This window comes from Callorhinus ursinus, unplaced genomic scaffold (assembly GCF_003265705.2).
Source record: "Callorhinus ursinus isolate GAN/ISIS: 27379988/994484 unplaced genomic scaffold, GSC_fseal_2.0 scaffold1, whole genome shotgun sequence".
Lineage (NCBI taxonomy): Eukaryota > Metazoa > Chordata > Mammalia > Carnivora > Otariidae > Callorhinus > Callorhinus ursinus.
The window spans coordinates 28,231,445-28,303,533 of record NW_027397063.1 but is presented as its reverse complement, the minus strand read 5'-3'; positions in this window follow the sequence as shown (position 1 = coordinate 28,303,533).

Genomic DNA, 72,089 nt, shown 5'->3' with positions numbered 1-72,089 from the left:
ACTTTCCTGCTTCCATTGCTCCATAAGCTGAACAATATGATTCTCCCCAATTGAGGCAAAACAGATTTCCTGGATCCCAATTGTGGTTTTCCTTGTAGATTGGAAATCATATGCAGTACAGCCTGCAGATGGTAAAATCTTAGTGACAGAAGGTCAGAGCTGAGAGTTGTTTATTTTGCGGTAGAAGAGAAATTAGGCTTGGGTGCTTAGAGCACCGTTTGAATATTTACAGACTGTTGGGCAGTAGCTAGTGGCCTTGTAATGTGGATAGGCAAACAGAATCTTAGATGTCTAGACAATAAAAACACCATTCTGTGGAGTTCTCCGTAATGGAAGTTTCTGTGGGAATTTACAGAAAGAATTAAGTGGTTCATGTAGACGGCTGTGTGTGTATGTGTGTGTAATATGCACACACCACACACAACCACACAACAGACAAACACAATCAAATCCAAAAATCATTTGCCAGCTCGGAAAGGGATTGGGATGCTAAAGCAGATGCCTCTGTCAGACCTCCAGGTCTTCCTCCCTAGGTATATATGAAACATACTGACATGCAGGCACTCACCAGATGGAGAAAACATGTATTGCCCTGGCATCCTATGAAACTGATATAAGGGACAGAAACTGTACCCATTTTCAATAGGAGAGAATTCACTTGAAAATGATTTGGGGAAAATTTTTGGCACAGTCAAGAGTCCCACCATATCTAGCAAGTAGATCTAAACCAGTAACTCCAGGTTGCTACAAATTGCTGCTAAGTAAGATTGATACTTTATGCTTTACTTATCTTGTAACAGAAGCAGCTTTGGTTAATACAATTAAAAGCTTTAGAGAGCAAATTCTCTATCATCATACATACATTTCACTGCTACCAATGTAAAAAGAGAAAGAACAAACCAAAGAAAGAAGGAAACAAAGAAAAAGAAAAGCCAAGGAAACATAGTACAAGGACGTACATATTCTTACCATACCCTCAGAACGTTGATCTCATTTAAAATTAAAATGAGTAATTGAAACACCTGTTACTCAAAAAATGTGATGGGAATGTTTAATTCAAAGTATGGATTATTTTTTTTAAATGATTGTACCCTCCTGTTGCATATGAAATGAAGTAAGCTAGGGACTTGATTGGAAATTTTTCAAAGATCAAACCTGAGAATGAGAAATGGAGGAGGAAGCAAGTGCAGAACTTTCTGTCTTTCTCACCTCAAAAATTCTTTGATTTCTTCTGATCCTGTCGTCCCAGGTCTAGGTGTGAATCTGTGTATATCCAGAGAAGTTGGTAAATACACAAGATACAGTACCTATGCCATTTTATTTGACAGCACCTATTCAGATGTGCTGTGGAATGCATCATCAGTTCATCCCATATAGCTTGCCAGATTGCAGTTAACTCTGACCTTAATTAACTCCATCACCATCAACAGAGACAATTCTGTGGGTTTTTTGTTTTTGTGTTTTACCAGTCAAATCCATTGGCATCCATCTCAAGTGATTCTGATAAAAAATATTAGTCAGTCAGTTTTGTCTCCCCTATTGATAAGAAGTATAGCTGAGCCCGGAGGAGAAATTCTGAGCAAAGAGATATGGGTATGGGTCAAAGATGGTAGGTGTAAACAGAGGAGATCCTGCAAACAGAAGGAATGCTCATAAGTCAGAAAGAGTACCAGGAAGGAAGTTGGTCATGCCATTTCCATGGGAGTTCCTCAGATTAGAGAATAATTGTCCATATTTTTTTCTTTTCTTTTTTTTTTTTTCTGTTTGGGTACTATCTAGTGGCTAATGCTAAGAGAAAACCTCTGTGGAGACCTGTGATTTCCACAGAAGGAAAATTTGATTTCTACTAATGTATATGAGGTCTGCCTAAATACTACACTTGGGTAATCCGGAGCAATAAAATGATACTGTGTGTCCTAATGACTCAACTTCTTGGTAGCTGAAAACAGTTAACCATTAGGTTGTGCTTTATAGGCTATATTACCATTGTGATTAATTTTTAAATAAGTCGAATGACATACTACCAATGAAGAATATAGGGCAGAGAGTTCTGACCAGCAGAACTTCTGCACTCTTTGGCGCCACAATCCACAATGATACCTTGGTATAATGGGAAAAAAGTTTGCTGCCATGTGACTAATGTCAAAGCTTGGTTTAACTCCTCATCTCCTTTGATTATACCAAATATAAATGTAGATAGAAAGTATTTAAGGAAAGTGGAAATTAAATTAGGATAGCTTTAAGAGATAAGAATTTGGATCTTATTTGGTTGCCATATTTTACCAAAATCACCCTTATGTCAATGCAAGTTTATAGAAACTTTGTGGGAGGGAGTTGAAATCGATGGCAAAATATATAACAGGCTCATAGGACACAAAAAAATATTTTTGGGTACACAAATCCAGTAATATTCGATAACAAAAACATGTATGATGACTTGATCAGCCCTGGCTCTGCTATGCCAGTGCTATGCTATATGTCTTGAGAGGATTTTAGGAGCTAGTGTAGGGATCTGAGTCAATATAAAATAATATTCCTGGAGGTTCTTTGTAATCATGAAGAAGAATTGGTGATCCAAATAAAGCTTCTAGCAAGAATTCTCTTCCAAGAAATTTTGGAGGAATTCAAGTTTAGAGGAAAATAAAGCCGTTATTGGACTAACAAAATAATTGCTCTAACGTAACAATGCTGAGAGATAACCTCTCATCCAAGAAGGACTACTGGGTACTTTAATCATTTTGGAATCTGGACTACTTTTAAGATCAGTGGTGAGGATTTCTAGAAGGCCAAATTAGAGAGGTACATTTATGGGAAATTTATTTATTGTAAGCTTACGGCTTAAGTTGTGATAGGGTCCCACTTGACTGGTGATTTAATCATTTCTAATGGTCTGGAGACCATACATTCTATGGTTTTTTGTTCTTTTTGTTCTTTCGTGTTATGACTCATCTGGGACAGATAAGGGGACAACAGTTCCTTAACAAGTAGATAGGCTATGTTACATAATGATATCTAGAAGCTAATATATCAGTGATCTATTGCTATATAATGACCATGGTGGCCTCAATGTGCCTTTCAACTCTACCAAACTTTAGACAGGTTTCTTCCTGACTAGAGGCCTTTGACTTCCTTTTTCTTAGAGCAATTGCTTTAGAAAAGTTGCAATTGTAAATTCTTTGTCCTTTCAATGTAAATCTTCTACAACCCAGGAGTGTCTTTCTCAAAGACCTCTGGAGAACCCTTTGGAATGTAATCATTAAGATAGTGTCTCTATTTCCTAATCTGTTGAGGGAAGGAGCTTAATTTGCTTAAGAGTCAATCAGCAAATTTAGGTGGCAGATGACCTTATCACCTTGCCAATCATCCCCCTAATTTTATACCATACATTTCCATCAGCTGGCACCAGAGTTTAAATATCTTCTTGTCTTTTATTTCAGGAAGAGTTAAATTCAGTCTTTTTTTCTAATTGCATTAAATCTCTCCCATTGCACCAGTCATTAATAAGGTCTTCTTTGTCATTTTTAACACTTTCAGTATTTGTTACAACTTCTTTTGAATGGCGACAATTTAACAGAAAACAGTGACTTGAAACAACACATTTATTATTTCATAGGAATAGACACCAGGGTACTATGTATCTGGAGATTTGAGAAAGCACTATTTCCTTTCCTTTGACCAACTGACCAATTGATAAGATACCTAGTTTCTTTAACCTATTGTAACCAACTAACTTCTTGCCACTCTCTATAGCCTTATATTGCTTTATGTTACTTTATATACTGATCATCATCTATAATGTTGCATCAATCATTTGGGTATTGTTTTTGTCATTTTCCAGTAAAATGTAGCTCCTCAAATTATAGGATCTTGTGTTTTTTATATTCATGTATTCCCAGCAACTAGAATAATACCAAGTATATCATATGTCCTCAACATATTTTGATTGAGTGATTATTATCAGTCTGGCATATTTTATTGCTGATGTTCTTAAAGATATATGTACATAAAATCCTTTACAGGAAGTATTTATTTATTATTTCATAACTTATTATTAGGTTTTTCACTATTGAGAAATCTGGACAAAATCAAGCTTTATGTTCTACATAAAAAATTTCTGGAAATAATTCCTTTTCAGTGTCTGCTAAAAGAGAAACAGCTAAAATGTATTTGCATAGAATTGTAAGTTTAATGTTTCCTTGGGGCATTCAGTTCTAGAGCTTTCATCATTTCTTTGTCCTTGCTCTGAAATGCTTGAGTCTCTTTAAGCATTTAGTAATTTCTGAAGCATTTTTCTCAGTCTGAAAATTCTTACTTGGATAGAGTATTTTTCTTCATGCTCTTTAAAAATCAGTTTTACTTTTTCACTTTAGCTTCATAGTTTTATCTATTTCAGTGAATGATGGTTGATTCTTCCCATTAAAGCCTTCTCAAAGCTAAAAACCTTGCAGTTTAAAGCCCTCGATAATAATTTAACAACATTTTTGAAGTCTGTCAAAAATCTTGAAATACTAGGATGCTCATGTATTGAGTTACCCTTTTATTTTGCTGACTCATACTACTTGTGCATATACTGAGTTTCTTGAATTTTAATGGAACGTATTTCTTGTAATGAAAAGATCTTCTCAGATGTGTGAGTGTGTGGTGTCCGTGTGTGTATGTGTACGTAGGTGTGTGTATGTATGAGTGTAAGGTTGCAGTAAGTCAGATAAACTTAAAGATGCAAGGGAAAAAAATCTCTTTGAAGTGATAAAAGAAGAGTAGACATCAGGCTCCTGACCAAGATGGTGACTTAGGGGGCTCCTGAATTTCTCTCTTCCCACGGAGACACTGAATGTACTATACACAACTATTCCCTCTAAGAGAAATCTGGAAACTAGCTGAGTGACTTCTACACATTGGGCAAGTAAGAAAATAACTACATCAAAATGGGCAGGAAAGGGTGAGACACAGCCTTGCTATAAAAGCCAGTGCTGGTACTGTGCCACGCAATGGGGAGGGAACCCAGCTCCCAGCTTCCTTGTGAGGAGCAAATGGTTTGGACTGTCATCTAGTGCCCTAACCTCTGAGGGTCCCATTGAGGGATAGGCCTCCAAATCACATAACTCTGAAAGCTAATGATATTTGCATTCATAAATCCCACAGGACTATCAGAAACAAAGGGACAGTTGTTAATGGGTGTGTGAGCACTGTCCTTAGCTATCTGCCCAGGGCCCAACGCAAAGGGAACAGACAGAAATATTCATAACCCAGTCTTCCTCTGTAAGGGCTTTGGCTCTGTACTTTACCAGCTGCTGCCTGAGGTTCTGGCTTCCAGTTAACATGCATCTAGGTGCTGGCTGTTATCTTCTCCAGAGACCAGGGGACCTGGTGGGCCCTTCCCCACCTTCTCCCACCAGTTTGCTTCTTAATAAAATCAAGTCACCAGCATCTCTCTGAAAGGAACTTTTTCACATGTCTAGCACTCCAACTTTTATAGATGTCATTTGAGAGATGGACCCCCAGATCACTGGGCTTTGATACCCATTGGAGCTTGCATTCATGAATCCTACAGGACTGCAGCAAAGAAGTAATTTTTATAGGTGCACATGTGAGCATTTGTTAAGGCTGTGCCCCCAGGGCTCTGTGCAGAGAGAGCAATCACGTTCTTCACCTAGTCCTTCCCTGGAAGGGGTCTGACTAAATATTTTACAAACAAGTCTTAATAAATTTAAGAAGATTAAAGTCATATCAAACATCTTTTCCAAACACACGGTATGAAACTAGATACTAGTTACAAAAAGGAAACTGGAAAATTCACAAATACATAGAGATTAAACAACATGCTCTTGAACAACCAATGGTTCAAAGAAATCAAAAGGGTGATCAAAATGGGTCAAAAAAGAAATAAAAAGTTATAACAAGTGAAAAGGGAAACACAATATACCAAACAAAACTTACAAGTAATTCTAATGTTATAGTGATAAATATAGCAATGAATTGCCTATAGTAAGAAAAAGTCCACCTAGACTGAGTCATTAAAAAAAAAAAAATCTAAGGGCACCTGGGTGGCTCAGTTGGTTGAGCCTCTGACTCTTGATTTTGGCTCAGGTCATGATTTCAGGGTCCTGCAATCCATCCCTGCATTAGGCTCTGCACTCAGTGGGGATTCTGCTTCTCTCCCTCTCCCCTCTCAAATAAATTAATTAATTAAAAAAATCTGAACACACCAGTTACTTACTAGTAAGGACCTTGATCATTAACAAAGTTCAGGGCCATATGGCTTCACTGGTGAATTCTACCAAACATTCAAAAAAGAAATACCAATCCTTCTTAAACAGTTCTAAAAAGTCGGAGAGAGAGAGAACACTCATTTTATGAAACCAGCGTTACACACGTACCAAAGCTAGACAAGGATACTACAAGAAAAGATAATTTCAGATCAGTATCCCTGACAAGCATAGATTCAAAAATTCTCAATAAAATATTAACAAACTGAATTTAAGAGCACACTGAAGGAATCATATACTGTGATTCATGTGGGATTTATTCAGGTGATGTAAGGATAGTTCAACATCGGCAAATCACTGATTGTAATACACCATATTAACAAAATGAAGGGTAAAAATATATGATCATCTCAATAGATGAAAAAAAATGTTTGACAAAATTCAGCATTTTTTCATGGTAAATACTCTAAACAATGTGAGTAAAGAGGAAATGTATCTCAACATAAAAAAGCCATGTATGAGAAGCCCACAAGTAACATCTGTTCAAGTTAAGCTTTTCCTCTAAGATCAGGAAAAAGACCAGGATACCTACTTTTGGCATTTTATTCAACATAGTACTGGAAATCCTAGCCAGAACAATTAGGCAAGAAAAAGAAATAAAAGTAATTAAATCAGAAAAGAAGTAAGATTGTCTCTGTTTGCTCATCACATGGTATTAAATATAGGAAACCCTAGAGTCCACTAATAAAAAACTGTTAGAGCTAATAAATTGAGTAAAGTTTCAAGATACAAAATCCATATACAAAAATCGGTTGCATATCTACATGCTAACAACAAACTACCTGAAAAATTAATAAAACAGTTGTATTTATAATAGGATCAAAAAATAACATACTCAGGAATAAATTTAACCAAGGAGATAAAAGATCTTTACACTGAAAACTGTAAAATATTGATGAAATTGAAGAAGACACAAATGGCAAGACATTCCATATTCATGGATTGGAAGAATTAATATTCTTAAATGGTTTATATTTTCTAAAGCAGTCTATAAATTCAGTGTAATCCCTAACAGAATTCCAATGCATTTTTCATAAAATCAAAACAATTCCCAAATTTGAATGGAACCACAAAAGAATCTGAGTAGCCAAAGAAATCTTGTGTGGAGGCATCATTCTCCCTGAGGTCAAACTTATTACAAAGGTCTAATAATCAAAACAGTATGCTGTTGGCATAGAAACAGAATAGATCCATAGAACAGAATAGAGACCCCAGAGATAAACCCATGCCTATATTGTAAATTAATTTATGACAGAAACTCCAAGAGCACACTAAGGGGAAATGACTGTCTCATAAATAAGTGGTGTTGGGACAACTAGATAGCCACATGCAAAAGAATAAAACTGGACTACTCCCTCATACCATACACAAAAATTAACTCAAGATGGATTGAAGACTTAAATGTAAGACCTTAAACCATAAAACTCCTAGGAGAAAACTTAGGCAATAAGCTCCTTGATACAGGTCTTGATGATTTTTTAGATCTGATTCCAAAAGCAAAGGAAACAAAAGCAAAATTAAACAAGTGGGAGTGTATTTATAGTTTCATAAACTAAAAGCCTTTTGCATAACAGAGAAGAACATTTAACAAAAAAGAAAACTCATTTCAGGTAACCTCCTGAATGGGAGAAAGTATTTATAAATCATGTATTTGTTAAAGAGTTTATATCCAAAATATATAAAGAACTCATACAACTCAGTAGTAACATAATATGATTAAAAATGGGCAGAAGGGGCACCTGGGAGGCTCAGTCAGTTAAGTGTCTGACTCTTGATTTCAGCTCAGGTCATGATCTCAGGGTCATGAGATCGAGCCCTTCACTGGGCTCCACGCTGGGTGTGGAGCCTGCTTAAGATAGTCTTTTTTACTCCCTCTGCTCCTCACCCCCCACCGCACTCCCCTCTCTTAAAAAAAAAAAAAAAAAAAAAAAAAAGAATGGGCAGAAGATCTGAATAGACCTTTTTCCAAAGAAGACACACAGATGACCAATAGGTACAGGAAAAGATGTTCAACCCCAGTAATCATCAGGAAAGTGCAAATCAAAACTGTAATGAGATCACCTAACACCCCTTATGATGACTGTAATAAAAAAGGAATAATAAGTGTTGGCAAGGAATTAGAAAAAGAGAACTCTTGGGCGCCTGGGTGGCTCAGTTGGTTAAGCGACTGCCTTCGGCTCAGGTCATGATCCTGGAGTCCCGGGATCGAGTCCCACATCGGGCTCCCTGCTCAGCGGGGAGTCTGCTTCTCCCTCTGACCCTCTTCCCTCTCGTGCTTTCTATCTCTCATTCTCTCTCTCTCTCAAATAAATAAATAAAATCTTTAAAAAACAAAACAAAACAAAAAACTTGAAACCTAAAAAAATAAAATAAGAAAGTAATTGAATGTAAAGTATAGCATGGTGACTCTAATTAATAACACTGTAGGGGGCGCCTGGGTGGCTCAGTTGGTTAAACCGCTGCCTTCAGCTCAGGCCATGATCCCAGGGTCCTGGGATCGAGCCCTGCATCGGGCTCCCTGCTCATGCAGGAAGCCTGCTTCTCCCTCTGCCTGCCACTCCCCTTGCTTGTGCTCTCTCCCTCTCTCTCTCTCTCTCTCTCTCTCTCGCTCTCTCTGTGTGTCAAATAAATAAATAAAATCTTTAAAATAAAAAAAAACTAACACTGTATTGCACATTTGAAAGTTGCTAAACGTTTATTTTAAAAGTCCTTATCACAAGAGAAAAAATAATTTTGTAAGTATGTATGATGATGGATTGTAACTAGACTTATTGTAGCAATTATTTCAAAATATATATGAATATTGAATCATTATGTTGTATATCTGGAATGAATATGTTAGATGTCAATTATACTTCAATAAAATTATTTTTAAAAAAGGGTAACAAGGGTTGATGAGGATGTGGAAAAAAAGGAACCCTTGTATACTGTTGCTGGGGATATAAGCTGTTACGGCCACTAGGAAAAAAATACAGAGTTCTCCCCCCAAAAAAATTAAATATAGAACTATCATATGATCCAGCAATCCCACTTCTGGGTATATTTCCAAAAGAAATAAACCACTATCTTGAAGAAATATCTGTGCTTTTATGGTCATTGCAGCATTATTCACAATAGCCAAAATATGGAAACAACCTAAATGTCCATTAATGGATGAGTGTGCATGTATCTATATCTATATATGTATGAATATATAGTATCTATATCTATTTTTATCTATTATCTATCTATCTATCTATCATCTATCTAATCTGTCTATCCAATTGTTGGCAGAGGTCATTGAGAGGATGTGACCACCAGTCTCTTCACCTCCTCCATTGTCTTTGGAATGCGCATTCTGCTTGCCTTTCCTACTCCCAGAATCTGCCTTAGGATAGTGATGTAGTGGGCACCTGGATGGCTCAGTCGGTTGTGTCTGCTTTTGGCTCAGGTCATGATCCGAGGGTCCTGGGATTGAGTCCCACATCAGGCTCCCTGCTCAGTGGAGAGTCTGCTTCTCCCTCTGCCTCTGCCTCTCTCTCTCTCTGTCTCTCATGAATAAATAAGTAAAATCTTAAAAAAAATTAAAATAAATAAATAAAATCTTAAAAAAAAAAGATAGCGATGTAGTATTGAGACCTTCTGTTTGGTATGTATGAATGAACCCAGTTAAATCATCTACCTAAACCTTTACTATTTAGCGAGTGGATGTGGAAATCTACTCATCTTTATGGCTGCTTAATATAAGCCTCATATGTAAGTTCCCTTGCTTATTAGACTTGCCACCTATCAATCTGGAGTGGCCTGCCTCTTTCTTTGGTCTCTCCCTGCCCTCCACATACGGGGACGGGCTTCAGATTTCTCTTAGGAAGCTCCTGAGAAGGTTGTTAGTCAATAACAATGAAATATTAATCAGCCTTCAAAAATAAGGAAATCCTGCCTTTTGAGACAACATGGATGAACTGGGAGGGCATTATGCTAAGTGAAAAAAGCCAGACAGAGAAAGACAAATACTGCATGGTATCATTTACATGTGGAATCTAAAAAACAGTTGTACTCATAGAAACAGAGTAGTTAGTGGTTGCCAGGGGCTGGGTGGTAGGAGAGGTTGGTAAAAGTATACAAACTTTCAATTATAAGGTGAATAAGGTCTGAGGATCTAAAACATAATCTTGGTGACTATAATAGATAATATTATTTGTATACTTGAAATTTGCTGACAACAGAATTTAAGTATTCTCACACACACACAAAAAGCGTAAATATGTGGGGTGATGGATTTTTTTTAATTTAATTTAATTTTATTATGTTATGTTAGTACCCACACAGTACATCATTAGTTTTTGATGTAGTGTTCTGTGATTCATTGTTTGTGCATAACACCCAGTGCTCCACACAGAACGTGCCCTTTTAATACCCATCACCAGGCTGACCATCCCCCCACCCCCCTCCCCTCTAGAACCCTCAGTTTGTTTCTCAGAGTCCATAGTCTCTCATGGTTCATCTCTCCCTCCGATTCCCTCCCTTCATTTTTCCCTTCCTTCTCCTAATGTCCTCCATGCTATTCCTTATGTTCCACAAATAAGTGAAACCATATGATAATTGCCTCTGTTTTAATTAATTTGAAAGTGGCAATCCCTTCTATACATATATCAAATCATCACATTGTACACTATTACAATTCTATTTATCAATTATACCTCAGATAAATCTGAAAAAGAATAGAAAAAATGTACTCGTGCAAACCACAAATATATCATGATAAGACCTTATTATCTTTGTTTCTTTGCCCTTCCTATTAAGTGAGATAGTCAGGTACCTTTTTTTTTGCTAATTCTATCAATTATGCATTAACAGAAATTATATTCATTTCTGTAAAATGGCATTCATTGATGACTACACGTTTTGGAATTCTAAAATAGAGAAAGATGTCAACCACTAGGTTCCAACATGAATTCAGGAAGAAGGCAAGAGTGCTTTGCATACTTCCACATAAAGTTTCTCATTAATCTGCTTAAAGTTGGTTAGGCATGGGAGTATATTAACTAGAGGATAACCCTTACCAGATTTGATAAAATTCTATGGAAACAAATCATCTGGTAATGGATCTGAAGGGGCTAACTATGAAGGAACATTACAATGAATCAAAACATGACTTAACAGTATTTTTCATAGAAATGGATTTGAAGACACATGCATTAAGAAGATAAATTGAACTTTAAGATTTAATAGATGTGTAGTTAGAAAAGTAGAAGGAATGTAGGGTAATCCAGAGATTTTTTTAGATATGTAAATTAGTGTGGGGTGGTTGATATTGGATAGAGAATGAATAGTTCAGTGGTGGAAGATACTTTATATCTCATTGATTTTAAAATAGGTCACTCAAATAATGATGATTTCAGTTATTTATTGATGTGTAACAAACTACCTAGATAATTAAGAACTGAAACTATAATTTATTATCTGTCAGAGTAGCGTATGTTGATTGGGCCCAACAGGGCAATTCTTCTTATCAGTCTCTCAATTACCAGTTCAGATGGTGGCTGAAAGCTTGAATGGGCTGAACACTGAAGATGGCTTTTTTCTCTCAGGTTTGGAACCTAGTATGGGATGGTTGTATGGCACCTCTTTCTTTATGTTGCTAGCTGGGTTTTTTCTCATAGCAAGGTGGTTCATCTCATGGTAGTTGGACATTTTACTTAGTAGCTTGTTTTCTACAGAATGAGCATGCCAGAAGATTCAGGCAGAAGTTGCAAGGGAACAAGACCTAGAATGTCACTTCCTCTACACCTTATTTGTCAGGCAAATCACTAGAAGAGCCTAGGTACCAGGTGAGGGGAAAAAGAGACTCTACCTCTTATGGGGAAATGAGGTATGAGTACCTGAAAAAAATAATTGATTATAAATATCTTGGGGATGAGCTATCACATAAATATCCCCAAACCATTTACTTGCTTTTGTGTGAATATAAGGAGAGTGAATGGGGTAAACATGTAGTTTTGGGCATCTTGAGCATATAAGGAGTAGTTGTAACCACAATAGTTGATGTGTTTGTTCAGAGACAGCATGGCATATAAGGATAATATATTTAGATAGAGGTGCTTGCATACCAGTTTTTAAGAACTGAGAACCAAGAACTGTGCAGGGTCTGAGATTCTTGAGAGCTTTCCACACTTCCACTGATGCTGGTATAACACACAAGATTTCTGGGTCAGAGATAAAGAATGACATTACATGAACTCCCTGTTTGCCTCAGTTCCCTCTGCCCCACAAGTTCCACAGGGGTTAATGTATTTGAGCATAGATGGGTGTTATTCATGTAGAGGAGTTTGTGTCCCAAATGAAGACCTTGGGTATAGAAAAACCCAATTTTTTATAATGGTTGCAAGCAAACCTGCCTGATTTTTGCCCTGAATGAAAATATCGTCTATATTATACTGGACAGCAAACAAACCTGTCCTCTGCTCTGGAGGGAGACATCATCTTTATCTTTCAAGGCTGCTTGATATACGAAAGTCCTTGAAAACTATATTTATGTTCTGTTATTGCCATAACAAATCACAAACTTAGAGGCTTAAAATAACACAAAGCTACTACTTCACCGTTATGTAAGTCAAACATCTGAGTTGGCTTAACTGTTGGTTTCTCTGCTCTAGGTTTCACATGTCTGAGATAAAGGTGTTGGTCAGCTGGTCTGTTATCTGGAGGCTCTCAGAAGAATTCACTTCTAAGCTCATTCAGGTTGTTGAAGAATCAAGTTCCTTGTGATTGTGGGGTTTGGGTTCCCATTTTCCTGCTGTGTCAGCTGGAAATAGTTCCCTAGCAAATAGAAGCTGCTCATTGGTCTACCCATGGGTCCTTGTATCTCAGAGCCAGAGACATCACATACAATATTTATCACACTTGGAATATCTCTGACTTCTTCTTTTGCTTCCAGCCCTAAAAGTTCTCTGCTTTTAAGGACTCATGATTACATTGTGCTGACCAGAATGAGCTCCTTATTTTAAGATTTTTAATCATAATTACCTCTGGAAAGTCTAGTTTACCATGTAACAATATATTCATAGGTTCTAGGGATTAAAGTGTGGAACTCTTTAGGGGGACCATTTTTTGCCTACTATACAAAGATGACCATGAACAAAATCTGTCAGTGCTTTTGCCCAAAAGACATGAAGAAACATGAGAAACTCATGGAAAATTGTCTTCTACCTCTCCACAGAGGTGAAAAAAGTCCCCAAAGCAAACATTCCAAAATGACAAAGTTTAAAAAGGAGAATAAGGGAAGGGTAGTACTACTGGAAAAAAAAATACATATAACAGTGTCAAATATATTCGGATAAGTTTAGATACTAGATATTTGTTCATTTGATTCAGTATTTAAAAAAAAATCATTAGTGACTGTTTAGAACCAATTTTAGCATTGTGGGGAGGTATGCTAAATTGCACTAGGAGTTGGAGTAGATATTTAGTGAAGAGACACCAGTTAAGTGCATACTACCTTTGGCAAAGCTTATTAGTGAAGTAAAAGAGACATCAAAAGTTTCAAGCTAGGAGTGGAATCAGTGGTGGTATTTTTGTTTTGTTTTGTTTTGTTTTTTGGTATTGGTGTGTGTAGTGGGGCATATTCAAAGGGTCAAATGTCCATAAAAAAGGGAAAGTCAAGGTGAGAGCTTAGCAGAGACAGAATTGATAGAATAAGGTTCCACAGCACAAGAGTAGATTGACTCAGAATCACAACTATATTAAATGGAAGTAGGAAGTGACTGACAATGTGGGCATAAATTTATGGGGAGGTAGCATACCAAGGTAGATAGAGTTCATGCTCACATTTTATGCTGTTCTGAAGGAAATAGAAACAACTAGTGGATTGAATCAAGACAGAGAGATAAAATTGACCTTGACCTTGAGTTTAAGATTGGAAGAAATAAGAATATAAGATAGAAATAAATTTATAGGAATTAATAGAGTTTGGGTTGAGGGTATTCATGTGTTAATTTCTTAATGGTGTGAAGGAGATAAGGAATGATAATGTTTGCTGAAATTAAAGGTGGTGGCAGTTGCCAAGGGAAGAGTTTTAATGTTTATGGCTAATTCTTGAGAGAGATGAGTAAAAAGGTTAGATAAGGATAAGGAAAAGCACTGTGAATCAGCGCAGATCCTCACTGAGGGAGAAGGCCATGGATTTGAAGTGTCAGCACTTTACATGATTTTCTTCAGTAATGCTCAATGCCTCCCCCAATCTTTGTTCACACAGAATTTTGGATTATATTTTCTATTTCTGAGGGAGTGAAAAACCAGATGTTGGACTTACAGAAATTTTAGAGATAAATTCCAGAACACAAATAATACTGGGGCACAGAGAATAACTGTAAGATGGGCTTTAAAAAGTCTAGCAGGTTGCAAAGAGAATGACTGGCTCTTTCAGTTTCAGAGAAAAAAATAATATTAATTATATTCTATGAGAATCTATATCCATGCAACAGTACTCTACTGTAGTAATTATGTGCTTCATATTAACAACAACAAAAAGGCTAAGCCAAGCCATTAAAAGAATGAAATATCAGATTTGGTATGCCCTTTTTACTAGAAGCAAATATATAAATATTACATGAAAAAGTTATATCTAAATGCAAGTCTCTTATTATGTAAAAAAAAAAAAAATCAGCCAGATGTTAACTCAGTAAAAATGACCAAACACAGAAGAAACCAAGCTACTATTAATAAGAGAGTAGGAACAACAAATATATTTGACTTTCATATGTAAATATTTCTTATATATCACTGAAAGGCAAAGATCTGTTTAGAAATATAACCACAGGGGAGGGGAGGAGCAAGATGGCAAAAGGAGTAGGAGACCTACATTTTGTCTGGTCCCAGGAATTCAGCTAGATAGGGATTAAACCATTCTGAACACCTATGAACTCAACAGGAGATTGAAGAAAACTTCAGCGACTCTCTGAACAGAAAAACTACCACTTACTGGAAGGTAGGACGTGGGGAAAAGTGAATCAGAGGCAATATTCGGGAGGATAGACGGCGGGGGAGGGGGCCTCTGTCAGCTGCTACTGGCAAGTGACAGAGCAGCAGAGCACAAAATTGGAACTTTTAGAAGTCGGCTCTGTTGAGGGACGTCGTTCCAGTGGCTGAGCAGAGGGTGGAATGCTCGCTGGGACAGTGTGATCTCAGGACCCTGGGGACACAGAAAGACTGGGGGTGCCTGAGTGTGGCAGACCTCCCAGGTATCGGAGTGGGGAAGCCAGCTGCAGAGACAGAGCCTAGGAGTAGGCTCTCAGCTCGGGGTTGCCGTAAACTGTGATCTGCGGCACACTCAGGCCACTGCTCATCCAGTAGGGACCCAACAAGCGGCAGATCTGGGGAGACTCCTCTTCCTCCCCTGGGAGGAGTGGCGTGGGAGCACACCACAGGGATCTGCTGCGTTTGGAGAGTCCACAAAAGGTTTGGTGCCAGAGATGGTAACACTCGCTCACAGGCTGGGTGAACACGGAGTGTGGCTGGAGACCGGGGAGACGGGAGTGATTGACTGCTTTTCTCTGGGGGCTCACTGAGGAGGGGGCCCCGAGTTCTTGGCTCCTTCGGTGCAGAGATTGGAAGGCCGTCATTTTCACTCTCATCCTCCAAAGCTGTAGGGAATCCTTGCAGGGAACAAAAGCTCCCAAGAGCAAACCCAAGCAGATTATTTAGCCTAGACCCGGCAAGGGCGGGGCAATTCCGCCTCCCGCAAAGACATTTGGGAACCATGGCAACAGGCCCCTCCCCCAGAAGATCAGCACGAACAGCCAGCCAAGACCAAGTTTACCAATCAATGAGAACGGCAGAACTCCAGCGCTAGGGGAATACTGCATATAGAATTCATGGCTTTTTTTCCCCATGATTCTTTAGTCTTTCAAAGTTAATATTTTAATTTTCTTTTTTTCTTTTTCTTTTTTTTGAATTTTTCTTTTTCCTTTTTTCAACCAACATCTTATCAACCACTTTTAAAAAGAAAATCTTTTTTCATACTCTATCCCTTCATAGTAGTTAATCTTATTTTTGGTATATACATATAAGTTGTACTTTCTTTAAAATTTTGGGATACAGTTTCTTCTAACAGACCAAAATATACACTAAATCTGTAGTGTATAGATCTGTTCTAGTCTCCTGCCTGATCACATTCTCTCCTTTTTTTTTTAATCCTCTTCTTTATTCAACCAACTTTTTATTCTATCAATTCCTTTTATAAAATCCTTTATAATTTTCCTTTTTACAGCCATAATCCATTCCTTCATCGTATTTACCCTTATTTTTGTACATATATAAGCTTTTCTTTCTTTAAAATTTGGGAGGCACTTTCTTCTAACAGACCAAAATACACCCAAAATTTAGAGTGGCAATGATCTATGCACCAACCAGCGTGATCATATTTGATCATATTCTTTTTTTTTTAATCTTTTTCTTTTCTTTTTTTTTTTTTTTTTTTTTTTTTTCTTCACCTTTCTGTTCCCCCAGTTTCAGGTCTCTTCTGATTTGTTTAGTGTATATTTTTCTGAGGTCGTTGTTACCCTGTTAGAATTTTGTTCTCTCATTCATCTGTTCTCCTCTGGACAAAATAACAAGATGGAAAAAATCACCTCAAAAAAAAGAACAAGACACAGTACCGAATGCCAGGGACCTAATCAATACGGACATCAGTAAGATGTCAGAACTAAGTTCAGAATGATGATTATAAAGATACTAGCTGGGCTTGAAAAAAGCATGGAAGATATTAGAGAAACCCTTTCTGGAGAACGAAAAGAACTAAAATCTAACCAAGTCAAAAACAAAAAGGCTATTAATGAAGTGCAATAAAAAATGGAGGCTTTAACCGCTAGGATAAATGAGACAGAAGAGAGAATTAGTGACATAGAAGACTAAATGATGTCAAATAAGCTGAGAAAAAGAGAAATAAACAACTACTGGATCACGAGGGCAGAATTCGAGAGATAAGTGATACCATAAGATGAAACAATATTAGAATGATTGGGATCCAGGAAGAAAAAGAATGAGAGAGGGTGGCAGAAGGCATATTGGAGCAAATTATAGCAGAGAACTTCCCTAATTTGGAGAAGAAAACAGGCATCAAAATCCAGCAGGCACAGAGAACCCTGCTCAAAATCAGTAAAAATAGGTCAACACCCCAACATCTAATAGTAAAACGTACCAGTCTCAGAGACAAAGAGAAAATCCTGAAAGCAGCTTGGGATAAGAGATCTGTAAACTACAATGGTGTAAACATTAGCTTGGCAACAGACCTATCCACAGAGACCTGGCAGGCCAGAAAGGACTGGCGTGATATATTCAGAGCACTAAATGAGGAAAAAAATATGCAGCCAAGAATACCATATCCAGCTAGGCTGTCATTGAAAATAGTAGGAGAGGTAAAAAGTTTCCAGGACAAACAAAAACTAAAGGAATTCGCAAACATGTAACTAGCCCTACAAGAAATATTGAAAGGGGTCCTCTAAGCAAAGAGAGAACCTAAAAGTAACATAGAGCAGAAAGGAACACAGACAATACACAGTAACAGTAACCTTACAAGCAATACAATGACACTAAATTCATATCTTTCAACAGTAACCCTGAATGTAAATGGGCTAAATGCCCCAATCAAAAGAGACAGGGTATCAGATTGGATAAAAAAACAAGACCCATCGATATGCTGTCTGCAAGAGACTCATTTTAGACCCAAAGACATCCCCAGATTGAAAGTGAGGGGGTGGGTACCATTTATCATGCTAATGGACATGAAAAGAAAGCTGGGGTGGCAATCCTCATATCAGACAAATTAGATTTTAAACAAAAGACTATAAGAAGAGATGAGGAAGGACACTGTAGTATACATAAAGGGTCTATCCAACAAGAAGATCTAACAATTGTAAATATCTATGCCCCGAACATGGGAGCAGCCAATTATATAAGCCAATTAATAACAAAAGCAAAGAAATACATTGATAAAAATACAATAATAGTGGGGGACTTTAACACCCCCCTGACTGAAATGGACAGATCATCTAAGCAAAAGATCAACAGGAAATAAAGTCTTTAAATAACACACTGGACCAAATGGACTTCACAGACATATTCAGAACATTCCATCCCAAAGCAACGGAATACACATTCTTCTCTAGTGCCCATGGAACATTCTCCAGAATTGACCACATCCTAGGTCACAAATCAGGTCTCAACCAGTACCAAAAGATTGTGTTCATTCCCTGCATATTTTCAGACCACAATGCTTTGAAACTAGAACTCAGTCACAAGAGGAAAGTTGGAAGGAACTCAAATACAAGGAGGCTAAAGAACATCCTACTAAAGAAGGAATGAGTCAACCAGGAAATTAAAAGAATTAAAAAAAAAAAACATGGAAACAAGTGAAAATGAAAACACACTGTTCAAAATCTTTGGGATGCAGCAAAGGCAGTCCTAAAAGGAAAGTATATAACAATACAAGCCTTTCTCAAGAAACAAGAAAGGTCTCAAATACACAACCTAAACCTACACCTAAAGGAGCTGGAGAAAGAACAGCAAATAAAGCCTAAACCCAGCAGGAGAAGAGAAATAATAAAGATCAGAGCAGAAATCAATGAAATAGAAATGACAAGAACAGTAGAACAGATTAATGAAAGTAGGAGCTGGTTCTTTGAAAGTATTAATATGATTGATAAACCCCTGGCCAGACTTATCAAAAAGAAAAGAGAAATAACCCAAATAAATAAAATCACGGATGAAAGAGGAGAGATCACAACCAACACCAAAGAAATACAAACAGTTATAAGAACATATTATGAGCAATTATATGCCAGCGAATTTGATAATCTTGAAGAAATGGATGCATTCCTAGAGATGTATCAACACCAAAACTGAACCAGGAAGAAATAGAAAACCTGAACAGACCTGAAACCACTAAGGAAATTGAACCAGTAGTCTAAAATCTCCCAATAAACAAAAGCCCAGGGCCAGATGCCTTCCCAGGGGAATTCTACCAAACATTTAAAGAATTAATACCTATTCTTCTGAAAGTGTTCCAAAAACTAGAAATGGAAGGAAAACTTCCAAACTCTTTCTATGAGGCTTGCATTACCTTGATCCAAAAACCAAAGACCCCATCAAAAAGGAGAAATACAAACAAATATCCCTGATGAACATGGATGCAAAAATTCTCACCAAGATACTAGCCAATAGGATCCAATAGTACATTAAAAGGATTAGTCAACATGACCCAGTGGGCAAAGGGCTGGTATCTAAGATCTATAAAGAACTTCTTAAACTCAGCACCCAAAAAACAAATAATCAAGTCAGAAAATGAGCAGAACACATGAACAGACACTTCTCCAAAGAAGACATACAAATGGCTAACAGACATATGAAAAAATGTTCATCATCATTAGCCATCAGGGAAATTCAAATCAAAACCACATTGAGATACCACCTTACACCAGTTAGAATGGCAAAAATTGACAAGGCAAGAAACAACAAATGTTGGAGAGGTTGTGGAGAAAGGAGAACCCTCTTACACTGTTTGTGGGAATGTAGTTGGTACAGCCACTTTGGAAAACAAGGTGGAGGTGCCTCAAAAAATTAAAAATAGAACTACCCTATGACCCAGCAATTGCACTACTGGGTATTTAGCCCAATGACACAGATGTAGTGAAAAGAAGGGCCATATGCACCCCAATGTTCATAGCAGCAATGTCTGCAATAGCCAAACTGTGGAAAGAGCCGAGATGCCCATCAACAGACGAATGGATAAAGAAGATGTGGTCCATATATACAATGGAATATTACTCAGCCATCAGAAAGGATGAATACCCAACTTTTACATCAACATGGATGGGACTGGAGGAGATTATGCTAAGTGAAATAAGTCAAGCAGAGAAAGATAATTATCATATGGTTTCACTTATTTGTGGAACATAAAGAATAGCATGGAGGACATTAGGAGAAGGAAGGGAAAAGTGAAGGGGAGGAATCAGAGGGAGAGATGAATCATGAGAGACTATGGACTCTGAGAAACAAACAGGGTTTTAGAGGGAAGGGGGTTGGGGGGATGGGCTAGCCCGGTGATGGGTATTAAGGAGGGTACGTACTGCATGGAGCTACGAAAACAATGAATAGTGGATCACTACATCAAAAACTAGTGATGTATTGTATGGTGACTACCATAACATAATAAAATTAAATTTTAAGAAAAATTGACAATACGTGGATGGGAGAAGACTATAGCATTTGTTGTGTTTGTCAGTTTTCATGGTGTAAATACTACTACCATGCCTGATCTCAAACTATCAATGTGATGCCACTGAAGGTAGAGTTGGCAAGTAATGCTAACCATCATCCCATATGACTCAACTCCAGCATACAGCTTACACCATCATATTTGTTTTATTTTCTATGTGATACTGGTATCCCTCTATTGAGTTGGTGGAGATTAAATTATTCTCTTTGAACCCAGACAGAGTTTTCTAATAACATCAACCAACAGATTACAGCAGAAGTGATGCTATATGACTTCTGAATCTAGATCACGATAAGCAATATGGCTTTCTCCTGACTTTCTTTCTCTCAGGGTATGCACCTTGGGAGCCCCAGTATATGAGCTCTAGCTACTCAGAAGCTGCCATACTGGAGATAGTATATGGAATGACCAAATAGAGATGGAGAGACATTTCCTCAGCCTTTTTGTGTTTTCAGAGAAGGAAATAACCTAGCTTCCAGATAACTCCAGCCCCAGCCAACATCCTCAAGCAAGAACTACTTAGTTAGGCACAGTCTACTTTTAGACCTGTGAAAGGTAATAATAAATTTTTGTTATTATTGTTGATTAACTTCTTTATTTAGAAGCAATTTTAGACTTACAAAAATTTGAAAATATAGTACAAAGTATACCATTCAGCCAACTTCCTCAAGTTTTTACTACTGTCCTTTATTGGGTCCAAGATCCAACCTAGGAACCCATATTATATGGTTTAGCTTGCAGGTGGTTTGTTATAGTGCCTGGAGCATCATTACTAAATTTTGGCCAATGAGAGTCCCTTTATGTTACCTCTGTGATGGATACCTTCTGTTTTAACCCCTAGATGGACTGTGTGTGACTTTCTCTAAACTTTCCCCTTTGTCCCAAGAGGCTGATATGGATCCTTTTGATCAAGAGCCATATTATTTATTGAAGATGCAACTTTTCTATCTGACATAAATGAAACCAATACATAATGATGGAAGAGGGATAAGATAATTATAAAAACATTCATGTTCAGGAAAGGGAACATATTTGGGTAGTCACTCCTTTAAGCTCTAAGCTGTCTGGCCTCATCCAAAATGATCATTGGAGAAATTAATTCCATTTCCATTTCTACTTTGCTTCTGGTGGTAGGAGTTTGGAGAAGCCCTAAGGTCATTTTAACTCCTGAATAATAACTCTATTTTGAGTCCAGGCCCATGGTCTTTAATAATGCAGATCTCTTACCAACTTGGTAGTTTCCTTTTTCTTTTTAATGTTTTAATTTTCTAACAGTTATTTTCTGCATATAATTCTGTGATTTGCAATAGGACATATTTGTGTGTGTGTTCTTGTCTACATGCCTCTTTTTATCCTCAACTAAATTGGACCTCACAGGCTTTGGTGAGAGAGTCTCATGTTTAGTGAGCTGTTAATGTTAAAATAATCAGATATATTGGTGTCATGTTCACCACTTCAATTCACCAGTTGTTAAATTTATAATACTTTCTATTTGATCCTTTCTGCAGAGCTGAGTTTTGGTTAGATTTAATTTATGTAACTGTTTCCAAACTTCAATTTTCACCATTTGCTTAACAAGCACCATGGTGCTTGTTAAAGCACCAGTTGCTTCTTCCAAATTTATTAATTCCTTAATTTCTGGATTATTTCTGAGAATTTGTATCTTTTTTTGCATACTGGGCGATTCTGAATTTATTTTTTATAATCCTTCTAAAAGGCAAATAACAGGGCGCCTGGGTGGCTCAGTTGGTTAAGCGACTGCCTTCGGCTCAGGTCATGATCCTGGAGTCCCGGGATCGAGTCCCACATCGGGCTCCCTGCTCAGCGGGGAGTCTGCTTCTCCCTCTGACCCTCTTCCCTCTCGTGCTCTCTCTCTCTCATTCTCTCTCTCTCTCTCAAATAAATAAATAAAATCTTAAAAAAAATAAAAATAAAAGGCAAATAACAAAGTGTACTATTATAATTCTATCTTAAGACTCTTCCCTAAGAGCTATAAATACATTAGGGAAGTTATTTGTCACAATATTATTATTATAGGAAAATTTACCAAATATGCCCACACAACATAACATATATTGTCATCCTTCCAGCCTCTGATATAAGTGTGTTTACTGCCTCACTCCACTAATAATACCTGTGTTGGGGTACCCCCAAACCATCCCCGGAACCAGTGCTTTGCTGGAATTATTCACATCCCCAGACTCACTGTTATCCTCATGGTTATAGTTATTACAGCTAAAAGATACAGACAAAAACAGAGAAAAGATGCATGGAGCAAAATTCAAAGGAAGACGGGCAAAAGCTTCTAGGGATTCCTCCCAGTGAAATCACATAGTACATTCTTAGCTCCCCTGCAGTGATATGTAACATCAACTTCCAAAGTGTTGCCAACCAAGGAAACGCATTTGAGTTTGTCTGTTCAGATTTTTTCTGGGAGTCAGTGGTTTAGGAATACAGGGCCTGAGTGACTGACTTCAGTTATTCTAGCTCCAGACCCCTGGAGAGAAAGTAGATAATCATGATAAGTTACATTGTTAGTATATACCATATGGAAAAACTGACACACTGTAGGTCCAGGCTTCAGGTAGCTAACATTCAAGGAGCTTTGTTTTCAGGAGCTGACCAATGGCCGGTCCTCAAAATAGGCCTTTCTTTAGAAAATGTGCATGTTTGAGCAACCCAGGTCTGCTGAGTTAATCCTTTCCTGAAAACATCACCCTTTTCTGTATCTGTCAGAATAGGCCAAAAGTAAAATTTGAAAGCACAGAAGTGAAATTTCAGTAGCTTAGTGCATTAAAATTATAATTCTTACTACTGCAACAAATCCCTGTAGTGTTAGTTGGGAACTCTATTCTATTTCATTCTCATTTAGGAGCTTGGGGGGAGAAAGATACAGTGTAGCAAATTATGATCTACCTTTTAAAATTTTAGCATGGAACTGACACACATTTCAGTAACAAAGGTAAGTCTTATAGTAATGCCTAATTTTTTCAGATGGCTCAGAAGTAAAATTTTACCCTTTCTGCAGAGAGCAAAAAGCTATAAGGGTCTGGTGATTGCTGCTAATGACTTGTATGTTATTATATTTACAATTAAAATTGTGATTATTTTACCTATATGGTATATAGGTATATGTAAAATATGTAATTATGTATATTATATATTTGTACTAGTGTATTATTATTATATTATACTTGTTCATTAATTTTACAGCGGTCTCAAAGATACATCTCACAGTTTACTATCACTTCTGAAGTTAGCCTTTGAATGTACCTTTCATTTGATTGCATATGTGAAAAATACTCTTTTTACTTACAAATCTGTAGGTTTTCCATTCAGGACCAAACATTTAATTTCTTACAGAAGCTGAAGTTTGCTTTTAACAAGTTGAACAGTGCTTTCAACCTCTTTAGGGAGCTAACGGGTCAAATATTAAAGATCACAATCTGCCAGAAACAGATTCCTGTATCCACTTAGGCTTTGTGTTGGGATGCCAAAGGCCTACATTTTAGGAGGGAGGGTAAATATGAAGTAGATAAACTCCCATGGAATTGTGGCCCAAACATGAATTCTTTGAATCCCTGAATGGAATAAGTAGATTTGGTATTTCTAGGACCTTTAGCCTAGCCAATTACAGAAGTAAATTTTATCTGAGGAATATAACATTATCTGTAAGCATATGGCATAAGCTCTACAGTTTTTCATATTATAAGGTATAGAATTTAATAAATAAAAAAAGCTAAGTGAAACATCACATTAATAAAATTAAAAAGATAATGAGAATAACAACACCAGAGGTTAAATAACAGAGGCTAATTTTACATTTACCACCAAAATAATATTACAAAATATATAGCTAAATTTGATACAGATGAAATTGTTATAGAAGTTCAAACTTGTAATTATTTAAGAAGTCAAATCTATATATAAAAACTCACAAAGAAAACTTAAGGCCTAGATGGTCCACCCCTGAACTATAACAAACAATTATGAAATAATGCCAATGATAATAAAAATTCTTTGAGAGAATGGACAGTGAAGGAATATTTTTCATTGTATCTTATGAGGCTGGTATAATATTAATATTGAAACTTAACAAGAATTACAAGAAAGGAAATTTACAGGAACATTTAATGACTATGTAAAAATAAATAGGTATTTGTACACTGAATCTAATGTAGCTGCTATAAAAATAAGTAGGTATTATCAAATATGTTTTATTCAGTTCATGATTGAAAGAAAAATACTTTTCTTTTTTTTAAGATTTTATTTATTTATTTGACAGAGAGAGACATAGCAAGAGCAGGAACACAAGCAGGGGGAGTGGGAGAGGGAGAAGCAGGCTTCCCACAGAGCAGGGAGCCGGATGTGGGGCTCCATCCCAGGACCCCGGGATCATGACCTGAGCTGAAGGCAGACGCTTAACGACTGAGCCACCCAGGCACCTGAAAAATGCTTTTCTTACATATATTATGGAAGTTCATCCTGGAATATATCTAACAGTCTAGTTCTCTTTGGAAAGAATATCGGAAAGATTAAGATATCTAGACATAGACATCGCAGTCACCTTTTTGTAGGCTGTGTTAATTAATTTCATTTTTCTCAGTCTTGACAAAATGTCTTTGCTTAATAAAATACATGTATGTATCTGACAGATGACATCCTTATAATGCCGAGACAAATGAACAAAACTCCATGTATAAAGAATGGAGAAATGTGTCATATGGTTAGTTTTCTCAACTTATCTGTTTGTTCTATTTGTTCTTTTACTTAAGTATATCTTTCTTTTCTATGGCATTTTTACCTTTTCCCAAATAAAAGCATACTGAACTGAAAATGTCAGGAGTATCTGAGAAAATGAAAAACTATGATGCAATACAACTAACATGGCATACTTTTATGGATGGTTCTCTAATTTGGAGGTGCAGAGACTGCTAAGTAAGAATAAGATTTACTTAAGAGGGTAAACCAAAATGAAATAATATACAAATGCATTTTCCTGTAGCACACTCATTTGGAACCTATAATTTAGCCAGAGCAAATCCATTTATATTCAATTACAAAATATCTGTAGGGAGATTGGTATGGAATCAAATTCAGTATATGTGGGAAAGCTCTTAGAAATCATTTGCTTCCAGTGTCACCAAGGAGTTCTCTGGGACTTCTTGGAACATCATGATGTAGAGGAATTTCACAGGATATTGCTGATTCCTCAGAAATTATGTAAGGAGAGCACCTTCCCATGGGATCTTTAAGTGGCAGATTCATCATGTAGCATAAGTGAGTTTCAAATATAGTGCAAAATTTAATGTCCTAACTAGATTTTTCAGTGGGACTTTTGCATTTGCATTGTATTTAAGAGTTGGGAAAACTGACATATAATTCCATGTTATAGGTTGGGAGTTATGTAACAAATGGAAATATATGGTATCTGTCCTTGACAGAGAGTACTTAATTCTGGAACCAAAAAAAAAAAAATAAAAAAATATATAAAAAAATAAACTTTAAAGGAGAGCTAATCTACAGTTTTTGTTAGAGAACTTATTTTAAACCTTTTCTACCTTTACTGAGCTCTCCACCTCACAACTGTAATTTTTTTTAAAGATTTTATTTATTTATTCATGAGAGACAGAGAGAGAGAGAGAAGCAGAGGGAGAAGCAGGCTCCCAAGGATCAGGGAGCCCGATGTGGGACTCGATCCCAGGACCCTGGGATCATGACCTGAGCTGAAGGCAGACGCTCAACCATCTGAGCCACCCAGGCGCCCCTCATAACTGTAATTTTGTCAGACAAACTAATTACCATTTTTGGGGGGAACATTGACAATGTGGTAGGAACTCAGTTTCCATTTTCTTTCTTACAGATTTTATGGCATCTTTATTTCCTTTTCTTCCTTTTCCATGATCTCAGTAGAATATTTGTCATTTCTTCTCTCCAAGGCAAATCACTCCTCTGTGTCTTGGGGACTGTCACCTTTCTTGAGAGTTTCGCTTTTTATATCACTCCCTTCTTGGCATTTTATTTTCTCCATCTCCACTGAATTTTTTCACTTGATTTTCTAACTTATGTAAGTCTCTCTTATCCTGATAAAATCTTTTAGCCAGTTCTGCAACCATTCATTCTTTTAATCATTAAACTTCTTCAAAGATCAGTCTATGTAATCTGTTTCAGTTTCATCACTATATACTCATCTTTTAATCTTCTGTAATAATGCTTCACTTTTCAATCCTCTATTTTTAACTGCTTTTAATGGGACAGAGATTTAAAATACCAGAGAATTTTTCTACTCTCTAGTCCTTAAAAACCATTTGCAGTCATTTGTCGTTCTTTCTTCTGCCGTAGCTGTTATTTCCTTGTTTCATTTATCTTCAATTTATCATTACCTCCAACATCCTAGTTTAAATCTTCATTCCTTACAGCTGAATGGTCAACACTGCTGTCTAACTGTTGGGCTATCCTTAATCTGTATGTCTTCCAATGCATTATGCACAGTTACTAAATGAATCTTTCTGAAATATTTATCGGATAAGCAGTATAATGTAGAACACCTCTGCTGAATTCCCATTGTCTACAGAATAAAGACTAAAAGACATTAAGTTGTTTTTCAGGCACTCCACAGTCTGATTCCAAATCGCCTTTCTGCTTTTACTTTTTACTACTTATTTTCATGAGCCTTATGATCTTGCCCATATGTTTGCTTATGCTCATGCATTTGCTCCCATTTTTCTATCAAACATCTATCCTTTATAGCACATTCACAATTCTTCCTGCTTCATCAATCCTTCCCTGATACTTTAGGCAGAAGAGTATACTCTTTCTCTTTTTAATTTCCATATTTTATCTGTACATTTAAAAAAATTGTTATTTATAAAATATAGTGAAGTAATAGTGATACATGGGAAACAACATAAACATAAAAATTATTAAAAATTGTGTCATATTTTAAATATAATAAATTATAATATCTTAATATAATATTAATAGTTAATATAAATTAATATTTCTGGCTTTCCTCTCTACAAATTAGTTTATTAGATTATCCAAATATATAATTTACAACTTTATTTTCAGTTAATTAAATGAAAATATTGGTTGCTTTTGGCAAATGTAAGATTACAAATAATTTCTGATAATTTTTAATTGTGAGAAGGATATTTCTGCTGATATAATGTATTTCGATTTAAAAAAAACTTGAGTTTAGAGAATTTTCTGTACATTTATACTTTAAGTCTTTTATCATATATGTAGTTTGAAAATACTTTCTTCCAATTTGTACTTTTCATTTTCATCCTCTTAGCAGAATCTTTCATGGAGAAAAAAATATTTTTAATGAAATCCTATTTATCGTGTTTTTGCTTTATGGATTTTATTTTTGGTGTCATGTTTAAGAACTTGTCACCAAACCCTGGTCATCAAGGTTTTCTCTTATATTTTCCATTAAAGTTTCATATTTTTATGTTTTATATTTAAATTTACAATTTATTTTGAGTTGATTTTTGCAAAGATGTAAGATTTAGATTGAAGTTTTTGTTTTCTTTTTTTTTAATATTTTATTTATTTATTTGAGAGAGAGCAAAAATGAATCACAGAAGAGAGGGATCACAGAGTCGGAGAGAAATTTCAGAGGGAGAGGGACCACAGAGGGACAGGGGAAGCCGACTCACTGCTGAGCCAAGACCCCCTTGCAGGGTTCAATGCGGGACTCGATCCCAGGACCCCGAGATCATGACCTGAGCTGAAGGCAGACGCTTAATGTTTGAGCCACACAGGCGCCCCAAAGTTTTATTTTTCTTTTCTCTTCTCCCCTCCCCTCCCTTCTTCCCTTTCTCTCCTTTCTTCCCCACCTCTCCCTCCCTTTCTCTCACACCCTTCTCATTCTTCTTTTTTTTCCTCTCCTCTCCTCTCCTATCCTATCCTATAAAGATACCCTATTTCTCTAGCACTTATTTGTTAAAAAGACAGTCCTTCCTTTGAATTGCTTTTGCACCATCATATAAAATCAGTTGGCTATACTTGTGTCTGTCTATTTCTGGGTTCTTTTGTTCCATTGATCCGTGTGTCTGTTCGTTCATCAGTATCACAGCCTCTTGATTATTGTAGCTATTTAATAAATCTAAAAGTAGTTAGAGTGAGTCTTCCCACTTCATTTTGCTTTTCTTAAATTGTTTTAATGATTCTCATTCCTTTGATTTTCCATATTAATTTGAGAAAAATCTCATCAATGTTTACATAGTATTGCTGGCATTTTGATGAGGAAATTGACATCTTCAGTGTGTAGAGACTTTAAATTGACAAATACAATATGTCCTTCCATTTATCTAAGTCATCTTTTATCTCCTTCAAAAATATTTTGTAATTTTCAGCATGTGCATGTGTTGTTAGCTTCATGTTTAAGTATTTCCTTATTTTTGAATTATGTAAATAGTTTTATATATTTAATTTTTGCTTCTATGCAGAATATGTAACTGCAGAGTACATAAATATAATTGATTTTGTATGTTGAATATTATATCCTACACTTTGATGACCTCACTTATTATTAGTTCTAGGAGTTATTTGTAAGTCCTTTGGAATTTTCTAACATAAACAATCATATTATTTGCAAATATTTAACCTATATGTTTATAGTTATATATCTCTTTGTATTAGATGTGAGAGTTGTATCATTAATCTTCTCCATTAATTTTAAAAATGTGTAAGGACTGAACTTTAGTATTGCACATTAGTCGTCCTCGATAAATAATTTTGAATGAATTATGTAAAATTTTCTAATTATCTCATTCATATATATAAAATATAGTAGAGTGAATTATGAATTATTCTTTTGTTATATTGCATGTAAAACCCCGATATTTAGGAATTTTCCCAGCACTGTATCAAATGATATCTGCAATAGATTCTGTGGATTCCTGATATTATAAAGCAACCCCAATTTATTATGAATGTGTCTTATCAGACTCTTGATTCTGTCATTTGTCAGTTATCATGGTGTTAACTATACTAGGTGAGTTGCCAAAGGACTTCAACAACTTTTAAAATGTGAAATCCATGCTGTCATTTCAGATCTACTGAATCAAAATCTCTTGGTCCTGAGGCTCTGGAATATTATTTTTAAAAAGCTCTTTAGTTTTTAAAATTATGCATATTGCATGACTTCATTTGCACAACATTAATGAAATAACATAATTAAAGATGTGGAGGACAGATTAGTAATTGCTAAGGTTTAGAGGAAGACAGTGGAGGAAGAGAATGTGGTTATAAAATGGTAGCGTGAGTGAATTTTATCATGGTGCAATTAAGTATGTTGATTGTGGCAAAGTTTACATGAAGCCGAACATCTGATAAAATTGCATAAAATGTACGTGCACATATGTACACACACACACACACACACACACAGGCATCTATAACTGGTGAAATCAGATTAAACTCTGAATTGTAGTTATGTCAGTTTCCTGGTTTTGATTTACTGTACTGATGCAAGATGCTAATATTGGGAAGGGCTGGGTGAAGAAGTGTTCATCAGACTCCCCTGTATATTTCTTTGAAACTTCTTGGAATTCTATAATTACTTTTAAAAATAAAGTTTAAAAACAAAATCCAAAATAAAATCTTCTCAGGTAACTTTTATGCAGCCTCTTGACCCTGCCTTGGCTGGCGTTTGGGACTGCTTCATAGGAAGCTGTTGGGGGAATTCATGAGAAAGTTGCATAAACATCCTTTGGTGGTAAAAATTTTATAAAACTCTTATTAAAGAAGTGTGCTTTTTAGCTTGAGTAGCACAGAATCACTGTCAGGCATATGTTAGAAACATACCGCTTAATTTAAAATTAATCCACCCATCTTTTTCTTCTCCACAATGGGCTGCCCAGACCTTTCATTATAGGGATAGAAGATAAAATGAATCTCAAACTCTCCACACTGGTAGATAATATATCCAGGGTAAGCTATAATTGGTAGTCATTTCATATTGGGGAAGGTCACTGGATTTGCATGATTATTCTTTTATTGTGAATGTTTAATTCACATTTGATCCTATGAAGTGACATCTTTGGTTCTCTGGTTCATAATCCCAATGGGAGCTATTCATTAGCCGTGGGTAACAAGATGAACTAACAAGATGAACGTGAGTGCACAATGTCATTTCTTAGTTATAAAAACAGACAATACTGGGATTCATGGTGAAAAGAAGAATGTGTTGATACCATGAGATAAATCCCCATTATACTCAGCATTCCAGCATGGTTAAAACCTTTCATGGGTACTACATTAAGTTTTGGCTCTGCAACTTAAAAGGGAACTTACAGAGAATTAAAAGAGAGATCCATAAATGATTAAAGGATTAAATATATGACCTCCAAAAGAAGGTTAAAGGGACTGTAATTATTTAGCCCAAAGACTAGGAAGCCAAGAGATAAGTTAGAATTATCTGTTATGAATATTACAGGCAATTATACAGAGAATGCTATATGGTATTCTCTAATTCTTCTGAACATGCCTGGAAGACCTGAACAAAAATTGTAGCATAAGGGATTTAGATTATATTTTAAATGGAATTTCAAGAAAATTAGGTTTTTTAGATATTTAAAATTATTGTCTATGGATATGGTAGCAATTCCATTGTGAAAGTAAATAAAAAGAATATTCAGTCAAATTGTATCTCATTGACCTACTTGAAGGAGTCCTGGGGATGGAGTGACTTCTGTCATAGAAACCTCTCTGGTAAGAATTGCTGTAAATGATGTCAATCATATTAAACAGCAACAACAATTAAAGGCACTTACACAAATCGTATAAAGCAGACATGTCTCTTTTTGCAATGGTGGAAAAAATACTTCTGACCAAATGAAGATAAAGGGATTCGATCTTAAGCAAAATTATACTCTTTACCTGTAGAGTTTGTTGTCTTTTCTTGACCTCCCATATAATGTATTTATCTTCTTTATACTTTAGGAGTCTAATGTCTTCCTTTTCTCCTTGTCTATTCTCCTGTCCTTGTGGAATCATTTATTTGTTTATTTATTCTACAATACTTAATATCTAACATGCTACAGGCACTCTGTTGGCTATGAGGATACAGTGAAAAATAAGTAAAACAAGGCAGGAATGGCTATGGTCCTCATGGAGCTGACAGTCAAGGAGACGTACAGAGAGGCAAACAAACAATAAAATACAGGATGCAATGGGACCATGCAGAAGAGATAACTGACTTTGTTAAGGATCACTTGACTATATTACATGGTTCTATTTCTGGGTTCTACATTCTTTTCCATTGGTTTATTTATCTATTATTTTGCTAATATACACTATTTTTGATTACTGTAACTTTATATGTCTTGAAATCAAGTAGTATTGGTCCTCTAACTTTGTTTTTCTCCTTTTACCTTTATGTTAACTGTGCTGAGTCTTTTGCCTCTCATAAACTGTAGAATCAGTTTGTCAATATCCACAAAACAAACAGACAAACAAGGAAAAACCATCCTTACTGGGATTTTGATTGGGATTGCATTGAATCTATAGATCAAGTTGGGAAGATCTGGCATCTTTCTATCCATGGATCATTATCACTCATGATGTATGATGATTGAAGTTGCTTCCTGTCCTTACCAACACTCGTGGTCACTTTCTTTTAATTTTATCCATTGGCAGGGTTTTTACAGTATCTTCCTGTTGCTTTAATTTATATTTCCCTAATGACTAATAATGTCTATTAATAACTAAAAATGTTTTTTCATTTTACATGTATATTGACCATTCTTTTTTGAAGTTGCTGCCTATTAAATTTCTTATTATTATGTTAGATTTAAGTGAGTCTTCTCTTTCTAGCTCTTAATGGTAAAAGTTTATAGAACAAAATTTAGATAATTTCTCTTTTCCAACATAAATTTTTAAAGAATTCCCTTCAAAGCACTGCCATGGCTGTATTTAATACATTTTGATATTTTGTTTTTATAATGATTTAGTAAAGAATATTTTTGCATTTCTGTTTTAGTTTCTTCCTTGACTAATACATTTTTGTAAGTGTGTAGCTTTATTTCCAGGTATCTAGAGCTTTTCTAGCTGCTCTATTTGTTGCTGATTTATAATCATAGTCTATTTTCATTCAGGGAACCTATGCAGTAAGATTTCCTTTTTAAATGTTTCAAGACTTATTTTGTTGCCTAGCATAGGTTTATCTTTGTATTCCGTAGAAATGTGAATGGCATATTAATTCTGCAGTTTTGGGAAGTACTGACTGAATATAAATCACTTATGTTAAGGAAATTGATAATATAGTTCAGATCTTCTATTACATTATGGAGAGAAGTGCTTTAAAGTCTCCAACCATGATTGTAGACCTCTCAATTTCTCCCTTTAGTTCTATCAGTATTCATATGTTTGGAAGCTCTATTATTTTACACACACACACACACACACACACACACACACACACATTATATGTGTGTGTGTGTATTTATTTATTTATTCATTCTTACTGTTATATCCCTTTGATGTATTGTCCCCCCCGTTTTTTTAAAGATTTTATTTACTTTTTGACAGAGAGAGACACAGCCAGAGAGGGAACACAAGCAGGGGGAGTGGGAGAGGGAGAAGCAGGCTTCCCGCAGAGCAGGGAGCCCGATGTGGGGCTCGATCCCAGGACCCTGGGATCATGACCTGAGCAGAAGGCAGCCGCTTAATGACTGAGCCACCCAGGCATCCTGTATTGCCCCTTTTTATGATTGTTTTGGGGACTATTTTTTCCTGATATTAACATAGACACTCCAGCTTTCTTATATTTACTGTTGCATATTGTATCCTTTTCCATCCTTTTACTGTCATCCCCTTTATGTCTTTGTAATTAAGTATGCTCTTTAATGGATAGTGTATAATAGATTCTTGCTTTTGTACACCACTGGATTATTTGTGCCTTTTGATTGGAGTGTTTGTCCACTTATATATCTTCTCTCTCTCAAAATAAATAAATTTTTAAAAAATCTTATAAAATTAGTGATCATTTAAGTCTTCAAATAGCCCTTGGCTCCCACACTCCTATGATCGGAAAGTGGGCTGAGAAAGCCAGGTAGCTTCCAAGGAAGAAATAATATTACCCAACAACCACTTAAGCTAAAGCAAAAGAGAGTGGGACTCTCTTAAAGCAGGGGCCAGCAAACTTCTTTTGTAAAGAACCTAGCAAATATTTTAGCCTTTGTAGACTTTATGGTCTCTATTCTGCATAAGTAGGCATAAACAATATTTAAATCAATGTTTGTGGTTGTTTTCCAATACAACTATATTTAAAAATAAGTTTGGCCAAGGGATAGATTTAACCCTAAGGCTGCAGTTTGCTAACTTCTGCTCTAGAGATTGAGCCGGGTACCATGGGACAAATATGTATAGAGGTACTTCCTAAATAGTAGGAAAAGGACAATTCATGTTAGGGGATCATCACTGCCCAAGGGTATTCTAGAATAGGTATGTATCTGTGCCTTTGCATGTCTTCCATTCTTCCCCTTTCTTAATGGGCGTAATTATTTTCCCTCTTAAGCCATTTTATATGACAGGTAAGTGGGGGTATAGGAATGCGATAACTTGTTTATTTAAATTACACCATGACCTAGTCTATGATGGCTAACATAGAGTGACAGATATATTCTTTCTTCCTATTGACAGTGTCATTTCAACTGTAATTTTACATTACTTATTGTGACTGAGAGCTTTTTTTTTTTAATAAATCTAAAGTCTTCATCTTGGAAGGTAATCTCTCTTTCAGTTTAGGCTTCTGTTGAAATCCCACATTCTCCATGATACAGGTATCTGTTGATTTCTGTTTTACTTAATCTGATTGGGATTTATTGCTTTTCTTGAAACTTTAGCTGTTTGTCTTGTTCGTTTACAGAATTATCACAATTATCTTTTCCTCAGGGCCATTCTTTTTCTCTTCTACGGCAACCCTGAAGAGACTGTAGAATCCTACTGTAGTATCCTACATGTCTTTACCCTATCTTGCAGATCTACTATCTCCTACCTTACTAGGCTGCACTCTGGAAAATTTCTTTTAATCTTTTAAATCTTTAAAGCTACCCATCGAATTTTTTTTTTTAATATTTTATTTATTTGACAGAGAGAGTGTGCGAACACAAGCAGGGGCAAGCAACAGCAGGCAGAGGGAGAAGGAAAACAGGCCCTCCGCTGAACGGGGGAGCCCAATGTGGGACTTGATCCCAGAATCCCGAGATCATGACCTGAGCTGAAGTCAGATGATTAACCGACGGAGCCACCCAGGCACCATACCCATCAAATTTTTAATTTTAATTTCTATATCATTCAGTTACTATATCAGTTACTATTTCTAGAATATTTATATAATTATTTTGGGAATCTTCCTAATCATTTTTCTTCTGTTTCCTGCAAAGGTATTCAAGTTTTTCTTTTTTCTTTTGAACTTATTAAGCACAATTAATACACTTTATGAATGATTTTAAAACTTACTTACTAGTGACTTGTTTACTTATGTGATTTTTGTCCGTGAGTTGCTTGTTTCTTTATGCAGCTTAATCTGTGACCATTTTTAGGCATTCCTTGACTTGAGTTTCTCCAGACAGGATTTGCATTTGTTATTGTCTCCTGCCTGGGGCCACTAACAACCAGGACCACTTTAAATTTTAATTTCGCCTTTGATATTTGATGTTTTTCAGAGAACACAGGTAGCCTGTTGGGATGAAGTCAGTGCTAGAGCCATTTTAAGATTTTGAATTTTCAAAAGGGATTTTTGTTTATTCTGTCAAAGTTCAGGTAGTTGAGCTTCCCTTCTGTGTCTGCCTTAGTATAGCTTATTTCATGTTGAATCTTAACCCTGAAGGTGTACCCTTTTGAATGCTAAGTTCTACAAGTTTCTTTAGGTTTTCCACCTGGTCTCTGCTTCCCTGTGTTCAAATGTCAATTCAGAAGCTTTGGTCCCAGAGTACAGCAAACAACTCCAGGGTAAAAGCCACCTTCACCTCTCACTTTTTTTTTTTTTTCTTAAACAGGATTCTTGTTTTCACTTCACTAGTGGGTTTCTTTCAGTGCACTTGAGCAGTGTTTACAAACATATCTGGGTTTGTTTATTTCTGTCATTTTAGTTGTTTCATTTGGAAAACCATCAGAGTATATAAGCTGCCATACTGCAGGAAATATAAGTTTATTCCAACTAGTTTCCCAATTTATAAAGTGTTTTATGTGCTTATCTTGTGTTTGCCTCCCACATGGTTTATGAAAAAAGGAACCGTGTCTCTCTTATTTATCAGTGCATCCAGCAAGGAGCTTGGCCTAGGGAAGCTAGTGGGTAATTGCAGAATAGAGCAACTTGAGTTGAAGAGACTTTCTCCACGTCACCAGATTGTTTTAGGCCCTAAAGACTGTTGTCCCTTTTGTCCAGCACAAGTGTCTATGCCCGTCTCTTCAGTTTTCTCACTAGTCTTTCCTTGAATCTCATGAATCGCTTTTCTTTATTAAATTATGGAAGAAGTAACACGTGTGCTGCAAATATCATAGCGCATGGCACGTAGTTGAAATTCAATACATATTAGTGATAACCTGTTCTCTCCTGAGCCCTTTCCCATCCATGTCCCAGTTCCGTTTCAAAATCTGAGATATACATTGATCCTTTTTATGGTTTATGATTTAATTTTGGTTTGATTTTAATGATTCTCCTGTATTATAAAGCATATGAATACCACCCACATATCAGGCAGTAAAATTGTATTAAGCAACTACATTATTTTTAACTGTGGTTATACAATTTCTGCTGAAAGATATATGTAATTGAAATCAGTCTTTTCACTAACAAATATATTATTATGACCTATCAATACCTTTTCCAGATCCTTGGTTCTGTTATATATGAAGCATTCAATAACATGAGGAATATTCAAATAATATATTATGTTTAGGCAATATTGACTTTTTGATAAGAAATGAAGTATCTTAACGATCTTAAGTATCTTTCTGTTTCAATAAACACTAATGTTTATTGTCCTTTGTGTTATTAAAACATATTTAATCCGTTTTGGAAAGTGCAACAATAATTGAAATTTGAAAACTTTAATCAGAAATTCTCATTTGGTAAGCAATGTTGTAGTAATGTTGACCTTTAATTCTGCTTGTTTTCATTTTAAATATTCTTTATAATTTCCCTTATCTGGGAACTTTTCACTCGGTTTCACTGAGCCCATAGCATTTGCCCTTTTGGGGGCATTCTTCCCATTAATTAAAAACATATCTGCATGAAATATTATTGTTAATTTTCTTGACAGGATTAATCCACTGAAAAGTCAAATGACATTTTACAAAATAAAGTTTCAGATGCACCAATGTTACACTAAACCAATAAATACAATTTCAGATTTCACTTGCTTCTGTTATACTGTTGCTTGACTTCAAAGGTAATCAGAAAAGATAAAATATATCATAAAAAAATGGCAGAAAGAAGTTGAAGCACTTCTCCTTAAAAGAATATATTAGAAAAAGTATGATCTTAGCCAAGTGTATCTGTGGGGCAAAATTTCAAAGCAATGAGTAGAGTTTCATTTAACCTACCCAGAACTTGGTGTGCGTAATGGAAGAAGTAGTGCTGTTGGGAAAGACCAATAGAATCTTTATCAAAATGAATTATCAGTGAGGCTTCTAAGGAGTCTGTTCTAAAGAGAAAGGCCAAAATAATTTCCATACCGTTTTGCAAAGGTAAGTGTTGTCTTAGAAGACATCAATGTGGTGTTCAGGAATCTAGGGTTCTGGACTTTTGGCACTTTTCAAATTCAATAACTGCTTCAATATCAGAAATCTGAATATTTGTCTGTTAGCAGTGAGACCCTGACCACAGAGAGCAAAAATGAGCTTCTCTATAAAGAAGATTGTCAGGAGATGGGGTAATGAGGGTCCAAATAATTAAATAAGGTTATAAACTGGTCACTGTAGTCTTCAAAGGGAACACAGGGTAAAAGAACCCAGGAACAAGCCCAGCCACATAAATTTAGCTATATCAGTGAGGAAATTCTGGGTATCAATCATTTTGTATTTGTCTTATTGACAATGTTCTAATTTCATATCCTATCCTTGGTAACTCAAATATTCCCACTTTGGTTTCCATCCTATCCCTCATACACTTCTGCATGTTGTACCTTCTCGACTGAAGCTTTTAATGTTAGCACTTTTCTGGGGCACCTGGGTGGCTCAGTCGTTAAGCGTCTGCCTTCGGCTCAGGTCATGGTCCCAGGGTCCTGGGATCGAGCCCCGCATCGGGCTCCCTGCTCAGCGGGAAGCCTGCTTCTCCCTCTCCCACTCCCCCTGCTTGTGTTCCCTCTCTCGCTGTGTCTCTCTCTGTCAAATAAATAAATAAAATCTTTAAAAAAAAATGTTAGCACTTTTCAGGTGTCAATGGAAATAATATATTTCCATTTTAAGACATAAGGATATCATTCTTTTCCATGTCATAAATTTATACTGGTATTTCCCAAATGTGTTTCTCCAGCCAGACCTATCCATTGACTTTCAGATGTTTATATTCAGTGGCTTATTTGTTTTATTCACTTGGAACTTTCAAATGCATCTTAAACTCAGCAGTTACAAAAGAGAACCTTATTATCCCCAGAATCATTGATTGACATCAGCAATCTTACTAAATGTTAAGTACAAACATGACATTAAAGTTTGAAATCTGATGTTAGACTTCCATTCTTTTTATTGTGTACCTTCTTTTTTTTTAAGATTTTATTTATTTATTTGACAGATAGAGACACAGCGAGAGAGGGAATACAGGCAGTGGGAGTGGGAGAGGGAGAGGGAGAAGCAGGCTTCCCACAGAGCAGGGAGCTCGATGTGGGGCTCGATCCCAGGACCTGGAATCATGACCTGAGCCGAAGGCAGACACCCAACGACTGAGCCACCCAGACGCCCCTATTGTGTACCTTCTTATCCAACCTATATTTAACTCCAAAATATTTGTTCTCTCCCTTTAATCCAATGAGCCTTGACCATTTTCCACTTACTCTGTTTTTCCAGTTGTCTTCTTTCCCCTTCCTTCCCCATTCCAGTTATCTTAGATAAGCCAAAATGAATGTTTAAAATAGCATAAATTAATTTATTCATTTTTTTGTATTCCACATATAAGTGGAATCATATAGTATTTGTCTTTCTCAGTCTGACTTATTTCACTTAGCATAGTACTCTCTAGGTCAACTTCTGTTGTCCCAAATGGCAAAATCCCCTTTTTATGGCTGCATAATAGTCCATCATACTTATATGTGTGTATATACACCACATCTTTCTTAGCCATTCGTTTTTTGATGGACACTTAGGTTGTTCCCATATCTTGGCTATTGTAAATATTGCTGCAATAAACAGGGGTGCAGAAACCTTTTTGAATTCATGTTTTCATTATTTTTGGGTAAATACCCAGCAGTGGAATTATTAGATCATATGGTATTTTTCTGTTTAATTTTTTGAGGAACCTCCATATTGTTTTCCGCAGGACTGTACCACTTTAACTTCCTACCAACAGTGCACAAGGGTTCCTTTTTCTCTACATCCTCACCAACGCTTGTTATTTCTTTTTCTGTTTTCTTTTTTTAAAGATTTTATTTATTTATTTGAAAGAGAGAGGGGGTGAGAGAGAGAGAAAGAGAGAAAGAGAATGAGTCGGGGGGCGGGCAGAGGGAGAAGCATAATCCCTGCTGAAACAGGCAGCCTGATGCGGGACTCGGTTCCAGGACCTGGGATCATGACCTGAGCTGAAGGCAGCCACTTAGCTGACTGATCCACACAGCACCCAGTACTTGTTATTTCTTGTCGTTTGGATAATAGCTATTCTGACAGGCATAAGGTAATATCTGACTATAGTTTTGATTTGCATTTCCCTGATTAGTGATGTTGAGCATCTTTTCATGTGTCTGTTGACCATCTATATGTCTTCTTTGGAGAAATGTCTCTTCAGGTGCTTTTCCCATTTTTAATTAGATTATTTGTTTTTTGGGTGTTGAGTTGTATGAGTTCTTTATATATTTTCGATATTAACCCCTTATTGGATGGTAAGGGGTTGGAGGCTATGTTAAGGGGAGTAGGAGATACAGGCTTCCAGTTAGGGAATACATACAGCCAGTTGAAATTTTACCCTGCCTCAGCTGGCCATATACCAACCAGTTTTTCCAAAGCCAGTGACCAGTCACTGGAATAGAAGGCACAGCATAGGGAGTCTAGTCAACGATATCATAATAGAATTGTTTGGTGACAGATGGTAGCTGCACTTGTGGTGAGCACAGCATAACATAATGGAAAAGTTGAATAAGTATGTTGTACACCTGAAACTAACATTATGTGTCCACTATACTAAAATAAAACAACCTTAAGAAAGGAATAGGGTTCATATAATGATATCATTTTATATAAAAAATGTATATATTTCTTCAAGTCCACACAAAATATTGTTACTTTGGGGAATAAAACTGGGGGTGGTGGTGGCTATAGTGGGAGAAATAGAGTGGAAGAACTTAATTTTTCATAAATATTTTTTATGCATTGGATATTCTTTACCATGTCCATACATTTTTTCAATAATAAAAGTTTCCTTTTTATAATGGTATACATAAACTAATTAGTTAATCAATAAAAATAGTGTAAATCAGATATTGTCACTTTTGTGTTTACGGGCCTTGCCATTAAATTTACAGCAAGCTCCAGGCTTTTCCCATGCTCCTGGTTTGGTTCAGCTCCTGTTCATTTTCCTGGCTCAGGTTATTCTCAGTTCTTCCTTGTTCACTGAGTTCCAGTAATACGTTCCTTCTGCCAATTCCTAGAGTATACCAAACCATTTTCTACCTCAGGGTCTTTGCACTTGCTATTCTCTGTGAATGCCTCTCTTCCTGACAATTTCTTTGCCAGGATCATTTCTATTAATGGTAATCTCTTTCAAATGTCATCTCTAATAGACAGTTCCTGATTATCCTGTCGAAAGTGGGCTTCCTTTATTATTTCTCTATTGTAGAATCATATTAAGTATTAATAACATACATACATACGTATATATAATTTACATATATGTAATACATAATATATATAATACATATGTGTAATTCAATTATATGTTGTGTTCTGGATGTCTTTCCCTATACCAGTAAAGTATGTAAGCTTTGTAAGCTTCTGAAACTTCTCTGCCTTGTTCTTCATGTATCTTTAGCAAACAGTGTAGAATATACACGTGCTAGGCTCTTAGTAAATATGGTAGAATTCAAAGATGTGTAAATAGTTACTGCTATATAGTAAATCAAAAGAAATCTTGTTGAGGGAGGATTGCAGGTAAGTATCTTAATTCCTTAATTTAAAAATTATGGTCCCCCCCTTGAAAAATATGAATGCTACTTCATTTTGTCCAAAACATCTATTATAAGCCTAATATATGATAAATATTGCATTAGGGGATGAAATTCCATACCATGGTTGGGTAAATGTGGCCTACCATATGGAATTTATTTTCCAATAAAAAAGCAAAGCATATTCAAATTATCAAAAAAGGGTAAATTTTCAACTTTGTTAATGATTATAAAGGTAGTATAGAAATTATCATGTGAGTTTTAATATGAAGAAAAATAGAAATTAAAAATGTGTATTGAAGATATAAAAACTGGAAGAGATAATTGTGTATGAAAGCTTAGAGATTTATATTTTCTTTTTATAAATTTTATAGATTTATATTTTCTTTTTATATTTATATTTATATTTATTAGATTTATATTTTCTTTTTATAAATAAGGATAAATTTCACTACTGTTTAAAGCATAGAATTGGAGAGGTCCAAAGCAAACAAGAAGTCTGGTCTAATACTGGAACCCAAGGGAGGAATGTTACACTTTGGGTAAAGATGGCAGCAGTTGAGATGAGGATAACTAAATGAATTTGAGAAAAACCATACAGAATTTCAAAAGCTGTTGAAAAGTCATCTTATCAGAATGCCCATCCTTGATTATCCAATATAAAAGAGCTAGTCATTACTTACTATCAAATACAACCTGCTTTTATTTTAATACATAGCAGCTATCATGAGCTGACAGATTCTTCCATTATTTCTTGGCTGTCTTTCTTTCCTGCTTCCTCCCCCTCGTCAAAATGATATGCCACGATGGCCTGGGCTTTATTTATTTATTTGTTTTCCTGCTATATTCCTAGCACTTACCTCAGGGCCTGGCTGAGAGCACACACACAATTAATATTTATTGGATGAAAGATTGAATTTGGGCACAAGAGAGAAATAGGAGTCAAAATAGCTTGCAGGTTTCCAGTTTCTGAACCTGGAATGGATGCATGGTTATGTGGTTCACTGATGTTGCAGACACTGGGGAAGTAGAGAAGAGTGGTATGGAGTAGAGGGGAGGGAAAATCATAAATATAATTTAAGACATTCTGAATGTGAGGTGGTCAGATAGATACACAATTAGAAGTAGCTAATAGTCAGATAGTTACACCAGTATCAAACAGAAAATAAGATATGACTGAAAATATAAACTTTGGAATTATTTGAATATAGGCCTTACATTTCTGTGGGTAGGGAAGAGATTGACTAGGAACCAAAGCATTTGATTCAGTCCACAATCTAGACTTGAGAAAATCCAACTTTTAATGGCTGGCTAAAGGATCACATTATTTAAAACAACCCCATAAACAAAAATAAGACAGAAATGAATGCTCAGAGATATAGGGAAAAAAGTATCAAAGGATAATTCAATAGAATCAAGAGAAAAGAGTTCCAACAAAGAGGGAAAGGTCATCACTGATCATTTTTGGAAGGAAAGAGGCAGAAGATAGATTGGGTGGGGTAAATGAGTGAAAAATGCATAGATGGTGAGTGATGATATTCTGTGATTCCTTCAGAGATTGGCTATAAGAAGAAGGTAGTCTGAGAGAGATGTGGAGTCCAAGAATTATTGTACAGTGGGAGAGAAAATAACATTTAAATGCTAAGTAATATTGAAAGGAAGAAATGGGTTAGAAATAGCCCATTGAGCATCTAATGTTTCTAAGAAGTTGGGAGGTATGAGACCCAAAACATAGATGAAAATATTGACTGTTGATAAGAGAGACTTCCTTTATTAAAACAGAAGTCGGGGCAGGGTGGGGGGAAAGAATGGATAGAATTTGAAGAAGTTCCAGTTGAATGGTTTATATTTAACTTGTGCTTTATGAGGCAATCTCATCTGTAAAAAGTTGGAAAGTTTTGGTGGAGAGATAGAAGCTTGCAGGATATTAGAAAACTTTAGAAATAGCAGTTGTGGAGAAGAGGAAATTAACTGAAGAATTACTATAGGATTGATAGGAAGCACTGGTGGTCCAGGTTCAAGGTAGGTGATCTTGAATTTTTTTTAAAAAATCATGCATTTTTAGTGATGATGATAATAGTAATAATAATAACAATAATAATAATAGCAGTAAATACATAGAATTATTTGAGCCAGACATTGTTCTATGTTCTTTACGTGTTTAAGTCATTTCATTAAAGAAGATATATATGTAATTTGTTCCAAGTCAGACAACCAGTAAGTGTGGAGGCTAGATCAAATTGTTAATCTAACAATTTGTACTGAATTGTTAATTAGTCACTAGTGCTGTGTGCTATTGCAGCCAGTTGAAATTTTACCCTGCCTCAGCTGGCCATATACCAACCAGTTTTTCCAAAGCCAGTGACCAGAGGGAGAAACCATGACTACACAAATCTCTCTTCATTCTCTATATATTCAATACTGTGATACTTATTTACCCTCAGATACTAAGATTCCAAGATATTTTTTTTTAAAGATTTTATTTATTTATTTGAGAGAGAGAATGAGATAGAGAGAGAGAGAGAGCACGAGAGGGAAGAGGGCCAGAGGGAGAAGCAGACTCCCTGCTGAGCAGGGAGCCCGACGCGGGACTCGATCCCGGGACTCCAGGATCATGACCTGAGCTGAAGGCAGTCGCTTAACCAACTGAGCCACCCAGGCACCCTCCAAGATATTTTTTTCTCACTCCCTGTGGATAGCTATTCCTGTGTCCTCAGTTAGCTTTCAGTAGGAGCACTTGCCAATTTTCACATATCCTAAGCTTCCCTCCCATAGAAAAATCTTCAATTTTTCCATTGAGAGAAAGCCCAAAGCTAGTATGAACCCAGATTCTACTTCTTTTCACCTGGTTGGCAGGGAACACATCAGACTCTAGTACAATTAGGGCAACTACTCATAAAAACCTTATATAGGAAAGGAAATGCACATGCACGTTTAAGCACTGTACACGTTTCCAGCCTTATACAAATAGCCCTGTCTCTCTGGATCAGCTGAACTACAAAGAAATATGTTACTGGTCACATGATGCATTATCAGTCTTCTGAAAATTGAACACATCATAAGCAACATATTATTCATAGATCCTACAATAAAAGTTCCTCAATAAAAATAAAAAAAAATCCATTAGCACTCAGTAAAATTAAATTGCATTTTTGGGTGGTATGTATGAACTGTGAATACCATTTTTCTAATTTTTGCTAGAAATTTATCTTTTATTTATTTTTCAAAATTAAATTAAATTTATTTATTTGACACAGAGAGAGCACAAGTAGGCAGAGCAGCAGAGTGAGAGGGAAAAGCAGGCTCCCTGCTGAGCGAGGAGCCTGATGCGGGACTTGATCCCAGGACCCTGGGATCATGACCTGAGCTGAAGGCAGACGCTTAACCAACTGAACCATCCAGGCGCCCTGAAGTTTATATTTTAGATTATTAGTATTTTATACAAGAAAAATTGCACCTTGCATTGGCCAAAGACTCAGTAGGAAACAGATGGTGCAGTCAAAGGGGCAGATGAAGAGAGTTTTAGTGAAGAACCTATTTACACATGTTGGGCCAAAGGAAAGAGAAGTCAGTGAGGGATGGTGGACTGTGGTAGGGATACTTAAGACTGCTGGAGCAAAGGTGGCTGACCCTGAGACCTTTTTTTTTTTTTTTTTTTTTTTAAGTAGGCTCCACACTCAGCCTGGAGCCCAACATGGGGCTTGAATTCATAACCCCAAGATGGAGACCTGAGCTGAGATCTAGAGTCAGATGCTTAACTGACTGAGCCACCCAAACACCCCTATTTAACATATTTAGTTTAAGGTACCCATTGGTCTGGAATATTATTCAGGTTTTTTTTTAAAAGAAAGTCTTGCCATTTGTGGCAATGTGATGAACCTGAAGGAGAATATGCTTGGTGAAATAAGCCAAACACAGAAAGGCAAATATTGCATGATTTCATTTATAAGTGGAATCATAATAATCACACTCAAAAGGAGAGAGTAGAATGGTGTTTTCTAGGGTCTAGGGTGAGGGGAAAATGGGAGATGTTGGTCAAATTACAGAGTTTCAGTTATGCTAAATAAGTTCTAATGATCTAATGTACAGCTGTACAGTATGGTGACTAGTTAATAATACTTTATTTTATATTTGAAATTTGCTAAGAGTATGTATCTAAATTGGTCTCACCACAAAAATAAAACAAAATGAAACATGGTAATTATGGGAGGTGATGGATATATGAATTAGCTTGATTGTGATGATTATTTCACAATGTATATGTGTATTAAAACATTAAGCTCTACACCTTAAAGATATACAATTTTTGATTGTGAATTATACTACAGTAAAGCTGGAAAAAGGAAAAGATGCCCATTGATCCATACAAATGGGGAGAAGTTGGTCTTGCTCTAAGTCAAGAGAAACCTGTGTTAGTCACACAAGAACACTTGCATAAGGAACTGAAGAAGAGTTTTTTTGGACTAATGTGGTGTGTAATCTTGCCTATCATTTTGTAACAGGACTAAGCAAGTTTTGTTTTCAGGCTTGGTAACAACACTCTATTCTTTTAGCACAACCATTTAACAGTGTGAAATACTTATGGTCTCTGAACTAGTAAAGTAGAAGCCAGTTCTTAACTTTTTTTTTTTCCTACCCACAGGAACTATTACTCTATATTTAAAAGTACAATGTAAATTTTATAAGGTTCTCAGCAATGAATTTTGTCATTTTTATTCTAGAGAGGCTGATAAAGGGAGGATATAGGGGGAGTCAGAACCACTGCAGAGTTCGACACGGTTTGCTGTTTGTCACCTCCTAAACTCATCGTGGATATGGGGTTATGAAAAAGACATGCTGGAAAAATAAGGATTTTACTGGAACATTTCAGAATGATATTAAAGTGAGACATATTGATACTTAAGATGAAAATTAATGCTTACTCTGTTAGCTGCTGTGATGTGAGGAAATGTAGTGTTGAGGCATATTATCTTCCCAGCCAGAGCAAGTTATATAAGGTATAAAAAGGAATAGAGTAAGTGAAGGGAGTGGAGCAAACACAAGATAGATCTGTGGTCTTTTAAGGAAATGTGGGAGAAAGAGAAAGGACAAAAAAATAGAGCAAAGGCAGAGAAGACTATAATATAATTTTGGGATGCAGGAACATTAAACAGAAAGAAAACTGGTGCTAATTCCATATTTTAAATAGCAAATAAGTCAATCAGAGAAAGACATGTATCACATGACCTCACTGATAAGAGGAATTTTTAATCTCAGGAAACAAACTGAGGGTTGCTGGAGTGGTGGGGGGTGGGGGGGGTGGGGTGGCTGGGAGATAGACATTGGGGAGGGTATGTGCTATGGTGATTGCTGTGAATTGTGCAAGACTGTTGAATCACAGATCTGTACCTCTGAAACAAATAATACATCATATGTTAAAAAAAAAAAAGAAGAAGATAGTAGGAAAGGAAAAAATGAAGGGGGAGCAATCAGAGGGGGAGACGAACCATGAAAGACTATGGGCTCTGAGAAATAAACTGAGGGTTCTAGAGGGGAGGGGGTGGGGGGATGGGTTAGCCTGGTGATGGGTATTAAAGAGGGCACGTACTGCATGGAGCACTGGGTGTTATACACAAACAATGAATCATGGAACACTACATCAAAAACTAATGATGTAATGTATGGTGGTTAACATAACAATAAAGAAAAAAATTAGAAAAAAAAATTAAATGGAATTTTAAAAAGATATCATTTACAATAATGTCGAAGTTTATTAAATTTAGGATAAAGATATTGAAAGATATGCAAGACTTCAACATAAAATATAAAATTAAATAAAAATATACTCAGAAAAGTTAAAAAAATAAAATAAAAAAATAAATAGCACAGACAAAAGTTGAAGGAATAAGAATAGAAACTTACATGAAAATATTCTCATTAACTTCTTTATGCATTATTCAACATATGTTTTTGAGTTATAGCATGTATTGTTTACTCTGAAATTATGCTCATTTTTTCTTAACTCTATTTCTCAAAGTTTAATCATTTAATTGTACAACTTTCAATCCAAATATCAGCTTAATGAAGTCTTTATTAAGCTTGCATATGTTGTAGAGGAAGATGATATGCAGCATAGTGGATAAAAGCTTGGGTTTCATCTGGTTTGAAAGTAAAGTACTATCTCTTTGCCCCTATTTCTTAAAATGTAGAATATGGCTGGTTACAATAGTACTTATTGCATGCTGTGGCTATGAGTATTACATGAATTACTTCATAAAAACACTATAATTAATGATTGCTAAATAATATGTTCTTAATAATATCACCATTATTATTACCACTTGCAGGGTAGTAGTTTGTGCCTGTGTATAAATGGTTCTAATAACATTAACTACATTACATGTTCTTTTAAAGTTGTTTATTTTGAATTAATTTAAAGCATACATAATAGTTGCCAAAATAACACAAAGTGTTTCTTTATTCCTTCATTTTGCTTTCCCTTTTTTAGTATATGTGCTGCCGAGGCAAGCACCATTTTGCTTTCCCTTTGTTTGCATTTTACATAACCATAGTACAGTTGTCAAAACATTGGTATAATACTATCAACCATATTACAGGCCTAATAAAATTACATCAGGTTTTCCCTTAATGTCCTTTTTCTGTTTCAGGTTTCTATCTAGGATCCACATTATTTACAATTGTTATTTCTCTTTGGTACCTTCCAAGTCTGAAAGATTTTCTCAGCTTTTCTTAATCTTTCATCATGTTGACACTTGAAGAATATTGATCAATTATTTGGTTGAATGTGCCCTAATTTGAGTTTGTGTGATGATTTTCCATCATAGCAATGATGTTATGGACGTTTTGAAAGAATACCATAGAAACAGTGCTGAATCCTTTTCATTGCATCATATCACATAGTTCATAATGTTAATATGTTTTGCTATAGATGTTATTAACCTTGATTACTTAGTTAAGGTAGCCTCTTTCAAGTTTCTCCATGGCAAAGTTACTGTCTTTCCCTTTGCACTTAAATATCTTGTGGACACACTTTGAGATTATGAAATTCTGAATCTCCTCAAACTTTTGCCTGATATTTTTATTTTTTTTATTTTTTTTAAAGATTTTATTTATTTATTTGAAAGAGAGAGAATGAGAGATAGAGAGCACGAGAGGGAAGAGGGTCAGAGGGAGAAGCAGACTCCCTGCTGAGCAGGGAGCTCGATGTGGGACTCGATCCCGGGACTCCAGGATCATGACCTGAGCCGAAGGCAGTCACTTAACCAACTGAGCCACCCAGGCGCCCCTTTTGCCTGATATTTTTAGCATCCATCAGTGGATCGTGTCTTCAGAATTTACTATTGTGGTGTTTGCTTAATGGTTATTTTCTCTTTTCTTCTTACCTTCTTTATCAATTTGAATTGTACCATAAGAAAGAAGTTTGTCACCCTCCATATATTTATTTGATAATTATTTTATCAATATGAGTTTATAAATATTTATTTTCTTCTATGGATTAAAATCCAGTACCATCATTTATTTTCCTGTTTAAAATTTTTCCCAGCTTTTGCCGTCAGGAGATTTTTTTGGATTAATTGGCTTCTGTATTCTTTCAACAAGCCCCTAACTTTTGTAGATAACTTCTTTACTTTCTGACAATATAAGATGTTTCAGTTCTCACTGTATTTCTTCTGCCCTGAAGTCATTCATGTCTCTAAGTAGAGTCATGGTTCCTTTTATTGAAGGATGGTGTTTAGAAAGCAAAATGAAACACTAGATTTGCTGATTTATACTAGAGTGTACATATATATGCACATCAGTATGACTGTATATCTCTATGTGTACATATACATACATACATATACATATATGCATGTGTCTGTAAGCACACACAGGTAAATAGATTTGTATATTAAAATTATGACCTTATTTTTTTAAAGATTTTATTTATTTATTTGACAGAGAGAGACACAGCGAGAGAGGGAACACAAGCAGGGGGAGTGGGAGAGGGAGAAGCAGGCTTCCCGCTGTGGGGCTCGATCCCAGGACCCTAGGATCATGATCTGAGCCAAAGGGAGATGCTTAACGACTGAGCCACCCAGGTACCCCCAAATTATGAGCTTATTATAGTGCTATTTTATAGCAGTCATCTCAGTGTGAATTTGAAAATCTGACTAAATTTTGAAATACCCATATATTTATCTACTAGATACCCAGCCAGCCTAATAGTTGTAGGGAACTCTAGGCTAGCTGCAGGGTTGCAGAAACACATATGTGAAAAAATAATCACAGGATTGGTGGAGGAGCAAACTTAACAATGAAATTGTAAGCATTCCTGTAAGCCGGAAGAAGACACAAGTGAAGAAGAAATTGAAAGGATCAGGAATGAGTTAACCAAATTGAATAGGTCAGTGTGCTAAGAGTGAAATAGAGTGGGAATGAAATTCAACTATTTAATACCAGAGAGATGTCTCTAGGGGGAAAAAAAAGAATTGGAGAAATGAGGATTGAAAGAAAAACTCAAATTCATTTCTGATCTCAAATTTGAATGTGGAAAAAGAAAATTGAACCTATGATGGTTTTATCACAATACTGATAGGATGAGCAGAATATAGAATGCAAAAGAATATTTTTCATGATTGATAGCAATACTAAGAAATGGAATATCAGATATGAAGCCTATTAAAAGTTAGATGTAAAGTAAAGCCTGAGAATTATCCTTTAACTTGGATCCAATAAGGAACATGTACAATTAGGCTGACAGTTTAGCTTAGAACATAATAAATATCTTTAAGCTTTACCACTCTAATTGTGATCAGAAACAAGAGAGGCTAGGGTGAGGTGGTATATCATCATAACTGATGAAACACAGAGCATCTTCAAACAGCATGGGTTGTAGGGGATGCAGGGAAGGAAAAGGAAAATGGGATTTTCATTGGCTATTTGAGTTCAATGCTGTGGGTTAGCACTGTTACTTAATCCATTATTTGGAGGAAAAATATGTTCCTCTGTTGGTAGCATTCCAGGGAAATTCTTGGGCAGGATTAACTGCTAATAATCAGGCCTGGAATAGTGGAAACGACGTGCTTGTCTGCATATGTGTCCAAAAGACGAGTCTTATAACATGATTCCACACAGGGTATGGATGACAGAACAATGGCCATCTCAAAGATATTTGAATCCTAATCCCTGGAAACTGTGAATATATAACTAAGCACTGAAGAAAGGAATTTGCACATGTGATAAAGGTTATAAATCTTGAGATGACAAGATTATCCAGGATTTTCTAGGTAGGCCTAATCTAATCACTTGAGTTTTTAAAAATCCAAGATGCGAAGTAATAGGGATTTGACCTGGGATTGCTGGTTTTGAAGAAGGATAAAGGCGTTCACAGAGCAAGGAATGAGGTGGCTTTTAAAAGTTGGGATTGGCCCACAGTTTACAGCCAGCAAGAAAACAGAGCCTTTGGTTCTATCATTGCAAGGGACACCTGAATCTAACAGATTCTCCCATAGAGCCTCCAGGGAGAAATACAACCCTCTAACATCTTGATCTTAGTCCAGCGAGTCCCATGCCAGACTTCTGCCCCATAGAATTGTTAAAATAGTAGATCTGTGTTGTTTAAAGTAACTAAGCTTGTGGTAATTTGTTACGGCAGCAGTAGGAATTATTACACTGAGTTTTGCTTTAATTCTTGAGGAGCCTGAGAACGTTCAGGAAAGTTGAAATGATTAAGTTGAAAGCAGAGTTACAGTAATATGGTAAGAGGGAAATAAGTCTTTGTTAAGCACTGATTAAAAATTTAATGTGTTTAGCATCTTAAAAAATTATCATGTAGGGGCGCATGGGTGCCTCAGTCGTTAAGCGGCTGCCTTCGGCTCAGGTCATGATCCCAGGGTCCTGGGATGGAGCCCCGCATCGGGCTCCCTGCTCGGCGGGAAGCCTGCTTCTCCCTCTCCCGCTCTCTCTGCTTGTGTTCCCTCTCTCGCTATGTGTCTCTCTGTCAAATAAATAAATAAAATCTTTAAAAAATTATGTATAATCACCTCAATAACCCTATCAGATAGGTATCAGTTTGCTCATTCTATACCTTTGTAAACTGATGCTTAGTTGGAGAGGTTGGATAATATTCTGAAAGATATATAATTATGAAGAACTGAGATTGCAATTTCCAGCTAATGTAGGTCATGCTTCAAAGCCATATCCAATAAAAGGCCATGTTTCTTAAAACATCTGGTCTCTGGGGCGCCTGGGTGGCTCAGATGGTTAAGCGTCTGCCTTGGGCTCAGGTCATGATCCCAGGGTCCTGGGATCGAGTCCCGCATCGGGCTCCCTGCTCCTAGGGAGCCTGCTTCTCCCTCTGCCTCTCTCTCTCTCTCTCTCTGTCTCTCATGAATAAATAAATAAAATCTTAAAAAAAAAAAAATCTGGTCTCTGTCAAGTCCTGTGATATGTGCTCTACTTTCATTGTCTTATTTACTACTTAAAACAATTTTACTGAGATCAACTATAAGCTAGCATTTTAAAGAAGGAAAACATCACTCATTAGAACAGGTTTTTTTTTTTTTTAAGTGAAATTGGAAGAACTGAGCCTTGAAGAGAGATGGGTAATAAATGGCATTTAGGTTGCTAGAGAAAATACCAAGCAAGGAAAGCAGCAAGAAGCTCCAAAGGTGCATTTGTGTTCAGTGTGTTTTTTCTTTAATATCAAAAACATTAGAAACACTAAGAATTGTGACTGGGTGCCTGTGTGGCTCAGCCATTAAGCGTCTGCCTTCGGCTCAGGTCATGTTCCCAGGGTCCTGAGATCAAGCTCCACATCGGGCTCCCTGCTCAGCGGGAAGCCTGCTTCTCTCTCTCCCTCTGCTTGTGTTCCCTCTCTCACTGTGTCTCTCTCTGTCAAATAAATAAAATCTTAAAAAAAAGAAACATTAAGAATTGCGTTAATATAAGATAATATATAGATATATATAAGATAACGCATAAGATGTGCATATGACTATGCACATTTTATAATATTGTCATTGTTTTTTGATGTGCCATTTATGTAGGCTATTTTGTGCCATCTGACCATACTGATGGCTGTTCATTAAATGGATAGGACGTGGAAATTCACCTGATTGTTGAACAAAACTTTAAGAAAAGCTTATCAGACATGTAACTAAGGGAGAATTTATCTCAGATGATAATTTATAAGCATAGATTTTAGAAATTTAGATTATAATTTATACTCTAAAGCATATTTATGATCTATAATCTGTAGTTGTTTGAACTATATTCAAGAAGTACAACCTAGAAGTAACTTCAAAGGAACAGTTGTAAAAACAAATTATCAAAAAAAATATATAGACTTTGCTATTTTCCAGCAAATGCCTCACTATGCTAAGGTAAAATTGTAGCTAAATTTTGATTGCTACACCTGAAGCATGAGACAATTTTGCTCAATTTCATTTTTTTTTTCTGGTTTTGTCACCAGAATGGAGTATTGGCATTTGCATGCTCCATTTATTCTGTGAAGTGTAGTAATATGCTGTACTATTCTGACCTTTTTGAAAGTCTGAAATTTAATTAGTTGACTATTTTCCACTAGTCATCATCTCAACCTTACCGAGTTGTGGGAAAGGATAGGCTAGCCATAAAATGTGTGAAAAATGAGTAAGGATTTAACATTTCATATGTCTTTAATCCTTGTGATGCTCTCAGTTCTGTTCCAGGAATCTCAGATATATAACCAGCATTTGATCATATTGAAGTCATGATAATATAGCACAGTGCTCATTACAACACACATATCATGATGCTTAGAGAATTTAGCTCATTCTCAACATATCTAGCAAATGATGCCCTTTTAAAGTGAATGTATAGTGTGTAATAGAGAAAGATATTTGATGAGTAGGAAAATTATTTATTATTTTGATGTCTAGAGGTTTTGCTTTTTATTGCTGTTGAAATGAAGGGCAGTCATGTAGAGGTGCTATAAATTACATGAAAGAAATAATCTAGTCTGTTATATAAAAAAAAACTGCTATTAGACTTAAATATGTTTCTCCCAATTTATATTGGTTAATACAGAAATGAATAAAAACTTTAAGCATTGTATTTTCTTCCAAATGAATGCATGGATAATTGAAATTGGATATGCAGTACTTTACTTATAACTGCATTTCTGGCCAATGAATTTCTATTCTGAAAGTAACTTTTAAATATATGTGATATTGATGATAAGGATTTATATTTTGTATTCAAATGTGTATTTTTTTGTGAAAAGTTAAACTGTAGTCATCCTTAAAGCAAGCAATTTTTTAAGGTTAATGTGATATTCTAGCTTTTCAATTATTATCCAAAGAAGATCTTCAGAAAAAAGGATAATTTTTCTTTGTCACTTACTAGGGATCATATATCTCCTTCCTATATCTATACACAGATTTTGTTAAAGATAAATTGGTGATGGAGAATAAGGAATACATTTATTGTGATGAGCACTGGGTGTTGAATGGAAATGTTGAATCACTATATTGTATACCTGAAACTAAATCTACACTGTATGTTAATTATACTGGAATTTAAATAAAAATTAAAAAAACAAAGTTTAAACAAGGATACATTACATGAGTATGGACACTTAAAATGATCCACAATGACCTATCAAGCTTATGAAGAATTTTAATTCTAAGATACCGTCTTAAATCTGGCATCTGCATGTTGGTTGTGGAACTCAGGACAGGGGTCTTCATTTATTATCAATGTGACTTGCTTGTTAGGCAAATAAACAAAAAATACTGGAAGACTTAGCATTAGTTTGTCCTTTATGATTTGGGGAAATAGGCTTAAAGTCAGAAAGTATTTTCTTCTTACATCTTCATAACTTCACCTTCCCCAACATTCTCATTGGTTCTCAGAGTTCTGCTGCCCATGGCTAAATTCATTTCTCTTTGCCACTAAATCAAATACTAATCAGACTCTTTCCCCAAAATGACATATTTTAAAATAATTCTACTCTACTTATGCACTTTGTAAGAATGGGAACACTTTAATTAAGCCAAGTGAGCAGGCTTTGAATTGTTACAAAGTAATTCACACCAAGGGAATAGTTATAAACAGTATAATAATTCAAGGCCGTGAATATATTTTTATTATTACAAAGTGATATTTTAAAAACTGTCATTTGTTTGAGAAATCACAGGAGGACACATTACACTTTACAATACCAGTTTCCTAAAATGAAAATGATTCTGCAAAATATAGAAGCTAAGGCCAAAGGAGGAATCTCTAGATGCCAAATTTGTTAATCTTCCCAAAAAGAGTCAATGTGTTTCATAATGATTCTATTGGTTTCTCTCCTGCAATGGCAGAACATAGAAGAGAAAAATAAAAACCTATTTATATATGCATGTTTTGGTATTTTTTCCCCGGTACAAAATAATACTGTATATATTAATTGTAGCACATTTGAAAAATTATTTGCCAGCCACACGATGTCTGGTTTCATTTGTAATGACATCAACAAAAATCTGTTCTCTGGAATCTATACTGTGACATTCATGAGTGATTGACAAAATGTGTGGAACATGGCTGTTGTATTACATTATGGCAGGTGTATTATTTTATTTATGTATTAATTATTACTATTATTATTATTGTCATCATTAGGTGTTTGTGATTCTTCTGACAGAACTTAGAGCATTGCATGGATGACCACTTTTCTTTAACATCTTTTTCTTCTAAAATCACATTCTAGGTAGTACTCAAGATGCTCTCACATTTCCATCTTCAACTAAGATTCTAAGTGGTCAAGAGATGAGGTGGCAGCAGTATGTAATATGTTCTCCAAAACAAACTCCAGGGGTTATTTTTTTAAATCATCATTGTTCATAGTAATGTCTTCTTTGGTATTGAGAGAATAATTGGGAACATTTTTATTGTAATAACTTCCCTTTTCTTAGACATGCACAATACTTATCACGGTGCTATCACTGTGCTAAACCCTAAGTAAAATTGATCAGTTAGTTAATTAATTTAGAATAGCGTCTATTGCTGCTCACCAATATTTCTGGTTCTTTTTTTGTTGTTGTTGCATTTTCCCATCTCTTTGAAATTATAGGAGGCATAGTGAATTGCTTTTAAAACAGAATTTGTTTCACTTTTAGGTAGAAACATTTAACATTTAAAAGCCAGTTGGTGATTCTTCATGCTCTTTTTCCCAGGTCACCATGATAATGGAAGTACATACTGTACAGATATTGCATAAAATTAGAGTCTTTTGGAATGAGAAGTCATCACCTGGAGGGTCCACCCTTAGAGAATTGCCTGACTCATAGCAAAATTTTGGCTGTTTCAAGTCACTGATTTTTTGGACTATTTATTACTGAGGACTGAAGGATAACTAAGTCTATCCTGAATTATACCAATGCTGATTTCTAAGCTGAACCATTTACCAGTGTGCAAATAGAAAGGGTGTGTGTATGTTAAATAAGCATAAACAGATCTAACTGTGGGTGAGCAAATTGAATGACACCATCATGTGAATGGGAACAGGAAAAACATATGGAGGTGATATTTTTCTGTGAAGTAATTCCACAAAAACCAAAGTTGCAGATGTCAGAAATCCTCTCTTGTGACGGATTTTCCCACAGGCTTCAGGTTTCTGTAAATATGGCTTGTTGGGCATTAGCAGTGCTATTTACAGAAGTACCCTGTATTCTGTTTCCAAATCCTAACTCATCATTTTTCCCTAAAAAGTTTCTATGATTTTATTTCATTTCATGATCATGTTCTCAGTCACTTCATCTAGAAACCCAGAAGTCATTACTTCTTCTCCCTTTACCCTTTCATCCAGACACAAATGCTATGGATTCCAATTCCTTAACATAGTTCCCTTGTTTCTTGTGTGGCTTTACTGCTCCTGTACTATGTCATTATCATTTGCCCTATGTAGCCAATTAACCTGGCCTTCCTATATCCATTTATTTTCATCTGTAGCCAAGCCTCCATAAAAATCCTGAGAGGTATTTCTAAATTGCAAATCTGGTCTTGTTATTTCCACATATGAAATCTTCAGTGTTTTCCATCCTTTCTGGTAATAGAAGTTTTTATGGAATCCTTGTCCTTGCAGATACTTCTTTTATTTTATTTTATTTTATTTAAGATTTTATTTATTTGACAGAGAGAGACACAGCGAGAGAGGGAACACAAGCAGAGGGAGAGGGAGAAGCAGGCTTCCCGCCGAGCAGGGAGCCCGATGCGGGGCTCGATCCCAGGACCCTGGGATCATGACCCGAGCCAAAGGCAGACACTTAACGACTGAGCCACCCAGGCGCCCCGCAGATACTTCTTTTAAAAAATTACCCTGGAAAAATGAGTTTAGGAATCACTTATGTTTGGTAGTTTACAAAGCATAGAGGTATATTAAAAATTCAAAGAATGCTAATTTTTGTTTCTTTAATATTTTTCAAATTTACTTAATAATGAACTCCTTTTATTCATTTACAGTATCTGTTAACACCCTGCAGATCTGTTTTTCCAAATGGATTCTAGGATAAATGTCAAGCCTCTTACCATATCATTCTAGCCTGTTTGCTTCCCCAGATCTATCTTTAGACTTTAATTTTATACTCTGGAAATTATAAAATGTTCTTAAGTCACTTCACATTCCTAGTTATTTTTCATCTTCCTGGGTTTGCTTTTGTATACTATCTAGAATGTCTTCCCCATCCAAACATTATCTGCCTAACTGCTATTAAATCTTTGTGTTTCAGCTCAGGTATAAACTATTTCTAGAAGCCATCTTCATATTTACCTATTTCTATTATTGTGATTTCCCTAATAAATATTAATTATTTATGTGTCTTTTCTCCTTAAGAATAAAGAACTTTTGAGAGTAAGGCTCATCTTTTTTTTCCTTGCATTTGAGTGCTGGGAGATACCTTGTGTTCAATAAACATTTATAGATGAATGAATGAATAAATGCATATCCAAAAAATAAGTAATGTATTAAGTGATAACTATATGCATGATGGTATATTACACATCAATGAGAATAGTCTTTAAATCGCTAATTCCAGTGCCAGGGAATTGCAGTTCATTTCAAGCTCTCCTCCTCGATCTTGATGAACTTTTTTTTTTTTTAAGAAAAACTTCCAATGATTTTTATTTATTATGTTGTGGACAATGCTTCTTTCCCACTCCTGATGTGTCTGTCTTGTAAACAGATCTCAGATAGCATAATTCCGATTACTTACTTCACTTTGGAAAATGGCAATAACAACTTGATTGGTTAATTTCAGTAAAGTGAGAGAACACGTTTGACTCAGCCACTTGATTGGCTTTTTTTTAAAGACCCAAATCAAGATTATAAAGTTTCCACAGCACATTCACAATATATAAATTTATTATGACCGGTTAAAACTGTGAGACTTTGCCATTCACAAATTTTTTTGTATATGTTTGCTTTTAATCCTTTTTATAAAATGTGTGTTTTTACCTGATGAAACATGTTGTGTATAAACGTTGCTGCTGTCCTGGATTCCCCACAATCTAGAAGTTATTAGATCCTATTTTAATGAGGTAGGCTTACTCTCAGGCTCATGGGCCGCTGTGTTTTGCCTTATTGCTTTTGCCTCTATTTCCCTGGGTGGTGGGATGCAGTTATTTCTGCAGTTAGAGTACTTAACTTTTGTATTTTGCCTTGGTGTGCCGCCATTTTCAGATTTTTATAAGTCCTTTCCACCAGATTTCGTCTGCATTTAAATAACGCATCCGGGCAGAAGTCTCCAGAATCTATGTTTCTTACAGAAACTGTGCTTAGATAGTGAACCTTAATTCTAGATCATTGCTTATTGTCTCCACCTTGAAGTCCTATGTGTGCCGCTACTTGAGAACCTATCCTTTGCTCTTCTCCATTCCATCACCACCAGTCATCTTCCTTTTTACTGTTTCTCTTAAAGTAATATCATTCTCACAATCACCTAGATGTGAAAAATCTGGTTTTCTTAAGCTTCTTTTCCTACTTAGAAACCCCAGTTCTTATAGTTTCTACTGTTACATTATGGTTAGAAACTTTTATATCCAATATTTTTGGATTTCTAACTCTGTGAACCAGTACAACAAAATCCACACTTTTTCTCGCTATATCAACTCGCTTTGCTTTTTATCTTGTATAAACTGACCCTTTGACTATACTAAATCTAAAATCATAATTTTCAGTGTAAGTCTCATAATATTTTTTCCTGGCTGAAAGTATAATCTTATGTAACACATCAATAACCAAACAACAGAAAACACCTCATTCTGTTGTGTAGGCATATTTTGCCCTGGGTAATCTTGAATGGTTTATGGAATTGTATTTTTCAAAATTTAACGAAATATAGATGCTTTTTCAAGTCAGGCATTTAGTTTTTATGGCTTTAACATAAATCTTTGATTCTTGATAAGTCATATGTCTTTGTGCTGAAGCAGACAGAAACTTATATCCTTATATAATACATTCTAAAATTATATATATATCTATGTATTGATACACATATGCTTTTTCTTCATAAGCATCATAGATTAGCTGCACTCTAATTCTTTATGTGTATCAATAACCTTTATCTTATTTTTGTGCAGTACTTATCAAAACTTCTGTTAAGAGAATGTTTATTGATAATTGTCTAAAGTTATATATTTCATTCTTTTTTAATTTTTAATTTTTTAAATTTAAATTCAGTTAATTAAATATAATGTATTATTGGTTTCAGAGGTAGAGATCAGTGATTCATCAGTCTTATGTAATACCCAGTGCTCATTACATCACATGCCCTCCTTAATGTCCATCACCCAGTTACCCCATTCCTCCATCCCCCTCCCCTCCAGCAACCCTCAGTTTGTTTCCTATGATTGAGCATCTCTTATGATTTGTCTCCCTCTCTGATTTTGTGTTGTTTTATTTTTTCTTCTCTTCCCCTATGAGCCTCTGTTTTGTTTCTTAAATTCCACATATCGGTGAGGTCATATGATAATTATCTTTTTCTGATTGACTTATTTGGCTTAGCATAATACCCTCTAGTTACATCCATTTCATTGCAGATGGCAGGATTTCATTTTTTTGATGGCTGAGTAATATTCCATTGTGTATATATACCACATCTTCTTTATCCATTCATCTGTTGATGGATATCTTGGCTCTTTCCATAGTTTGGTTATTGTGGACATTGCTGCTATAAGCATTGGAGCGCAGATGCCCCTTCGGATCACTACATTTGCATCTTTGAGGTTAAATACCTAGTAGTGCAATTGCTAGGTCATAGGGTTACTCTATTTTCAACTTTCTGAGGAACCTCCATACTGTTTCCCAGAGTGGCTGCACCAGCTTGCATTCCCACCAACAGTGTAGGAGGGTTTCCCTTTCCCTGCATCCTTTCCAACACCTGTTGTTTCCTGAGTTGTTAATTTTAGCTATTCGGACTGGTGTGAGGTGGTATTTCATTGTGTTTTTGGTTTGTATTTCCTTGATGCCAAGTGATGTTGAGCATTTTTTCATGTGTCTGTGGGCCATTTGGATGTCTTCTTTGGAGAAATGTCTGTTCATGTCTTCTGCCCATTTCTTGATTGGATTATTTGTTCTTTGGGTGTTGAGTTTGGTGAGTTCTTTACTGATTTTGGATACTAGCCCTTTATATGATATGTCAGTTGCAAATATCTTTTACCATTCTGTTGGTTGTCTTTTGGTTTTGTTGACTGTTTCCTTTGCTGTGCAAAAGCTTTTTATCTTGATGAAGTCCCAGTAGTTCATTTTTGCCTTTGTTTCCCTTCCGTTTGGAGACATATCTAGCAAGAAGTTTCTGTGGCCGAAGTCAGAGAGGTTGCTTCCTGCGTTCTCCTCCAGGATTTTTATGGATTCCTTTTTCACATTTAGGCATTTCATCCATTTTGAGTGTATTTTTGTGTATGATATGAGGAAATGGTCCAGTTTCATTTTTCTGCATTGGCTGTCCAATTTTCTCAACTATGTATTTCATTCTTATTCTAAAGTCTTATTTCTGGATAAAGTGAATTCACAAAAAAAATGGTGTGCCTAGATCATACTAATTTGGACTTCTAAGACAGGACTGCCAACTCGGTGTTTTGTGGCTCACTAGATCACAGTTGTTACTGAGATAATGATTTCTTCACTTCTTGAGGGGACAACACAGGGCTTGAGGGCTGGATCTTTCAGACTGGTTTCTCTGTCCATAAAGACTTAGGGACCAAGGGACAATATACAAATACAAGGTTATCATTCTTTATGTGTACTTCTGTTTGAAACTGGTTGTAAAATGTGCTACAGAATTTTTTAAATAAAAATTTTCTGTGATATTATGGTATGTACTTACATGGAGCTATATTATGTGAAAGGTGGTACTATAATTACACCAAATGTTTTTAAGAATCTAACTTATTACCGTATCAGTCAGGGTTCAACCAGAGAAACAGAACTAGTGGAAGACCTAATATGTATACTGTATATAGATATAGATATAAATTTTAAAGATATCTTTTATATAGATATATATTTTTGTATATAGATATATAGTATCTATCTATCTATCTATCTATCTATCATCTATCTAAAGAGAGAGAGAGGGAGTTGGGGGAGAGAGAGTTGTTTTAAGGAATCAACTTATGTGATTGTGGAGAACAAGACAAGTTTGAAATCCATAGTGCAGGCCATCAGGAAGGGCAGAATGAAACTCTCAGACATGAGTTGATGCTGCTATTTATAGATAGAATTTATGCCTCCTCAGGGAAGCCTTGGTTCTACTCTTAAAGTCTTTGAACTGATTGGATCAGGTCTCTCTAGATTACCTAGGACAATTTACCTTATTTAAAGTCAACTGATTATGGACTTCAATCAAATATACATATTACCTTTCACAGCAACACCTAGATTAGTGTTTGATTGAATAATTGGCAAATATATCCTAGCCAAGTTGATTAATAATACTGGCCTACCTAACTACAAATTTCATATAAGCTAATGATGCTCAGAGTAGAATTTTTTTTTCCCACCATCTTCAGGACCAGGAATATATGATATGCTTATAAGAAAGTTATTTTAATTTGTTTGCTTGCCTTGAGTCTGTTTGTTTTGCCTTAATTGGTACCATGAATCAGGTAACTGACCATAAATTCTGTGGTAAACACACACTAAGGGGACCTCATTGCGTCACACCTTGTATATGACCTTCCCCTTGAGTTTGGGAAGAATCTATACTTGCCTCTAACAAACAATATAGCAAAGGTGATGAGATGTCACTCCTATGATTTTAATACATCACATAAGATTCTGATTTAGGAAACTGGAATGAAAAATTTTATTACTGGTCTTGAAGAAGTAAACAGTCATATTATGAACTTTTTATGGAGAAGCCAAGAAACATGAAACTGCAATGACCTGTAAGACCAGAGGGCAGCTTCTCACCAACAGCTGGTAAGAAACTGTGACCTACAGTCATATGACTACAAGGAGATGAATTTTGCTAACACTGTGAAAGACCTGGGAAGGAGATTCTTCCTTAGGCACCCCTATAGATGACAATGAAGCATAGCCAACAGCATTAAGGTCCTGAGCACAGCAGCCAGCTTAACTGATGCCTGATTCTTGATCCATGGAAACTGTGAGATAGTAGATGTCTGTTGCCTCAAGCCACTAAGTTTCTGATCATTTGCTATGCAGAAATACAAATTAATATAATTCCCTTTCTTTATTTCTGGTTAGGGAGGCCTAACTCTTGGTTGGGGTTCTGTTAGTAAGACCTTCTATAGCAATCCCATTAAGACTCATCCCTCACTCCAAATTGTATCAACGAGAAAGGTGATATTTGGACTTCTATGTATTTTACTGCTTGTCTTATTGATTCAGAATTTACACTAAGTAGAGAGATGGTTTTAATTAGGCTACATGAGAGACTACACTGGTCTGGTACCTGATCTGGGGCTATTTAGAAATAAAAGAGCAAGTGGAATGTGCAGATCCAAATAATAAGTGGTAAGATTTTTGGTGGAGCCTCTAGGCTCCAAAATTTTTGAACTTTATTGTAAGGCCTAGGTTAGGGCAAATTTTCCTCACAGCCTTTACAAGTATTGATGGATTTAACATTTTTACTCAGTCTAATGGCTTTTCTGTGAAGTCTGGATCATGAGAAAATTTTAGTCTTGAAACTATAAGTGTTGACCTTTATCCAATGTCCAGGCATTGGTCCAGAAATTGTGTGGCTTGTCTGCTTTGGCATCATTCTGAGGCCTCTTTCACTTACCCCGTGCTAATTATCCTCATGAATATCTGAGATCTATATTCTGGCTTTATTTTCAGAAACATATTACTTAAAAATAAAAATAAAAGATAATAGGTGACCCTACTATGTCAGAGATAGAAGATCCACTTGAAAAGAGATAAAGCCAGATGACTTCATAACTATGTTAAGACCAAGAAGATATCTTTACAGAGTAGTTCTTCTGAGGTGACTTGGTAATTAGGCATAGTGCAAGGAAATAGAACAAAAGAAAAATTACAGGATACTTGAAATGAATAAAAGATAGTGGTTCAGAAAATAGTTTCAGTAGTAGAGTGGCGCAGGCAGAGAAATAAGGAGAAATAAAAGAGCAGAGGGAAATACTTTAAAGGAGACTTGAAGTTTCAAAGAATAAATTAGACCTATAGTCTTAAATACTATTTTTAAAAGACACATATATTTCTGAGAACTTTAATAACAGGTGTTCATTTATTTTTTTCACTTTCATTTGGTATGTAAGCAACTACCCTAAAACTTAGTGACAAGCCAGTGAACTACTATTTCTTGTGTCTGTGTGGATTGGGATTTGGAGCAGGACTTTTCTAGGTGGTTATTCTGTGGAACCAGCTGGGAAATTTATTCAGCTGCATTCAGCTGGCAACTGGGTTAGGTTGGAAGGTCCAAGAAGGCTTTATGCACTAGTTGGGTGATTCTGTATTCCTCTACATGGCCACCTTCTTTCCTTGTATCATTTTCTCCAGAGTTTCTTTTTGTTGTCTCTCTTTCCCCTGCAGAATAGCCTGAATTTGCAATAGCATGGTGGTTGGTTTTATAAAATAGGAGAAATGAAAGCGGACAGTCTTCTTTATGCCTAGATTTGGAAGATACAGAACAGTACTTGCGCTGCATTCTGTTACTTAATGCAAGTTAAAATGCATGTACTATGAAAGGACAGGTGTTAATGACTCTGTTTAGTGTCTATCTTATTCAAAAATACTTATTCACATATTTAATATGTTAGGCAAGACACTAAATATTGGCAATATGGGTACTGGAGACATACTTTTATTCAAAACTATCTATTTACATCTTTAATATGTCAGACGGACATAGACCTTATTTCATTGAACTACATGTCTAATAATAAAGACAAATACTAATCAAATAATATCTTTAAAATCTGATTCCAAATTGTTATGTTAATAATAAATTCAAGGAGCTTTTTGCATCTATAACAAAGGGAACATCATTTAATTTGGAGGTGTTAATGAATAATTTCTGGACTGGTAAAGAATGTTGAATACAAGTAACAAGATCTTGAAGTGGTAGAAAGAGCTTCGTGGAATTTCAAGCAGAGATAAAATGTGCCAACACAGGTATGATAATACAGCAACATTCAGGTTAGCTAGTGATACTGGTTTGGAGAGATTAAGAGAAATACTGGCTTGAAATGAGGCTAGAGAGACAGGCTGGAACAGAGTTCTGGGTTTTGCAAACTATAGTAGGGGTCTTTGTCTTTATCCTTACAGTAATGAGCTCATATTGGTAAGGATTGATATGATTGTCTTTATTTACATTTAAAGTTTACATTGGCTGCAAGGTATGCAATGGATTGGCGGAAACAAATGCACATAGGGAAGAATATTTATTTAAATGACTTGTAATAATTGAGGCAAGAGATGCTGGTAATTTTGTCTTGGTAGTTGGAGATGGAGATGGATAGGGGCTCACAGATGAGAGTTTTATTTTTTTTTTAGTAAAATCAACAGAACTTGGTGAATTATTGGAAGAGTAATTAGTGAAAGTGATATATCAAGGGCATAGCTTTCTCAGAGTCTGAAATTCTCTTCCTAATTGTCTACATTTCCAAGTTGAAATGTTAAATAGGGACTTGGATATATATGAGATATATAAGGTGGACATTTTCCTGCTTTGAATTTTATTTATTTTTTTTTAAGATTTTATTTATTTATTAGACAGAGAGAGAGAGCAGAAGCAGGGGGAGCAGCAGGCAGAGGGAGAAGGGGAAGCAGGCTCCCCGCTGAGCAGGGACTGGATCCCAGGACCCTGGGATCATGACCTGAGCCCAAGGCAGACACTAACCAACTGAGCCACCCAGGCGCCCCTGAATTTTATTTTTTTAATAGTTTATTTTATAAATTTAGTTCAGGATACATTATTATATCTATGTGTATACTTATATCAGTTATTAACATCTTAACATACTGCATCTTCCAAAGTACATTTTAAATTGAATTAACATAGCTCCTAAGAGTTATCTACAATTTTAGCTCTTTCTTCTGAAATTAGGTCCTGTATATTAGGTTGATCAATTTCAGTACAGTACTTCTTCAGAATCATACTCTGCAACCTTCTCAGAGTGTCATTTTCTTTTCTCCAGGTTCTTCCTGCAGAAATAAAAGCATACTTAGAAGTTATAATCATACAATATTGAACTTATTTAATATGTTATCTATTGTAAGAATACAAATAATACTTGGCATTCGAAACAAGGTAGAAAAAAGAGACTCCTTTTTCTCTTCTTTGAAGAATGTCACTCTCTAAGTATGATATTTCCAAAATCTGTTAGCTGTAAGCTTAGTACTATTTCATCTTAAAACATCACACTTCTCAGGTAACAATCTCTAATGTGTGCATTTAAAGTCAGGATTTACTTTAACAGTAACAGCAAGGGCATCTATGCTCTAGAAGGACAGATGCATTTTGTTCCTCATATTAACTTAAAAATTCAAAGGAAGTATTTCCTAAATATCATGTGAGCATACTTCCCAGTTTGACTCTCCTGGTTTACACTTGTATCTGTATACTTATTTCTAACCATTCTTTTATTCTCAACATCATCCTTGTTTGGATAATACAGCATATGATCTGTCTACTTAAACATCATGAATTCTCTTATATGCTGCTATCTGTGACCCTTCTGAAGGCTGTTTTTGTTTTTGCTTTTTGGAAGCCCACCTTAAAACTATATATTTCCTTGGATTATACAGTAATGTAAGACATTCTATATTTTTGTTAAGTGCTGTTTAATGTACTCATCTGCTTTAATTAATTTATATCTTTAAATCTTTTTTTAATTTATTGAGGTATAATTGACATACAATATTGTATTACTTTCAGGTGCACAACGAATGATTCAATATTTGTGTACATTATGAAATGGTTGCCACAGTAAGTCTAGTTGCAGTTTCTCACCTGACAAAGTTCACACAATTTTATTAAAGACTATATTTCTCATGCTGTACTTTATGGGACTTATGACTTATTTATTTTATAGCTGGAAGTATGGACTTCTTAACCCCCTTCACCCATTTTGCCCTCCCATCCCCCAACCTCTCTCCTGTCTAACAAATACCAATCTGTTCTCTATATCTCTGAGTCTGGGTTTTGTTTTGTTTGTTTGTTTTGTTTTGTTTTTTAGAGTCCACATATAAGTGAAATCATGGGGTATTTGTCTTTGTCTGACTGACTTCATTTAGCATAATACCTTCAGGGTCCATCCATGTCGTCACAAACGGTAAGATTTTGTTCCTTTTTATGGCTGAATATATACCACATTTTCTTTATCCATTCATCCATTGATGGACACCTAGGTAGTTTTCATGTCTTAGTTATAGTAAATAATGCTGCAGTGAATATAGAGGTGCATGTATCTTTTCATTTTTTATCATTTGTATGGAAGTATAATTAGCATACCGTTCATATTAATTTTAGGTGTACGATAATTCTGTACATTATGATGTGTCATTATGATAAGTGTACTCTTAATCCCCTTTATTTGTTACGCCCCCACCTCCCTTTTGGCAACCCCAGCTTGTTTTCTACATTTAAGAGTTTTTTTCTCTTTTTCCCTTTTTTCTTTTGTTTGTTCATTTGGTTTATTTGTTAAATTCTACATATGAATGAAATCATGTTGTGTTTGTCTTTCTCTGACTGATTTATTTCACTTAACATCATACCCTCTAAGTTCATCCGTGTTGTTGCAAATAGCAAAATCTCATTTTTTTTTATGGCTGAGTTAATATACCATTATATAAATACATACATGCATGTATACATACATACACACACCATATCTTCTTTATCCATTCATCTAGGGATGGAAACTTGGATTGCTTCGATATCTTGGCTATTGCAAACAATGCTGCAATAAACATAGGGGTGCATATATCTTTCAAATTAGTGTTTTCATTTTCTTTGGGTAAATACCCAGTAGTGGGATTACTGGATCATACGCTTTTTATATTTTTAATATTTTGAGGAACCTCCATACTGTTTTTCACAGTGACTGTAGCAATTTACATTCCCCCAACCAGTGTACAAGGGTTCCTCTTTCTTCATATCCTCACCAACACTTGTTATTTTTTTCTTTTCGATAATAGCCATTCTGATATGTGTGAGGAGATATCTCATTGTGGTTTTTATTTGCATTTCCCTGATTGTTGGTTATGTTGAGCATCTTTTCATGTGTCTATTGGCCATCTGTCTATCTTCTCTGGAAGAATATCTGTTCAGGTTCTCTGCTCATTTTTTAATTGGATGGTTTGTGTTTTGGGTTTTTTGTTACTGAGTTGTAGGAGTTCTTTATTTGTTTTGCATATTAACCTCTTATTGGATATATGATTTACAGAAATCTCTCATTTAGTAGGTTGCCTTTTCATTTTGCTGGTAGTTTCTTTTGCTGTATGGAAGCTTTTTAGTTTGAAGTAGTTCCATTTGTTTATTTTTGCTTTTGTTTCTGTGGCCTTTGGAGTTAGGTCAAAAAAAAAAAAAACATCGCTAAGACAAATGTTGAGTTGCTTACCACCTTTGTTTTCTTTTAGAAGTTTTATGGTTTCAAGTCTTACATTCAAGTCTTTATTCCATTTTGAGTTACCTTTTGTATATTGTACAAGATAGTGGTCCAGTTTCATTCTGGACAGCACGTAGCTGTCCAGTTTTCCCAGCACCATTCATCGAAGAGACTGTTTTACTTGTATATTCTTGCCTCCTTTGTCATAGGTGAAATGACCATGTATGCATTGATTTATTTTTTGTCTATTTTGTTCCTTTATAATTGCCTCTTAAATTATTATATTTTAAAATTTGCCTTATGGTATTTTATTTTTAAAATGTGCCTTACCCTTCTTTTTTTTCTCCCCATCAGTGGAGTAACATTAAGTTCATTCAGCTTTGTTATCCTTTCACTATTTACTTTTTCCTCTCTGGACCTTCTCCAGTACTCATTCTTAAAATGTGATGACCAGAAGTGCTTGCATTATTCAAGGTACAGGTGCTTTAAGGTTATCTACAAGAGTAGGATAATATAGGCTCTTTTGGGTTTGCTTTTGCTTTTATGTTTGCTGGCTTCCAAGAGCTGTCCTGAGGGTGTTAAGTATTGTCTGATGTAGCAAGTTGGCTTGATCTTCCCAGGGATGAAGCTCCAGCTTCCCACATTGATACTTATCATATTGTCTTAAGGGTGCCACAAATGTCCTCTGCTGCTGTTAAAAATTGGCAGCTCAGATATCCCTTTTGCCATTGCCCGAATCAAGTCCACTCTGACGCCAGGACTGTGAATGAATGAAGATGGCATATTGCCTTTGGAAGCCAACTACCTTTGTCCTAGACCTTAGTATTTTGGAACCTGACATTTTCTATCCTTCACTATTGCAGATACAATGTTAATTTTTTAAAAAAGGAAAGAAAATATGTTTCTGAAACCATGGAGTAAAACTTCTTTAGAGTTCGTCCATATAAATCAAATAAATCTGTTGTTTCCTGCAAAAAACTAAATGTTTTATATCTTATTCATATTTAAGGTATACTTTTTCAAAGATTATATTAAGACAAAAACATTGAAAAAATTGTTTTCAGAACTCATATTCACTATATTACTTCTTAGGCAAAAATTCTTATAGTTTGGATTTATATTATGAGTACTCTCCCCTCTTAATAGTGGGAGGTTTTAGAGTTCTGTTTAAGGAATAATATTTTACAGGCTGAAATAGCTGAGGAGAAGAACAATTTGGTGTCATTTTCTCTTAAAAGATATGTGCTATGGTGAGTGCTGTGAATTGTGTAAGACTGTTGAATCACAGACCTGTACCCCTGAAACAAATAATACATTATATGTTAAAAAAAAAAGGAGATAGCAGGAAGGAAAAAATGAAGGAGGGGAAATCGGAGGGGGAGACGATCCATGAGAGACTGTGGACTCTGAGAAACAAACCGAGGGTTCTAGAGGGGAGGGAGGTAGGGGGATGGATTAGCCTGGTGATGGGTATTAAAGAGGGCGCGTTCTGCGTGGAGCACTGGGTGTTATGCACAAACAATGAGTCATGGAACACTACATCAAAAACCAATGATGTAATGTATGATGATTCACATAATAATAAAAAAAATAGGGAAAAAAAGATAGGGACTAGATTCAATCTATCCGCTTTTAGTTACTAAGTCAGTTTTCCACCCAACTTTAGGAAAGTGATTTGTACAAGCAACTGAGAATAAAGACACTAGCATTTATCTCTCTTATGTAAGACTTTTCATAAGCTAAGAAGTCTCTTCAGGAATAGTTGCTTTTCATTTTCATCTTATGGAGGGCATGGAAACTATGCCTTAGGTAAATACAGAGAAAAAAAATCAAGCATGAGTAAATGAAAATAATGTATCTAGATTATAGAGTAGACTTTCTACTCTTAGAAATGTATAAGATTATAACCAGAAAAAAATGTTTAGTAGTGATCGTCTTTTTGTTGTTTTTTTTTAATAGGCTAGGATTGGTAGATACAGTAAGAGGGGATTTTGAAGCAAGGGGTTCAGAAACTCCTAAGTTATAAACTCTCTTTTGATGCTATTTACAGAAGAATTGAGCAGTTTGATATTCTGTTAAATAATGCTTTTAGGAGGCTCTCTGTATTCTCTGGAGGAGAAGGTAGACTGTTAGAATGAGAAAGTTCTTCTTGTCCAGCTTTTCCTATTTTATAGCTGGGAACACTGAGTATCAGAGGGAATGTTTTAGAGTGCTCCAGAGGGTATATGGGGTGACTTGCCCAAGGACATACAGGGACCTGGTGGCAGAGCCCAGACAAATGCTCAGGTTTCCTGGACCCTGCCCTGGGTTGTTTCTGTGGCCCTAGCTGGATCCTGGCATTTGGGAGCTCATCTGCTTAGCGCTCCTGGCCTTTCCTCCTTGGCTGTGCTGCCCTGGATTCCTTTAGGCATCTCAGAATATACCTCCAACTTTGCTTAGAAGAGAGGGAGTACCTGTGAGAGGCCAGGCCAGGCATGTGCATTCCACCCACAGCCACTGAGGGCCTGGGACCAGGAAGGAAGCGAGGATGGGTATACTGCAGTAAGTGAGAAGGGTCTCTGCCCTTGGAGGAGAGAGGTCTGTAGACTACTTGCAAGGAGAGGCAAGGAAGAGAAATATTACTTCAGTGTTGAATTTGTATTATCTTTATTTTACATATGAAAAAAATTCACAGAAAAATAAAACGACTCGCCTAAGGTCACAAAATTATTAAGTGGCAGAGCCAGTATTGAGCCCCAGCACACAGAGTCCAGAGTTTTCTGTGTCAGTATTATATAAGAAGGTATTCCCAAGCAAATTAAAATGGAAATGTTCAAAGGGAAATACAAATATCCAAAAGAAATATACTTTAGGAAATACAAACCCTAGTCATTAGTGTTGGATGATCAGAAATCTTTATATTTTCCCCGGAGTGGTCATAGGTCATTTGATAGGTGTTGTAGAATTAGACAAAGCTTAAAATTATGACCTTTACTTCATAAGATGAATCAGAAAATAGTATTTTCTGAAGGAAAGACGCAAGAAACCACAATATTTTTAAAAGCCTCCTTTGTTTGGATTATGGTATGATTTTACCTATTGTAAAAATAGAATAGAATACACATGACCTTAAAAACATAAAGATAAAAAATTTCTTTGTTTTATATTGTCAATTTTAGGCTAGAAAACAGAATAATATTTACTCATTTTACAGATTTCAAATACTTCAGAATCTATATTTTATCATTGGAACCACTTGATTCCCTTAGGTATTTAGTGAGTATGATATATATATATATATGAAGATATTTTAGTGTTTTATTGATATTCACAGTATAAAAGGGGGAAGATGAAGAACTTTAGAAAAACCAATCAGATATTTTTGCTGTTTTCCTGAGACTCAGTCAAGTAGAGAAGCTTTTACATAGTTGAAGGTTTTTTTCTATATCCGTTTCTCAAACAGGCATGCAAATGCTGTAGGTTCATCTGAACAAAAGAATTATGTTTGACCAATGAACATCTTAGAGAACATACTATGATAGAAACTATAAGAAACAACTGAGAGAAACTTCTGTGAAATTTTTAAAATTATAAATATGTTATTTAACTAGCAAATGGGAAAGAAAATACATCCTACAACCACACCATACAGGTAACTAGTTAATAATGCTCCATATTTCCTGCCGGAATTAAGAATGTTTATTTACTAAATAGATTATATAAACTACTTTCCTCTTTCCAGGATATGGTAATATATTTTCTTCAAGCATAATTTCACATGAAGCACTTGTCTGTGTCCATCAAATACTTTTTAATAGACAAAAGTCAAAGATCATCTTACTTGGATTTTTTTTTTTTTTTTTTGGTTTCAGTAAGAAAAGGCTTTTTTTTTTCCACATAAAAAGAAACATTATTTCAGAAATTCCTTATTTAGGTCCTTAGCTTTTTTTTTTAATCTTACCTATCTTTATCTATCTTACATGTTAAGGTTATTTTATTTCTTTCCAGTTTTGTTATCCTTTCATTTTTGACATACATATGTTTCAAAAATTATGTAGTTTTATTCCATTATGTCTGTCTTTTTCTGTTGCTTTTCACTTAAAATGCTTAAAATGAGGTTCCTCATGTTGAGATTAGATATGCACCAACACTTTTAATGTTGAAGGTTTTTAAATATTTGATTCTTGGAGCCAAATAGAATTTATTTTTCTATGTCTGTGAGACAAATTTAAAGGATTTCTTTTCTAAATACTTTTAAACTCTGCTAGCACTAGCTATGTTTATAATTCACCTTTTCTGCAAAGATGTGAAATGGCATCTTCCACAACTCTAAAATTCCTATATATACTAGCTCTGTTCCTGGGCTATCTGCTCTATTTAGTGAATCTTGCTGTCTCTGCTTTGCAGATACCAGAATCTTAATTATTGCATTATCATTTATTTTATAATAAATTAATTTACTACATAATAATTATTTCTAGTTATAGTTATGCCTCTGTTACTCTTACTTAGTGATTTCATTGTTTATTAAACTCTATGACCCAGGGCGCCTGGGTGGCTCAGATGGTTGGGCGTCTGCCTTCGGCTCAGGTCATGATCCTGGAGCCCTGGGATCGGGTCCCGCATCGGGCTCCCTGCTCCTTGGGAGCCTGCTTCTCCCTCTGTCTCTCTCTCTCTCTCTCTCTCTGTCTCTCATGAATAAATAAAAATAAAAAATCTTTAAAAAAACTTAAAAAAAAGAATGGCTAATATTAAAAAAAAAAAACTCTATGACCTGCAAGATGAAACTGTTTTTTGCCTTTTTTTTTTTTTTTTTCACATTTTGCCCTGTTTAGATGGTTTGGGGAAGCATCATTAGGAAAGATGTATCAGTCAAGTTAAGTTAGGTTATGCTGAAATACCGACAAAAGCAAAAAACCCCAAAATCTTCATGAGTGTTTTAAATAAAGAAGGGTTTATATTTCACCCATATTCCATGTCCTTTGCAGATTAGTGGGTTGAGTTGGAGACATGCTCTTCTCATAGTGATTAGTAAGTTTCTGGGCTGCCAAATGCCCCATCTTGATGTATGTGCCCACAACAGCCAGCAAAGATAAAGGAGACCTTTATCTCTCTTAAATCTTCTATCCAGAAGAGACATACATCCCTTTGATCATGTTTCATATCAAATGAGTCACATGATTATACCTACCTTCAAAGAGGCAGGTGAGTACAATCCTGTCGTGTCTG